The 72,089-nt window shown below is 32.5% G+C and overlaps 4 protein-coding genes and 1 long non-coding RNA gene across 8 annotated transcripts; 1 reads left to right on the forward strand and 4 right to left on the reverse strand.

Annotated features, from left to right (window-relative positions):
* Positions 1-3,704: 3,704 nt before the first annotated feature.
* Positions 3,705-4,320, reverse strand: LOC121220233 (S-protein homolog 1). The gene has a single exon (XM_041099651.1). The coding sequence runs from the start codon at positions 4,292-4,294 to the stop codon at positions 3,890-3,892; it is 405 nt and encodes a 134-aa protein (XP_040955585.1). The 5' UTR covers positions 4,295-4,320; the 3' UTR covers positions 3,705-3,889.
* Positions 4,321-10,669: 6,349 nt separating this feature from the next.
* On the reverse strand, positions 10,670-11,152 carry LOC107908535 (S-protein homolog 74). The gene has a single exon (XM_016835722.1). The coding sequence runs from the start codon at positions 11,150-11,152 to the stop codon at positions 10,670-10,672; it is 483 nt and encodes a 160-aa protein (XP_016691211.1).
* Positions 11,153-14,744: 3,592 nt separating this feature from the next.
* LOC107916584 (sterol 3-beta-glucosyltransferase UGT80A2) lies at positions 14,745-26,740 on the reverse strand. Of its 3 annotated transcripts, XM_041099653.1 has the most exons (16): positions 26,328-26,723; positions 24,344-24,525; positions 22,575-22,814; positions 21,700-21,811; positions 21,508-21,540; positions 21,125-21,295; positions 20,522-20,585; positions 20,291-20,348; positions 20,029-20,206; positions 19,666-19,796; positions 17,895-17,997; positions 17,734-17,810; positions 16,533-16,580; positions 16,225-16,374; positions 15,403-15,578; positions 14,745-14,957 (listed from the first exon to the last, which is right to left on the reverse strand). In XM_041099653.1, the coding sequence occupies exons 1-15, from the start codon at positions 26,536-26,538 to the stop codon at positions 15,408-15,410; spliced, it is 1,929 nt and encodes a 642-aa protein (XP_040955587.1). In that variant the 5' UTR covers positions 26,539-26,723; the 3' UTR covers positions 14,745-14,957; positions 15,403-15,407. The 3 variants fall into 3 exon arrangements, with proteins under 3 accessions (XP_040955587.1, XP_016701366.1, XP_040955586.1); XM_016845877.2 differs by lacking the exon at positions 21,508-21,540 and having other exon boundaries at positions 26,328-26,740; XM_041099652.1 differs by having other exon boundaries at positions 14,745-15,578; positions 26,328-26,722.
* A 14,306-nt stretch (positions 26,741-41,046) lies between these two features.
* LOC107918886 (uncharacterized) lies at positions 41,047-44,103 on the reverse strand. Its single transcript, XR_001690287.2, has 2 exons — positions 43,254-44,103; positions 41,047-42,493 (listed from the first exon to the last, which is right to left on the reverse strand). It is a non-coding gene; the product is annotated as an uncharacterized lncRNA (long non-coding RNA).
* A 23,392-nt stretch (positions 44,104-67,495) lies between these two features.
* Positions 67,496-70,376, forward strand: LOC121220234 (ribonuclease P protein subunit p25-like protein). Of its 2 annotated transcripts, XM_041099654.1 has the most exons (8): positions 67,496-67,842; positions 68,358-68,438; positions 68,519-68,607; positions 68,695-68,769; positions 69,177-69,280; positions 69,368-69,445; positions 69,582-69,644; positions 69,956-70,376. In XM_041099654.1, exons 1-8 carry the CDS (start codon positions 67,720-67,722, stop codon positions 70,060-70,062), a joined length of 720 nt encoding a protein of 239 aa, XP_040955588.1. In that variant the 5' UTR covers positions 67,496-67,719; the 3' UTR covers positions 70,063-70,376. The 2 variants fall into 2 exon arrangements, with proteins under 2 accessions (XP_040955588.1, XP_040955589.1); XM_041099655.1 differs by lacking the exon at positions 69,368-69,445 and having other exon boundaries at positions 67,517-67,842.
* The last annotated feature ends 1,713 nt before the right edge of the window (positions 70,377-72,089 follow it).

Below are 72,089 nucleotides of genomic sequence, written 5' to 3' on the forward strand. Positions count from 1 at the left end.
CTCAATGTGGGACTTGAACTATCAATCTGTGTATTATTATTGTACTCAGAGTTAATACCTATAATAAAAGCTAAACCAACCAATGGAAATTCAACATGTGGATTTTTTTCCAAATCATTGATTCCACGTGGATAATATAATATTATATGAAAAGATAAATAAAATAAAAAAAATGAAATGGTAGTCGAAATCAAGTTATTCAACCTCCCATTCAAGCTCAATAAGTCAAGCAAAATACATAAATTTGGGGAAATTTTGGCTTGTATAAATTTCAGAAAATTTAGGGTTTTTAAAAATTGAATAAATTTTGAGTTAAAATTTGATTTTTTTAAAGTTAAACTTATGTTTTGTAGGTTTAGTTATTTATTTATTAATTTAATTCAATTCAATTTAATTCCATTTTTTGTTTTATTTATCTTTTCACATAATATTATATTATCCACGTGGAGTTTATGATTTGGAAAAAAATCCACGTGTCAAACTTTCATTGTTTGGCTTAGCATTTACTAAGGGTATTAACTACATATATACCATAATGATACATCGATTGATAGTTCAAGTACCACATTGAACATTTTCCAAGTATAAGTACCACGTTGGGCAATTTATGAAAGTACATGTGTCAAATAAGACACAAATTGATAGTTCAAGTATCACATTGGACATTTTCAAAGTACAGATATCACATTAGACATTTTATGAAAGTACAAGTACCAAATAATACACAAATTAATAGTTCAAGTACCACGTTAGACATTTTCAAAGTACAAGTACCACATTGGACATTTTATGAAAGTATAAGTATCAAATGTGACATTATCCCTTTATAATATTATATCTTTCAACTTAGACTAATTAAATAGGAGTAATTCAAGGTTTCTAACTATATTATTAGGATAATTAGAATAGTGAATTTTTTCCTTTTATATTAATAATTTAATTTAATTTAATTTATTAATAGATTGTATACTAAACTTACTTAAAATAATACAATTTTATATCGAGCTAATTATTTATTTATTGATTAGATTATAGTATAAAAATTTAAAGGTTACAATTTATTCAAAAAATTTTATATTTTTTTATATATTTGGAATTTAATCTCTATACTTTTATTTTCAGAAATTTAGTCTCTCTAATTTTTAAATTTAAAAATTCAGGTCTATTTGTTAACATTGTTAGAATTCTTTTGTGTTGGTGTGACATTTTAAAAAATAAAATAAACTTGGTATTCATGTAAAAAATATATTGTAACAGACCTGAATTTAATAAAGAATTTTAACGGTACTAACAATTCTTAAAAATCCACATCATCATTTTAAGTAGAATAAAGTATTTAGACTAACTATTGTCATTATAAAAGTACGTTGGGGCTTTTATTTTTATTTTTATAATTTTTATTTAATTAAGATTTAAAATTAATTTCAAAATAAACTTTAAAAATTTATAATTATTTGGTGTTAATCCCTAATTTTGACATTAGTTATTTCAAATAGTTAACGCTTTTAACTATGTTAAATAAAATAATGTCGTATATATTTTTTTCTTAAAATAATTGCTTCTAATTAAATCATGGCTTAATCACCTTCTAATTAATTATAATAACATATATTTGTTTCTGTTGGAATAAATATATTTAAAGAAAAATTATTTCTGTTATAAATATCTTATAAAGTGGATGTCTATCATGATCAAGATAAAGTTTTAATGTATTTTAAATTCTAATAGTTATTAGAATTAGATCTCTAATTCTTTTATATTTTTCATGCCTATAAATAGAGACTCTGATAAAGTATTGTAATAAGTCATTTTGATCAATAAAGTATATTCTCTATTACTTTCATGTTTTTTTTTGTTCTTTATTCTCTCAATCTCTCTTTATTTTATAACAATTTCAACAAACTCCAATGATTATATTATAAAAGTAAATGCAAAATTATTTCAAATTAAATTACAATGAATAAACCTAAAATTGAGTATAATAAAAAGACTAGAACCAGGGGCAAAACCAGGGGGTTGGCAAGGGCCCCGCGCCCCCTAAAATAGAAAATCTTTCATTTAAATCCTTTAATTTTTTAAAAAAATTTAAAATAGTAAAAGTAAAATTGTACTTTGCCACCCTAAAAAATATAAAAGTTTTATTTAATCCTTTAAAAATTATAAAGATATAGTCTATTAAAATTGTGAAATTGTATTTTTACTATCGTAAAAATTACAATTTAATTTCGACCCGCTTAAAAAAAATTTGATTTCATCCCTGACCAAAACCAGAATTTGATATTATAAAAATAAATGAAAAATTATCTCAAATTAAATTATAAATAAGAACTAAATCTTATTTGATATTATTTTTCTTACATTTCTCTTTCCCCTTCCTTTTTGTCTCTTGAAGGCTTAGTCCCTTCTATTCTTTTTCCAATATCTTAGGGTGTTCAAACGGTTAACCAATCGTTTAACTGAACCAAACTGAACTAGTATTAACCAAACTCTTTAATCCTTTAATCGTTAACTAAACCAATTTTTTTTCAAAAAAAATTAACTGAATCGAAATTTATATGTTTTGCTTTTTTGTTAAAACAAGTATAAAACATATAAAATAAATAAATTGATAATGTTCATTTGATTGAATTATTCGAATTAGTAATAGCCTAATACATATAATATATAATATTATTTATAACGTTCGATTAATTACCCAATTCTGAACCGAATTAACCGTAAATCGAAATTCCAATAAAACATTTAACCGACCTCTAACTAAACTAGATCGATAAACCGATCAATTAACCGAATTAGATCGATTCAATCAATTAATTTAGTTTTAACCAAAATTTGAATACCCTTACAAAACTCCACCCAACTAAATAAAATAACAAATAGAAATGGTAGGTGTCAATGATGGGCTAAACATTTCTACAGTGCTTAGCTACAGTAAAACATGTGTATTTATCAAAAGGATGGGTCAAATTTATTAGCTTAATAATCATGAAGAAAATTTTTAAAGGATGCATTTATTTGAAAGTCCTTGAGAATTCAATTGAATTAAATGCATGCTTTTTCTAAGAGAAATTTTGTTGTATTAATTGAGTTTCCATTAAAATTAATTTTTTATTGGTATCTCGTAATTACATTGAACTTCGATTATATATGAAATTACATTACACGCTAATTAAATCTAAATTCGAGTTGGATTCTAATTATATATATATATATATATATATAGAAACAAGGAAAGAATATTAATTTAAATATAAATTATTCTATTCAACGTTGCGCTGGCATTATCGGCTTGCAAAAGTGGTTCATGAAAGAAATGGAAGCCTAAGTCTCATGTTCTTGCTATGTTTGTTATTGCATTAGCTACATGGTTGCCTTCCCTGTATATATACAATACTCGAACCACCCAAGATCGTTGCAACATTTGTTGGATTAGTCGGATTAATACAGTTGCAGAAACTTCCGTATAAATCTTCTTTTTTCATACATAAAACTTGAACTTAAAACTTATTTAAAGGATTCCGTTTTACAATCTATAAACATTTATCCTTTCAAAGATTTATGGAAAGGATATGGCCAACTTTTTACTATTAGAGTAGACGTAGGTAAAATTAATTTATTTTACTAATAGACGAGAATATCTGTCATTATAATAACAAATGCATATGGAAATTTAAATTTAAAAATCAATTTCATTTGAACTCATGTGATAGCCCGACTGTTCCAGATGTGAATCACGTTTATTGAAATAAACCATCCACATTTTTTAACTTTTATTCGAAAAATAACATTGAAAGATAGCATTATCAATAGTTTAACTCATCATCTTCTTGTCTAAATATATGTTAGTTTTTGTCTTATTCCAAGCATCCCATTTATATTTCAAACAAAATTAATTATGATGATAGCTAAACAATAACAAATAGACACCATCATCTTGCGATCTCCGCCGGCAGTTATTCCCGCCGCACTCGTTGGAGAGGAACTTGTTATCGACCCAAAAGACATCAAGGTACTTTTCGCCGCCGGTCCACCACATGTGGCAGCTGAACTTGGTCCGTGAGAAGAAATCAGTGCGAAACGTCCAATTGAACTCGCCGTAGGCGGGGATGTGGCGGACGCCGAGATCGTCGTCCTTGGATCTACTGTGAGCTTCCAGAATCTCGCCATGGCTGAACCCATTGATGACGTGAATGTGAAATTTGTTCAGGATCGAGTGAGTGATGAGTGACTGAGTCAGGCAAAGCGCCATAACCAGAATCATCTTCTTCGTAACAACATTTTGGGCGGGATTCATATTTGTTAATATTTTTTGTTTTACTGTTAAAAGGATGTTCATATGGGTGATATCCTTTCCCCTTCTACCCTTTTATGGCAAAAGAGACGGGTCTCGTACCAAAAAAAGAAAAATAAAAAGAAAAGAAGATAATTATGAAATGATAAGTTCATTCTTAAAATTTATTTCAAAAAAAATAATAGGACAATTTATGTATGGTAAACTATAAAAATAGTCACTTTTGTTTGCTTTATATTGCATTTTAGTCATTTATGTTTGAAATGTTACATTTTAGTCACTTATGTTATCATTTTGTTACGAAGTGGTCACTCTACCGTTACCTCCCTAACAGTGGTCCTACGTGGCAGTCCAAATGGGTTCTAAATGCCAACTTGGATGTCGTACATGGTAGTCCAAATTAAATTTATTTAATTAAAAACCTATTTTCATCCCAGCTGGATATCCAAGTTGGCATTTCAAACTCATTTAGACTGCCACGTAGGACTGTCGTTAGGGAGGTAACGGAGTTTAACGGTAGAGTGACCTCATAACAAAACGATAATGTAAGTGACTAAAACGTAACATCTCAAACATAAGTGACTAAAATGTAATCTAAGGCAAACAAAAGTGACTATTTTTGTAGTTTACCCTTTAAGTATTCTAAAAAATAATTAAATTTGTATAATTTTATGATTTTAATTAAATCTTTCAATTCTTTTTCTATATAATTAAAATTTTGTATAATTTTTATAATTGAATTTATGAAAGTTAAAAAATATTATTAAAAAGTGTATAAAAATATTTTATATCTAATTACTTAAATTATGAAATCATAAATTTCATAAGTTCAATGGTTGTCGAGTGCTCGATCTGTAACGAAGCGATTTTGGACGATGTCGAAAAATACTATTTCGGAACTCAATTCCGTAAAATCGAATTAATGAAATTATGAATAGAATAATTTAAGTGTTTAAAATTGAAAATATGTTAGCAGTCAATCGAGTAATTAAATCAAGAAAATCATTAATTATAGTCAATGATTAAATTGTAAAAATGCAATCGCTATTAAATTTTAATTTAGAAAATACCTGAAGACCTAATTAGCAATTAACCAAAAGATCTAATGATTATTTAACCATTTAAGCCGTCCAAACTTGAGAGAAAATAAGAAGAAGAAAAAACCCTTTCTTAATTTATTAACATTTGGTCACTCAAATAGTTTTATGAAATCTTAATTATCTAAGTTTAGTTCATCACACCCATACTTTAGATTTTTAATTTGTAAAGATAAATCCAAGTTATCATTAGTAAATTTTCATAGTTTTGAGCTTGAAGATAATGAATATATGAATGATGAGTTAAAATATGTTAGAACTAAGTTAGCAGGTAGTGCAATTAGCTTGCTTAAGGTAATGATCTCACTTGCCTCGTGAATAAGTAAGTATGAAAGAGCTAGTAACTTGTAAAAAATGAGATAGTATGGAAATGGAAATATGAAATGGTATGAAATTGATTCGAGCATGATGTGAATTGGTTATGTTTTAAACTATGATATGTGAACCATGCATATATGTTTGAAACATTGGATACCCTAATAATAGTCTTGGATAGAGTTAGGTATAGTTGGCATGTCATAGCATTAGTGTACAGGATTTTTACTTCGGTTTATACCGATGAGGCGCGGAGCGGATATTATACTTCGGACGTACCGATGAGATGCTAGGCACATTTATATGTTTAGTTCGGTTTATATCAATGAGGCATAGAACGCATATTTTGCTTGGATGTACTGATGAGGCACTAGGTGCCAAATATATTGGTGTGATGGCTGTATGATCCATGTATCCATCTTGAGTCCATGTCTGGTTAATAGAGATTGTGAAAACATGTATTTTGCCTATTGATATTAGATATTGAAATGTGTAATTGTATCTCGATGTTTAAGCAATAAAACATGGCATGTGAAAGATCATTTGATCTAGTTACACAAGCGCCCTGAGGGCCGATACAGTTATAAAATGAATCATTAGATTCGAGAATGTAATGAGAAAGTGAAATCATCATTGTGAAATGTCATGTTTGCATGTAATTGAAATGTAATGGAATAAGGATTACATGTTGTTATATGACATGTTTAATAGCTTAAAGCATGATGTTAAGTTCATGAGACAAGAGATGCAACAATGATTTAGATAATATTTGGATTTCATATATGTATTTGGTTTTTTTTTGTTATATTTAATTAATGCTTTAAATCATGTTAGCATCATTTATCTCTATTGCTCAACATATGATTTTGTTTATTTTTGTGCACAGACACCGTTAAATCTCGAGGGCTAAAAGAGTGCAAAGGCATTCAAAGTTCAAAGTTCAACTTTCAACTTAGAAAAGCTTGTATATATAGTTTTTGTTATATGTGTATAGCAAGTAGCATGTTCCTAATGTCTTGAGTTGGTCTTTAGGTTCATTTTGAGGTTTTGGTACACATGATAGGAAGGTTTATAATATGAATGTGACCTTGTATATTTGATTGGATGTGTAGGTACTAAACTAGTGGTATAATGGTATGCTCACTCATTTTGTATATGTGTGTCTGTAATTGAGGATTGCTTGCATGCTAAGTAATTGAGTGTGATGCATGAAATTAGAATGAATATCATCGTATGTATATTTTTATTTTTATTTTAAATAAAAAGACTAAACTATCCTCGAATAATATAATTTATTTTAAATACGAAGTGACATTAAAGATAAATATTTGAATTCAAAATCTCACTTTAAATCAGTTTAGTCATTTCAATTATCACACTTAGTTATAGGTAAGTATCTTTAGAAAATCGATTAAGTCGGCTTTTGAGTTTTTTTGACCAAATCAATTCAACCAAGAGCCACTGCTCTCTTAAATACAGAATTAATTAAAAGATGTTAATTTTAGGCATAATAACTTATTTGATCCTCTAACTTTACAAAAAAAGTCATTTTAACCTTTCATTAATTTTTTTTATCTCCTTTAACCTTTAAACTTATATTGTTTGTCAAATCACCCCACAATGGATGGAAAAATTAATGTATGTTAACTTTGCTTATGTGGCAATCCACGTATATGCCACATTATCAATTAATTAATTTTTTTAAAATTTTTAAAATATATTTTTATATTTTTTGTACTTTTTAATAATTTTTAATATAATTTTAAAAATTTTAAAAATAATTAATTGCACATCCACATAACAATTCATGTATATGTCATATTAACAAAGTGGAACGACGATAATTTTTTCATTTATTTTAGGAATAATTTGACAAATAATATAAATTTAAAGATAAAAAATGAAAAAATAAATAAATTACTAAAATGATTTTGGTAGTATTATGCCTAAATTTTATTATAACAAAATGAAACAGTACGCTTTTCATCACTCAATAATATACTTCGATGAGTTGAAGAGCAGCCATTAAAGCAAAAAACCAAAGCTCAAAATAAACATTCAGACAGTGGAACCATGGACAAACGAGCTTCCACCTTACGAAACTACATTAATGTATATAAGGTTTTTTTTTTGTTTTTTAATTATATCATGTTCAATGTACATATTGTCGATTGAGTCTTAATTCGACTGGTATCATTATTGTTGTCAGTGTATGAAGTCGTGAGTTCAAGTATGGTGAAACGCATCATCTTCCTATTTAAAGATTGAGGAAGGGTTATGGGTAATTCTAGATATTATATAAATAAAAGAATAAATACGATAAGAACCTATAATAAAACTAATGTTAAAAAAAACATACATGTCGAATATAAAAGATAAAAAAAAAACATGTCCCACATTAGTATATGAATATCCAATAATATGGTTGGAAAAAAAATCGGAGAATTTTCATTTTTTTTCAAGGTCGATTTCGAATATTAAAATTTAAAATAAAATTACATTAAAAGAAAAGATCATTAGATGGGTCAAGATTAAGTTATATATTGTTATAAGAGTTAGAATGTAATTTTATGGTTGTATTGACTTTTATCTTTGTGATTTTTGAAATAATTAAATAAAAAATTTAACATTTTTGAGAGACCAAACTATAATTTTATCATATATTGATTCAGGATTTTATAAACTTTAAGAGCCTAAAATTGTAATTTTTCATTTTAGGAGGCCAGAGCCCTTGCCTGCCCCTCTCTCCACCTTTGAGAAGGTCTAAGAATCAAGTCAAGATTGAAGCGAGCAAAAAAATGCCTAACTCGTCTCATTGTCATCCTTACAATTACCAAAATCAACTTGAAAATTTTATGGTTGTTTTCCTCTTAAATACCATGAGGAAATGGTATTACTAGTGACGTTTTTAGTGAGATCATCGCCAAAAATCCTAAAAATGTATAAATAAAAAGATAAACTATACAAATGATCACCCAACTGTACTTGCATTCTTGTTTTGGTCATCCAACTTTAAAAATTTTCAATTTAGACACTAACATTTAAATTCGTTCATGTTTTGATCACCTATCGTTAAATTGATAATGAAAAGCACCTTTCTAATTGGGATAATAATACATTTAGTTATCAATACTTACATATTCTATCAATTCGATTTTAATTCTAAATAATTCAATAGATTTAACTATTCACATTTACAAATTCTATCAATTTGATCCTCAAACTTCTCAATCAAAGCTTTCAGCTTTTAAAACAAATGCATTCCACATCTATAAATTTGTAAAACCCAAAAAAGAAAAAGAAAAAGGACTTCTCTCAACTGACGAGCCATTTTCCGAGCTAATTCCTGGTATCAATGAATTTATCTTGAAACTTTATTTCCTTTTCATTTTTTCATTAGGTTTTCTTCTAATTATAATATTTATAACCCTTTAATTGATAAAATTTTAGTTAAAGAAAATAGAAAAACCTTACAAAAAGACACTTTAAATTTACTCTTGTTGTTAACAGTATGATATTTCCTTCAACGTACATAGAAATAGTCCTTGAAATTGGTCTTTGAAATTGGAAATTAAATCTAGAATTAAAAAAATATGGTTTTGAAAAATTCAATTGTTCAATCAATAATTATAAAATAAAAAATATGAGCATTTAATTTTTCATAAGAAAAAAAAAGTGAAAGAATTAATTAATTTCCTTTTGTTACATTGATAATGATTTTTTTTTAATTTTATAAACCGGTTAAGAGATTATTATGCTTTTATTTATTTTTAATTTTTAAATCCACGATAAGCAATATGTATCAGTAATAATTTGATTTAGTGTGAAATCATTTGCCAAATTAATTAAAAACTAAAATTATGCTAGCAAGAGTGAAAATCATTTTTTTTACAAATATTAAATTATTTATATAATTTTATTATATATTATATTTTTAAGATTTTTACTTTCAATTATTTTTAATGGTGTTTAGTTAATTTATAAATCTAACTTTTTAAAAATATAAACAAAAAGGATTACGTATAGAATTAGATAATTTCAACCCATAAATAAAGCAATTAATATATGTAGAATGCCTATATTTTAAAAGCTGAAAGCTTAGCTAGGTAGTTTGAGAATCAAATTGATAGAATTTATAAATGTAAAGGGTTAAATTAATAAATTATTTAAAATTAAGATCAAATTGATAGAATAAGTAAGCGTTGTGGACTAAATATGTTATTATACCAATTAGAAAAAAAGCTTTCCACTATCAATTAACTGTGGGTGACCAAAACATGAATGAATTTGAACATTAATGCTTAAATTGAAATTTTTTAAAGCTCATGACCAAAATAAGAACACGGGCATAGTTAGGTGATCAGGTGTATAGTTTATCTTAAATAATAATAATAATAAAAGATAAAATGACATTTTTACCAACCTAACGTCTATGGTTTATTAACAATATTTGATTTCTATATTTTCAAGGATGAGTTTGAGTATTAAATTTTAAAATAAAATCATATTCTAAAAAAAATAAGACGAAAAGTGAATCTAAGGGGTTGGTAGGGACTTGACCCCTCTTAAAATGGAAAATTTTTAACTAAGCCCCTTTGTAATAATAAAATTGCATTTTGACTCCAAAAATGATAAAATTTTGATTTAATCCTTTAAAAATTATAAAGATACATACTATTAAAATGGTAAAATTGTATTTTTACTATCATAAAAATATATAATTTAACTTTTACCCTCATTAAAAAAATTTTGGCTTCATCACTGGATGAAAGTTGAGGTGAGAAAAAACTTGTCCATCTTATTATTGGTGACATTTGTTTAGTAAACCGTCGCTAATGATCGGAAAATTTTATAGTAAATAAAAAAGATAATAAGGAACATTTTGACTGACAGAGTTTACTAGCAACATTTGATTGAAGCAACAACAAAAAAAAACCCTAAATTTAAGCTGGTTAAATAGTTGAACTCAGTGTTGGAGCAATCCAGGTTTCCACTGCCAACGAAACTCATCGGCGTTTCTAGGAACATTTTTTATATAAATGCCATCATCCTTTGCAATCCAAATGCAATCCTTCCATGAACACTTGTGAAACAAAAGCACATCTTGCCAGAACACCTTGAACGAAGCATGAGCACCGCCGCCATCGTAGTTGTTGTCATCTTTACTCGCGTAGCACCAAAAAAGGGTTCTTCGAAAAATATGTTGTTGAAAACTCCAAGTGAAATTAGTTCCAACATCAAGATTTCGACTACCTAAATCATTGTCTCTAGACTTGCAATGGACGTATAACATCCGACCATCGCTCAATCCGTTAACGACGTAGACATGCCACCTTGTGAATTCTGGAGGCAAACCCCGCCGTGGTTCAACAGAAACAACGGTAAATGCAAAAACAAGGAGGAGGAGGAGGAGGAGGAGGAGAAGAATGAAACCATTAAAGGAGCTCATGGTTTCAAGATAGTTTCTCAATATTTTTCAGCTAAAGGACACTTGGTTTTTGCCTTTGAATTTATAGCTAATTAATCATGGCGTGGGGAAATTTTATAGATGCAATTTATGTTTTTATGCAAGGAATTGAAGAGTTCTTGAGAGATTGGAGATTTAACGTACGTACATGTGATTAAGTGATATTGAATAGCACTATAGCTAGCCTAAGAAGGAATATAGAAAGTTTGGACTTGGAAGCCCAAACATTTTAATTTTTCCCTTATTGTAATAATTAGAATTATTAAGATATTTAAATTTTTCGCTTAAATAATAGTATATATATACTATCATGTCTTGGGAGGAAGAAAAACTACTTTTAAGAAAACAATGGTACTATTGAATGGTCAAATCTGTTGATTTCTAGTTCAACCGATTAAACCGATCCAAATTTGACAATCATGATATATATTCCTTTGTTATTGAAGAAATAAGTATGGGATAGGCTATGGATTCTTTTAGGTGATTTTAATGTCACTTTTATGCCACAAGAGAGTTCTAATTACTATGGGGTCCTTCCATCATTCCTATATGGAAGAGTTTAGAGATTGTTTGGATTATCTGGATGTTGTTTAATTTTCCATTCAATGGTCCAACTTTTACTTGGACCAACCTTCAAGCTAGGAGTTTATTAGCTAGGTAGGGTACTAATCAGTCCAAGCTGGTTGACTTTTTTCCCTCAACCTAGTGTACAGTTTCTTGCACCTGGGGTAACTAACCATTGTTTGCAGAATTGTAGTTTTCTCCTCCTTAGCCTTTCAAGTTTTTCAACTTTTGGACTAGGCACAAGGATTTCATGAAGACTGTTAACTGTTCGTGGGATTTACCAGTGCGCGGTAATACCATGTGTTGTTTGTTTGTTAAACTGAAAAGGCTAAAGCAAGAGACTAGAAGGACTGGAAGCAAGGCAGTTAGTAGCTTTGAATTATCTTGATGAGGCGACATTTGATTTGGTAATCTCCTTAGCTAACTCACTCAAATTAGAGGATGTTGATAGAAGCTGTTACAAACAAAAAGCCAAGATGAAATGGCCGTGATGAAGATCAAAACTCTGATTTTATCCACCATGTGAAGAATAAAAGATAGCCCATTGAAGTTCTTTTTTGTGATAATGGGACCAGGTTATATAACTGAGGAGATTATAGGGCTCTATAATGAATTATTGGTGCTGAGGATAAGAAGGTAAATGGTGGTTCAGTAGAACTATTTAGGGACCTTCTGCAATGTTTTATGGGTGAGGAAGGTAAACTGCATTTGGTGAAACTAGTGACCATGGAAAAAGTTAAAAATATTTTTGAGCTTATCTAATGGTTATACCATGCATGCTCTGTAATTGGAGAGGATGTTTTTGCTACTTTCAATACAGCAACATTGGTGCTGTGCTTATTCCTAAGGGACAGAAACCTACTCATGCTGCTGATCTCAGGCCTATTTCTTGCTCCTCAGTTATATACAAGTGTGTAACTAAGATCCTAGTGAGAAGGTTGACACCTCTTCTGCCTAGTTTAGTCTCACCAAACTAGAGTGCTTCTATAAAAGGGAAAAGCATATGGGATAATTCTCTTTTAGCGAAGGTATGAAAGAGGTAAAATTACTGCTAGAGTGCCTTAAGAGTTGACTTGAAAATGATCCATTGAGTTGAAGGTTTATTCTTGCTGCTATTGAACTGCCACAACAATCTATTCCACGAATTAAGGCCTGCACGACTACCCCAAAATTTTCAATTGCTTTAAATGGTGGTTTGGTTGGTTACTTTAAAGGGCAGGAGGTATTAGGCAAGGTGATCCTGTCACTTTCGGTAACTATCCTCCCAAAATTGTAGGATTTGAGAGCAAATGTTCAGTTCTCATCCAGAATTTCATCGAATTTAATTGACCCATCTGTCTTTGCCCATGGTTTGCTTATCTTTTTACAAGGATAGAACAGATTCTGTGGTGGGCATTTGGCGTATTCTTTCTACTTTTATCAACTTTCCGGGCTTCAGTTAAACGCTGGAAAAAATGAGATTTTTGTTATAGGTGTGCCACAAGAGAAACTCAACCTAATTCAGAGTTCCATTGATTTCAAAGTTAGTCACTTGCCAAAGAAATATCTTGTTATTTTTCTAGTTACAACGAGACTTTCAGTGAAGGATTGCTTGCCTTTGTTGGGATGACGACTCAGACTTAGGTGGGAGAATACAATTGGTTCAATATATTTTGTGCCAACATTCCATTTTACCTAAAACAAATTTTTAAAAGCTAAACCAAATGTGTACTCTCTTTTTTTTTTTTTTTTTTTGAGGGGGGATGATAATTAAGACTCAACTAAAGGAGCAAGGGTAAGTTGGAAAAAAATTTGTCCTCCAAAAGGTGAAGGTGGACATAAACTGAAGGACCTTCATAATTGAAATAAACTCGTATTATCCAACATATAAGAAACATTTTGATAGGATATGGATTTCTTTGGATTGCTTGAATCAAAGAGTATTTGCTTACAAATTATTCTTTGAGAAGGTTCCATTAAAAAGTAACACCAATTGGAGTTGGAAGAAAATTGTAGAACTTAGAGAGGAAGCAACAATCGTATTAAGAAATTATGAGTTAAAATAGGGGGAAGATTACTTCGTCCAAAATATGGGAAATGGTCAAGCCTAAAGTTAAGGTTGTATGACATAGGATTTGTTTGGTTTCTTCTACATATTCCAACACATTCTTTCACCACTTGGATGGCAATTCTAGATTCCAATTTCCAACCAATAAGAGGATGATACGGCGGTGACTCAGTATTAATGGTCACTGCTTTGTTTGTCATTATGAGACCCAAAATAAGAATCATATTTTCGCAGAATGCACATTCGAAAAAAAAAAGTGGAACAAGTTTCGGTTTTGTGCTGTGTAGAGGACTATGGTAAACTGGCAACTTGAATTTAGTTGGATTTTTAGCAGACACAAAGGTAAAGCTTCAATCATTCTAAAATTGACCTAGAATGCTTTTGGAGGGAGAAACAAAAGGAGGGGATTCTTAAAAGCATTGAAGGACTGATTAGCTTAAGGTTTCAAGGCAAGAACAGACAGTAGATAATTTGTGTTTGGCTTGAAACATTTTGGAATGGGTAATTTTCTGTTCTATACATACAAATAGCCTGTATTGACAGTTTCACAGCTTTTGTTATTTCATTGGATTACAAAACTTATCCAAATAATAATAATAATAATAAATATTTTTATAGACTCCACAACGGAATATAACAAGTATCAAATTTATTTATATAATTAAATTATTATTTTTTACTAAACCTTGTAATATATTTATCAAACCCTCAATCCGCTTCGCTATTCAGATGTCAACCAAATAAAAGACGTCTATAATAAATGTAAAACTTATTGAACAAAAAGAAACTTAAAAATATAAAGATTATAAGCATACTGCTATTTACATATTTCTGATTTTTTTTTTTTCAAATCTAAATAGTTGATAAAAGAAAATTTAGAAACTCCTACCGAAAGCTGACCAAAAGTAGGATTAGTTAACCAAAATTAATTCAATTTTTGACTAAATTATGCACACCCCTTCGAAGAGAGTAAGGCCGATTTATTAATCAGACAATTCCCCTCGGCAACAAGGGGCAAAAAACACATGGGCTTTACATTATTATAACGAAGCTATGGGATTAGAATTCGATAATCCTAATATTCTGTAACAGACCTTATCGAAGAACATACAAAAGCTTTAAGATATTATTTTCGAGGACTAAAAAGAAACTCGTTTTTACCACAAGCTTACCATCCTGCAATTATCCAATATCACAATTAAAAATAATAATTCACAGCCAAATCCATCTATATGTGTTATTCACAGTTTACACACTTAATCCGTTGAAGGGACTCTAAAACAGAATGTTTGACACAGTAATTTTATGACACTACACTTCTAGATTTCGCACCAATGATGGTAACTCGAATAATTTAGCAAAGATGATAGCTCAAAAATAAATAAATAAATAAAGGGCTTTTTCTTTTTTTCTTTTTCTTTATTTATTTTTAACCTTTGAGATGAATGCAAATTTATGTTGTACGCTAAAATGTGGCTTTAACTGTTAAAATAAGTAGATTTCTCGAAGTAGGGATGAGAATTCATGATGTTTAGATAGACTCAGGTAATAAGACGGCAACAAGGGCTGCAGAACACATTTAACTTAAAACAACTTAAAAGGAAGAAACAAACAGGCATACCAGATTCACGAACAACCAAAACACCGACTAATGGAGAACAGACTAGATGGTGGCTCCAGTGATGGCTCCAGTTCTGGCTTCTTGCGAGGAAGATGCTTAAAAAATGCTTTTACCGCTCCACTCACCCCATCCTCATTCTCCATTGCCTTGGCAAGTTCAACAGCTCTCTCTTTAACCTGAGATATCTCATGAGTGAGTTTGTGGAAAATTTTAAATATATATATATTTTTAACCTTGTCTTCTAAAAAGAAAAAATGCATTAATTGCTGAATCAGTTTTCAGCTGTGCTTCAGTTCACTTATATCACTTAAACGATGTTTCATGAAATTTGATTTACACGATCCCAGGTTGGTGGTCCCAAGGAGAGAGGTATTATCAAGAAGAGAGACATTGACCTCTCGTTTGAGTTACTCAAATCCCAAATGATGTTCGACATCAAACAAGCCACAAAAAATAGATACAAACGTGTAGCTGCTTGTAGAAACTCCCTACAATCGATCTTTACTAGAACATGGCAGCAATAGATCCTAACTACAGCCCCTCAACCTGAATACTCGGAGTCTTCATTCTTTTAAAGTCTCTTTTACTAATATGACCTTCCAAAGAAGCATGGAAAAAATCCTGGACAACTTAAACATACCTATCTCAAGCACATTTCCTAAGTAACATAACCCTCAACTCAATAGAAAAATGAAAAGAAAAACCGCCAATGGATTATGGATTATTAAAAAAAAAAGGGGCAAGACTAAATGGCTAAAATCTAAAATGGCAAAGCAAATGTAAATTGAACAAATAAATTTGGCATCTCAAATTCATAATTACCTTTGGGTTTAGCATGAATTTTATTGCATCAATCAGCTTGGGAAGTGAGAATTCATCAATCGGAATTGGTGCAGGTCCCACTCCTCTAGCATGCACTCGATCTCCCCAGAAAGGTTGATCACCAAAAAATGGCACAATGGTCGTTGGGCACTAAATTTGAGGGGAAAAAGTGTGGATCAAGATACGAGTGGACATCAAATGAAACCAAACGCACATCATCATCAAACCAGACAAACAAGACAATGTATGCACCTAGTCATGGAACAAGTAGATAAACTAACAGCAAAGATGTAAATGTTTGTTCTTACCGCAGCTTTAAGACCGGCAGCTGTTGTTCCGGCACCACCATGGTGAACCTGAAAGCAGGGCAAAAAAAGAAAAGGTCTTGCCATTCAAAACCAAATAGGAGAGAGAGTTGGAGGGAAACAACTTGAAGGGGCAAAACAAAGTAATATCATACTATATTATTCAGACTTAGGCGTGAATGTTAGATATAAATATGCATACGAATATGTTCAACTTTTTTGAAGTTTTTCCGTGTATTTGGAGGATCATTGAAGGGTGACATCCTCATTTCCATATTCTCATACATGTCAGACACAGGTGTTGGTACTTCAAGAAAATGAACATAGAAGCACATCGATATCAGAAAATTGTAAGAGATCCAAATGATAAAAATTTGATTAATCGGCATGATCAAATACTTGCACATCCTCGTATTACACATAAGCAGGTTATATTCCTCAAGTAATTTAGTTTCTACATTATGTGTTACTAGCACCACTCGGCTTCTGCTCTAATATTGTATCATGACCTCCACTACCCTTGATTGCCAAGCTTAGTTGACATACCATTATGTTATTGAGCACCCACCATACCTTAGATATCCATCAATGTATTTAAATACCACCAAAGTATCTAAAAGTGTAAAATATAGGCAGATATTTGTTCAGAGTTCTTAAAAAAATTTATTAAACACCACAGATTTGACCTCACCGAGAAACCCTAATCTTTGCACATGTTTCCTCTAAGATGAAAAAAGGTTGCCTCAGCTGGTGTCCATCACAAAAAAGAAAAGTGTTTTCCAAAAATAATAACAGTCATGTTATGATGAAAAGAGCTGATATGTGAAGTTTGAGGAGCTAACCAAAGTGATAGTAGTTTCAAAATATTTAGAAACTTTTTTCCCTTTTTACAAGACAATAAAAGGGGGAGGGCTGCAACTTTGCAAACTTTCAATGTTGAACTTGTAATCAATTCAGACAATAAGCTAGGACAGGAATACAAGACAGAAAACATTCTGACAATAGCTCTCAAAGAAACTTTTACCATAAGCAGCATTCCATGCCCATTCTGAGTGAAAAGAAGTCAAACCATGCATTATAACCACTATATAGAATGTGATTATGAATAAAGATTCTAAACAGGTTGAACAAAAAAAGCAAAGATGCTAAACAAATATAAAGAGAAAGAATCCCCATAAAAGCAGTACTCTAGTAATGGACTCACCACAGCCATGCATTGCAAGAATAGCCAATCATGAGGGACGTTGTCCAATAAGTAAACAGAGTCCTTGGATTCTGCCACTGAGAATAAATGGAAAAAAAGCTAAGAAAATATTGCACACGGGCACTAGGATAATAATAAGAAGTAAGAAGAAAAAAACTTACAGCTACCAAGGCCACCCCAGCCTTTATTAATTATACCCCTCTGCCCAGTTTGTTCCAATGCATCGACAATAATTTGGGTCATTTTTTCTGGTTCTTGAACAGGCTGAAATGGGTAGAAGGAATAGTACAAAAAAGATCATATACATAGAAAAAAGTAAAAAGCATAAATAAGATCAAACAAGTGAGAACAGTATCCGATAGCAACCAGCCAACTTAACTGTGATATTAATTCACCATAATTAGGGTAAAAATCTATTTTTATGGTTAATGTGATCGATCTCTATTGGAAACGAGGGAAAACAATCAAATGATGCAGTCATTTATCACATTCATTAGCCTTGTCTTTATAATGGCAACACAAATAGGTCATACAAAACTTGCTGGAAAACAGATCTTTATCAAATCCTATGCTTAACAAAATGGACAAAAATGTCAATTCCCTAGGAACACCAACAAAGGGTTCTAAATCCTGTTGCACTTTTCTATTTCAACCCTAGTATTCTTGCTCTAAGGATTTTACTTTGCTCCATCAAAATAGTATAATTGATGAGAAAAAGTAGCAACCATATTAAAGCAGAAATATAAACAAAAAACTTCAAAAAAATTGGATCTCAGCCCACAACAAACAAAATATAGTTGTGTCAGGAGCTTTTGACACATTCATCAGAGAAGAGCTACTTCAAAGGATTACACAAGGTGGTCAATGAATGTTTAGGACTCACAACATTATAGCTTACTCAGTAAACAAAGAAGCAATGCAATTTCTGGTTGCAACATAAAGATGCTGGCAATTTCAGAACATAAGTTATGATACAAAATTCTACTACTATTTATGAATTTCAGCAGCTTCCCTAACTAACATACTTCAGATGTCTGGAAGAATACAGTTTAGAAAACCTCAATATAAGAAATTAAAGAGAAAAACCTTTCTGTATGAAGAAGATAGAAAAAGAAAACATGCAGGAAATGACCAAGCACGGTAGATTTAAAGTTTAGATTTCAAGAGAAATGCTTTTGTAAAGCCAAAAACTCCATAACAATTTAATCAACATTGAAAACCAAGTCCTTAGCTTTGATTAAAACAGTTGTGAAAAAAAATTATGCAACCTAAAATTCTTAATCTATCTCACCATGTTACTTAATATCTTGATACATCTCTTAACCTGTAAAAGGAGAGGAACCCATCTCTAGAGACCAAACTTAATATTTAATCTTTGCCCAGGGCCAGCTAGCATTGTATTTCAACTCTAACATAAAACCCCTTAGATAAATCCTAGATTTCATGTAATTAGTGGTCCCCAATATGTTTTTATTGTATAAAATGAGCAATCATTTCATTCTTTGCATATTAGGTTTACTAAGCACATCATAAGTAAAACACATTTTGATAGCACTAGAAGGGCACTAATAATTAAGAATGAAATATATAAACAGCATGTATCCAAGCTAGTAATTATGGACCATGCCCTCCACACAATAAGGGTCTCAACTTATTGTAAAAATAAAATATGAGAGAAAGAGAGAGAGAGAAACCCTAAACAGGGAAACCAATTTGACTAGTAACCATTCATTATATACTCTAAAATGTTTTGGGATTTATATTAATAAATAATATCACACTTATAGTTGGAGCTCACAACTCAAAATGCAAAGAAAACCTTAAATTCTCAAGTAGCTACTGCTATAAATATCTGCAACTTAATAGGGAAAACTAACTCACAAACTACAGCAGAATATAGCAAATGATAATGAGAAAAGAAATCAAACTCACAAGGCTACCAAATCCAATATAAATAGGCTTTGGACCAGCTTCAAGCCACTTTACGAGTGATTCAGGAGGTTCATAATTTGTTGCAAGATCAAGAAAGCAAAAGCCTACCACGTCAATCTTAGGTCCCCAATCTGAAGGAGAAAAATGGAAGTGTCATCCTTCTCTTTGAGAAATTCTTGCTAGCATGTATAGTCATAACAGAATATATTGTTTCTTCTAAAAAGACATCCTCCTGCTTTAATACATAAACCAAGAGAACATGAACTGAAAAATGAAATAAAATTAACTCCAAGATTCTTAAAAGCCCAGAGTTAATTCTTTTTGAGTTTTGCACACTACAAGTAGACTTATACCAACCACCACCTTTAGGCTTAGGAACAAGGTGAGGACTCCATATATATCCATATGGAACATCAGAATCAGAGCCTTGGGAACCACTCAAATATGTGACTGGTCGCAGCTTCAGCTTTTTCTTTCTAAGATCATTTATCATGTCCCTTATCCCGAGCCAAATCATTGAATCAACAATTTGATAAGAAAGCTGCAGCAAACACAAACAAACAAGATAAGAAAAGGAGAACAAAAGAATAAAATGATACATATGAATATACTTTGTAGAGCTCACTCGATATCCAGCAGGTTGCTTCACACGGGACAAAGGGTGTGGAAACTCACTTGTTGGCCTGGAGGAAACAATAATGGATTGTGCAAAGCAGTCTAAGAGTGCCCATTAAACCATGTAATAGAACAACAGACTGATACAAAACAAGAAATGGCAATTGTAAACTGCTAGCTTTGGAGATGTTAAAGCAACATCTAGCTCAGCTATAGATAATATTACCCAGACAAGACTTACGTCCATGGCATCGTGAAAAATATATGAATTGGTACTTTCAATGCCTCTGCCACATGGGTATGTCCTAAACAGCATTGACAAAGTTTCTATCAGAATATTTAACCAATATATTGAACATGAATAAAACTAATATTCCAGAAACAAATTACAATGCATAACTGCAAGAATAAACAGTACATTAAGAGAAATCTTCACATTCTCCCACCAGAATTTTTTCTCGAATAGAGACAACTGGGAGGCTTCATTAGGTATTTACCCTTTTTTTTTTCGAAAAAGTCATTAGGAAACTTGTTCCACATCACAGCCATGATTTAGGCATAAACTTTTGCTACACCAGGATGCTAAAAGCAGGGTGCTAAAAGAATAAATATAAATACGATACTCTATACTGCCAAAAGCCCTTTACATATTGTATGTATCATAAATAAATGCAAAGATCCATAATAAATAGAAACCGGAACTTCAAGTCTTAGAAAACCACAATATCTCCGTTATTCAAACCCATAAATGCATACTTAAGCAAGCGTACATGCCCATTCAAGAATATATGGCCATATATAAAGAGAGAACACCATTATAACTTGAGAAGTAGTAACATCTAACCATATGCTGGAGGGTTTGCAATGATTGCATCTGCCTTAAAAGGGATAGCAGAATCAGGGTCAGGATCTTTGCAAGCTGGAAGCAAAGAGTAGATGATTTCCTTTATCTGATTTCTCTGAATAGGAATCTCAGAAGGCCCTGATGGCAAGAAGCCTTTATTTTTAACCATATCTGCTCAGAGAAAAAAATTGAAGGGAAAGGAAATCATTAAGAAGCCCTGCAGGAAATCCGAACTTTTAACAACTAATCACATTCAATTTCATTAATATATTGCTTCGAGCATACTGAACAATCTTCAACTTAACATCCACATTATTCTTTTTTTTGAAACGTAACTTAACACCTACATAGTTTATATGAAGCTTTGTTATTGACAAACTTACAAATAACAAGAAGTTCAGTAATCAGTGCTACTGCTGCAAAAACGGATGAAAAATGTCTTGCAGTTATGTATGTGTTAAATGCTTAGCAAGGCACTAACTTTAATTACATATAGGAACCATCTCAAAACAATCTAATCAGAATCCCTAGAAGATTGCACCAGAAAATCATCAAATAATGTGTTAGGTACATACAACCAGCAAGAACTTTAGGATCTCCGCCTAATGGATAGAACTCAAGTCCGGCAGTCAGCACAAAGTCTTTGAAATTTGAATGAGTTGCCAGCCTTACACGATGACCATAGTCCTGCATGCAAAACATCCTTTTGAATGGTAACATTTTAAACAAACAATAATCCTGCATGACCATAAAATTGTTTCACTTCTTTTTTCTTTTTTTTTGTCCAATGCAGTATGCATGTAGTTGCCAACCAGGTTTCAAAAGAACATATAACTATTACAAAAACTGAAAACTGGTACTATAAAAACCATCTTTTGCACTAAACCCTAGGAAAAAAGGCTCCAAAAACTTAAAATATCTCATTTTTAATATAAAAGATAAAACTAATTCAGAGCAATTAAGACACTGACAAAGAAAGGAAATCATCCAACACTCTCCATTTCACAAGTAATGATACTGATCCCAGCAAGCAGCACTTTGATCCTGATCAAGCCAGCAAACTACCTAAATGATCATCACCAAGTGCAACACTTCCGGTCTATAAGTAAACTGCTCATAAAGAGCCTGTTTTCTATGGACTATAACAGATTTTTTAATCTAGTTTACCCTAAGTCAATGCGAGTAGAAAGAAGCAATCCCTGGCTCAATCTTAAATATAGAGAATTCGATTTTAATATATAAATAGAGAAAGATATAATTAAAACAAACAAGAGCAATAATTGAGTCCTCAAATTTCAACATAGTAATTTTGGTTGAAATTGCTCCATTTTTTATTTACATATGTTAACAGAAGCCCAAACAAGGTTACAGAAAAGTTAAAGGCTATAAGCAAACCAAAAGTTTAGCTAAATAGCAAAAATGAACCACATAAAAACAAAATATTCCTAACCTGGAGACGTTTTCCAATCGCAATAAATGGCTGCACATCTCCACGTGTGCCAACTATAAGCATCACTATTTGCAACGGAGGAATATACTGAAGTTCCGTTTCAAGTGACTCTTCTTCAGCAACTCCAGTATATACGTCTCTCTGCCCACCACCAAGAGCATGGGGCTCAACATCTCCAGGGACCTCAAACTCCACAGTCCCATCATCTTTCAAGGTAGCTATTCTGTTCAACAAGTTAAGCTGCACGGATTTATAAGATTTATAGCATTGTCAGCTGTGCATCTCAAGTAATCAAGCTGTCACACTAATCAATAAACCACTCATCAAGCAACATGTAAGAATACTGTTGTGGACATCTCTTGGGTGTAGGACTCTTGGGAGAAGTTAGATAGGACTCTTAAAATAAAAGAAGCTGTGTTTGGTAGGAATTTATTTAATTATTGTATTCTCTATTTAATAAAACCTAAGCAGAATTTCAGTCAAAAAACCCTACTCTCCAACGAGTCCTAAGGTTTTGGTCTCCCTTTGACAAGCTGAGCTATCAATCACAGTCGTTCTAGGAACTAAGATAAAGGGAAGGCAATTGATTTCGACTTCCCCATCAATCGTCCAGAGACACAATAATATTCACGTATTCTTAACAAGTTGGCATCAAAGCCTACCACAGTGCGAGCTTCTATGAAATCCTTGGTGGATGTGCCGATCTGAAGAACCATTTAAAACACTACCTCCAGTTAATGACTCTCCAAATGCAAGAACAAGTGAAAACCCTACTTTATAGTTTGAGAAAATCAACAATTAGTAATGGTCACACAAGCAGTACTGCAACACAACTAGACTATGCACCCTTTCCACCAACTATAGGAAGAGGCACACCCACAGCCCCACTGGGAGAGATGGTTAAGTAAGAATTAGCTAACATACACAAAATTTCTCAAAAGCTTAGGATGCAAGCAAGACAAGGTGTTTGTGCATTAAAGAAACTGAGGCATCTTCTATTCTTGTGAATAGACATTAATGATGAAATCCTTCAAACTAACCAGATGCCTGCTTGACATGGCCCGGTTTTAAAACCTACTTCCAACTGAACTACTACATTAAGTCATACTTTTCCGCTCCTTCAAAGGTGCAGTCCGCTTTTTTCAGATGATAGAATACAAGAAGCACTCCATCACATCATTTTCAGTCTCTCTCTGTTGTCTCCCTTTTAATGTTGAAACAATCCTTGCGCACACCAACCCAAACTAAATCGCGATTTAGATAGTGTTGACAAGGATGGCAATTTCTCCCTTCTTGTGTAACAGGGAATCTTATTCTTTTGGTAAATGATGGGACTGTTTCCATCATGTCATCAGCATATCCACCCCACGACTGTCAGGTGCTTGAAATGATTTTTAAAAAAATTCCAGCATATTGGGCACTATATATCACGTATTCATGCTTACAAATACAACATCATATACTAGAGGAATGCAATTTAGCCCTATTTGAGATTCAAAATCCTTGAGCAATCATCCATCTAGAAGAAAACAATTTAAACATTCCTCTTCAAGTTCAACCATTAGTTATTTAATGTTTCTATCAAGAACTTATATGCATTTTGGTATTTAAATGTTCTTAACTTAGAATAATCAATATCATGGAATCATTCTCCAAAAATATCTAAAACTAAAATAACACCCATGCAGCAAAGAGTTATTTTTTGTTTTATAAACATAAATTGAGACATTAGGGAATCATACAGGTGCTTCATCCAGAGAACTTAGTACCTTCTGTTGGGCAGGTATATTATTGTCAAAAATCTGAGCTGCCTCTTCAGCCAGTATGTTCCGATGCCTTTGTGCTTCACTTTTTGGAATTTCCAGTTTACGCTGACTCGAATCCAATTTTTCGATGTTTGAAATACCCACAGGCGATGTTCCAACCTCTGAGTAACTTCTATGAATAGTGCCTGGATGTAGTAAGAAATATATATAAGAAATTTAAGCCTCTATAATAACAAAGAGAAAATAAAGAAAAGCTCAGTTACAGTATTATTCCTCTGAAAGCTTGGAAGCAGGAATAAGGCCCCCTTAACAGAAATTGCAAAACTTTCCCAAAGCTTAGAAGCAGGAATAAGGCCCCCTCACCAGAAATTGCAAAACTTTCCCAACTATAGTTTTCTGCTAACCTTGATTCTACCAACTATAGGCACTCAACTCCTTGTATACTGCTATATCCAAACGGAAAATGGGGGAAAAAAACATTTCTTGACATTTTATACAGCAATCCTCACATGTACTGAACCTATTCAGGTTTCAACGACATTGAAGCATTTAAACATCTATTCTATGTAACCTGAAGTAAAAAAGTTTCTTCTAACTTCATTAACTTGGATTTTTAACAGATGGCAGCAATTTCTCAAATTGAACATAAATAACAGAAGCATAAATATCAACCTGTCCACATTTGTGCTTGTCTGTGTATTTTTATGTGTCTATGTGGATATCCATCAGCATTGGAGTTCCAAAATGATAGATGTTCTAAAGGAACTACGAAGGTGCTTGGTCTTAAATTTAACTTACCTCCACCTTGACACCTTGCTATGAATTCTCAATCACCTTCAAACTTAACTAAAATAGACCTGATATCAACGTATACTTTATAGCTGATTCTATTGAATAAGTCACACCAAATGAGTACCAGGATCTCAAATTGGCACTCCAAAAAATATTGATATCAGGCCTATTAGCCAAACTTGCATGAAGGCAGACCTACATGATGTGGCCACCATCAAAAGTCCTTGACAGTTAGACTATTTAAAACCTCCAATAGAAAAGTCAACTCTTGTTATTACCTAAACATCACCAAAAATTCCTCCTCCTTTTTTACTAATAATACCCCAATCAGATATGTGGATGAAGCAACAGATGTGACAAACTGACAGTACACTTGCTTTCCTTTTTATCCATTGCATAACAGGAAGTACAGTCTAACAGAGAGACTATTGCTGTTCACCATATAAAGGAAAGCAAACTTGTAAAACATAGAAGGAAATAGAAAAGGAAAAGAAGAACGATACAAGATAATTGGGTTTATCATTTACAAGTTAAGTTTGGAAAATAAGACGGGAGAAAGGCAGTGTTCTTCCTCAATCCATGCTTAGAACATCTAATCCGTCACAAATACAGAGGAATAAAAAGATAAATTTTACATCATTAAAATGATATATTATATTTGACATTCAATCTCAATCCTTCCCTTCGCTTTTATTTCCTTCCTATAAACTTTCTCGTCTCGTTCCTAGTTCCCACACCCTTTCAGCTTTCTTTTCTTACCCTTTTACTTCTCTCCTGTCAACGGTCAGGCATAACGCATATCCCTGATGTACTTTTCTATACAAAAGTCACCATCATTTGCCCGAGGAAAGATCCAATATAAACTTCAATTCTAAATCTTTTAGTGCATAAGCCAGCGATGAACTGTTATTGCAGATAATACAACTCAATGAAAAGCAAAATACACTATCAAATTTAACAAAATTGAAATGAAAAGTCCGCGACAGGCATTAGGCAAGTAGAACGCCGAACATAAAAATTCAAAGATGAGAGAAAACAATAAATTTGAGGAAGTCAAAATCAGGTCTAAATTTCAGTTAAAATTGACCAAAGGTAATAATAGACAAAGTCCAGAAACAAACTGTGCAACAAAACGCTCGGATTTTGAATCCTATTGCTAAAGCAGAACGAAGTTCATGAAGAGAACTTAACGCACCAGAGGACTCGGCGCCACCGTTATTCATTGCACTGCGATCAACTCCAGCGCGAGACTCATCGCCACTAGCGGCTTCCAGGGAATCTCTGCTACTATCCATCTGTTTAGCATCGATACATATTTCTTGCTCACTTTTCACTGGAATCTCCACGGAAGAAGAAGATGAAGAGGCGGAGGACGAGTTCCGGCGATGCTCCGGCGACGGCACCATCACCGAATCCGGAGAACTCTCTCGAGCGACGTGGAAAACTCCTTGCTCGTTATCCAGATCTACTCCAATTCGTAGAACAAAAGTGTACCTCCTGGTCTGAGAAGCGCTTGGTTGCCGAGAATCTCTTTTCTCGGAAAAATATATTTTTTTGGAAACCTATATAGAGAGAGAGAGAGCACTATCGAAAGCGTAGGGCATGGGTCTGCAAAACCAGAAATATTTGGTTGCGGGGCTTCCTCATCAGACGACACGTAAGCAACCCGCCTGTCTGAACTCTGTAGGGATATTTCGGTCAATTCCTGTCCGATAATATTAAACGAAACACCAACAAAAATAATAGAAATTTAAAAATAAAATAAAAAACAGCTTATATGTGGATAAAAAATTATAGAAAATATATTTATCTTTAAATTTAAATATATAACAACTCTTTGGAATTGGACTGAGAAAGAAAAATCAAAAATCGACTCAATATGTATTCGAAATCGAATTGAATTTTATTTTTTATTTAATTTATAATTAATTTAATTTTTTATGATGTAAAAATTAAAAAATAATTTAAAACTTCTTGAAAAATTATTATTTTTAGAAATATTTATGAATTTTTTTAAAAAATTGTGGTCAAATAATATTCAAGCCATAAAACAAAGATCATTTTATCTAAATCTAAAAATCCAAAACCAAAAATTGATATGAAAAAACTAATAACAGAGCCGAGTTGACTCGAATAATGATGGATGATTCAAAAAATTTAATCAAACTGAACTGTTACCACCCCTACCTCAGAGTAGTCATTGAGCTTTCTTCGTTAATATTTGTTTGAACCAAATCAAACTAGTCAGTCAAACTAGTTGGATTTGAAATAAATCGGGATATTGACTTAAAGAGTAATAAAAAATTGATTGACACATGAATTGATATGAATCCATTAGATTAAACTAAAAAAAGATTGAATCAATAGTTGAAATGGATTTTATATTTTTTTTATAATTTATTTACTTTAAATTAATTAGGTTAATCGAACCAGGGTCCTATCGCCTAATCAGCCATCACCATCCTAGTTTCAAAAACATTAAATGATACATTAATCTCTAAGGTTCAAATCTTGGTAAAATTTTAAAAGTTGGAAGGATAAAGGTGAAAATTTTATTTAAAAATGACTTTAATTGAATACTTTATAATTAAAAGAGACTAAAATTGTTATTATCTCATTTAATTAAGAGAGCCAAAACTCATGGCTTCCCTTAGTTATACCTTTTTCTCGTATTGTATTTTTAAGTAGCTTTTTTAAGGATCTAATATTTAAAAAAAACATAAATATTACAGTTAGAAATGAAAAAATTTCCAATTAGATGTTTTAAAGTTTTCAAAATTTTAAACTAATAAAAGTAAATTTACATTTTGGTCCCTCTAAAAAATAAAAATTTAATTTAATCTTTTAAAAATTATAAAGATATAGGCTATTAAAATGGTAAATTTGCTATCGTAAAAATTACAATTTAATTTCGACCCCTCTAAAAAAAATTTTGGCTTGCAACAATATTTGTTGTTTTTTTCAATAATTTTTTAGACATTTTCAAATTGAGTTAATTTTCAGTTAATTCGTAATATTAACTCAATCAAATCATTTGAATCAATATGAATATAACACAAATTTAGTATGAATATTGAAATTTTTTAATTATATAACTATAAATATATCAAAATTTATAATAAAAAAATTAAACGATTGTAATTTTATAATATGATGAAATACACACTCACCACACAAATGCATGAAATATCTTGTAATTGTATAAAAAAATCGTGTGTGTGTTTTATAAGAATAGTTTATATAACAAATAACATGAAAGAATTATAACTCGTATATATATAATTTATTGTATTAAATTATACTTGAAATATTTTATTTATGTATTAAATTCGTTAATAAAGTTTAGGTTAAACTATGCTACTAGTCCCTATACTTTGCAGAAGTTATGGATTTAGTCTACATACTTTATTTGATCAAATTTAACCCTTGTACTTTTTAATTGGTCAGTTTTAATCCTTATACTTTTTTTGAATTTTGAAATTTTAGAACTGACTCAAACAGTAGCAGTTAAATTCAATTACTAGTTGCGTAGCATGTGTATAGTTGTAAATTTAGTAAATATTCTCCAATTAGATTATTCTAAATCCCTAAGCTTTTTGAATTTTGAGTTTTCAATATTGTTGGAAATGACAATCATTAATCCATTAGCTTAAATTTTTAGTGAGTATTATGTGAAAATAATAACCTGACATGTCATTACACATATGATCAAGGGCGAAGCTTGAAAATATTTTTAGGGGGCCGAAATTAAATTGTAATGTTTACGATAGTAAAAATGCAATATCAGCATTTTAATAACATATATCTTTATAATTTTTAAAGTATTAAATCAAAATTTTATCATTTTTAGGGGGCAAAGTGTAATTTTACCTTTACTAATTTAAATTTTCAAAAATTTTAAAGGGAAAATTTTTCCATTTTAGGGGGACAGGGCTCTGTCATCTCCCTAGCTACGCCCTTGCATATGATAATATATTTGCCATATCAAATTTTGAAAATAGTATAACTTAATTAATTGAACAGTTATTGTTTGACGATGATTAAAATTTGAAATTTTGAAAAGTATAAGGACAAAATCTATTTTTTTAAATACAGGGACTAATAGCAGAATCTTTATATATTTATACTAATATATTTCAATTAATTTAAGGAAATACTTTAACATAAAGGACATAAAATATCAAAAGTAGAAAAATGTTCTCTCTTTAGGCTTTTTGCCTTTTACTTTAGCAACGTAATAGTGCGCCACTAATAAATAATAGGGTTTTTTATTAAAATATTATAAAAAATAAAAAAATTATCAAAATATTATACATTTTTTATTATTTACTAAAATAATATAAAAAATAAAATAGAAAAAAAAGGATGTGACTGATGTGACGGGACACTGGAGGAGGAGGTGCCAGAGGCGGCACCAGTTGTGCCTCTGGCAGAGGCGATACCGGTTGTGCCTCTAGCAGAGGCGGCGCTGGCCCTATAATGGTCCCCATTCGGCTAGTGGTGGGGGGAAGAGAATGAGAGGGAAAGGAGAAGAAAGAAAAAGAAAGAAAAGGAAAGGAGACGGAAGAAAGAAAAAGAATGAAAGAAAAGGAAAGGAGAAGAAAAAAGAAAGAAAAAGAAGGAAAGAACAGGAAAGGAGAAGAAAAAAAAAGAAAGAAGAAGAAGAAGAGGGAAGGAAAAGAAAGAAAAAAAGGTAATTTTTGTTTTATTAATTTAAATTTTTTGTAATATTTGTGTAAAAATATTATGTTATGTACATTATATGTGTTTTATTATTTTATTTAGCATATATATATTATGAAATTTATTTAGCATGAAAAAATTCATATTATGTACATTGTATGTTGATTAGAAATTTTTTTTATGAAATTTATTTAGGATGTTGTATTTAGTTTTTTTAGAAAAATAGCATTAAAAATAAAATAATAAAAAAATATGTTTAAGAAAACATAAAATACGAAAAGAAAAAACAGAAATTGTATATTCACTGAAAGTAATAAAATCCGAAAAAAATGGTATATTTAAAAAACACACTAAATTAATAAATTTCAAACATAATGTACTAAAATAATGTAAAATAATAAAATTAAAAATTATGGTATTTTTTAAAGTAATAAAATGCGGAGAAAAAAATACGAACAAATGGCCGAAGTAAGAGTCTTTTACTAAATTTTTTAAAAATTCAGAAATAATGAATACAAATATTTCAAACAAAACGTACTGAAATAATATAAAATAATAAAATACGAAAATAATATATTTTTATTGAAAGTAATAAAATTCGGGAAAATAATACGAGCAAAGGGCAAGAATAAGGATTTTTTTTACACTAAATTAATTTAAAAAACACACTAAATTAATAAATTTCAAACATAATGCACTGAAATAATGTAAAATTATAAAATTAGAAATTATGATATTTTTTAAAGTAATAAAATGCGGAGAAAAAATACGAATAAATGGCTGAAGTAAGAGTCTTTTACTAAATTTTTTAAAAATTCAGAAATAATGAATACAAATATTTCAAACAAAATGTACTGAAATAATATAAAATAATAAAATACGAAAATAATATATTTTTATTGAAAATAATAAAATTCGAGAAAATAATACGAGCAAAGGGCAAGAATAATAGTTTTTTTACACTAAATTAATTTAAAAATCACACTAAATTAATAAATTTCAAACATAATGTACTGAAATAATGTAAAATTATAAAATTATAAATTATGATATTTTTTTAAAGTAATAAAATGCGGAGAAAAAAATACGAACAAAGGGCCGAAGTAAGAGTCTTTTACTAAATTTTTTAAAAATTCAGAAATAATGAATACAAATATTTCAAACAATATGTATTGAAATAATGTAAAATAATAAAATACGAAAATAATAAATTTTTTATTTAAAATAATAAAATTCGGGAAAATTATACGAACAAATGGCAAGAATAAGGGTTTTTTTTTACACTAAAATTTTAAAAATTTATATTGAAAGTAATAAAATTCAGAAATAATTTTTAAAAATACAGAAATAATATATTTTTATTGAAAGTAATAAAATTCGAGAAAAAAATACGAACAAATTGTCGAAATAAGGGTTTTTTACTAAATTTTTTTAGAAAAAAGAAATAATTAATACACTTCAAATATAATGTACTAAAATAATGTAAAATAATAAAATACGAAAATAATATATTTTTATTGAAAGTAATAAAATTCGAGAAAATAGTACGAATAAATGGCCGAAATGAGAGTTTTTTACTAACTTTTTTTGAACTTGCAGGCATGGCAATGGCTCCATTGATTCAAAAGGGTAGACACATATCTGATGCGGCTAATAACGCGGTATGATTTATTATTTGTTAATCACGAGTTCTACTTAAAAAGGATATACGTAATATATAGAAATAAATCATGTTATCGTAATATTTTTTTCTGTAATTTAACACTATCAGGACTTGTACCGAGTAATAAGGGGGCCGTGTGAATGGTTTAAAGAAAGCCCCGGATGCACGATTGATGCCGTACTTGGAGCAAGCCGGATTTGGGTCAGCAACATCGATCTGGACCTTCGACTTGCGCTATGATTTATTATCTGTGCTAGTGGAGCGGTGGCGCCCGGAGACCCACACTTTTCATTTTTTGTGTGGGGAGTGCACGGTGACCTTGGAGGATGTTGCGATGCAGCTTGGGCTCCCAATCCATGGGACTCCCGTAACGGGAGTATCTTCATTTACCGATCCAGCTACACTTTGTTATCAGCTACTTAGAGACTCGCCAGAGGACAAAGAGTCAAATTTTACGAGCTTAAAATTTACATGGCTGAAAGCCAAATTTGGATAGTTATCAGCGAATGCCACTGAAGGCGAGCTGATGTAAGCTGCTTGAGCGTACATCATGTATATCCTAAGGGGAGTACTAATGCCCGATGCAAACAACAACGAGGTGCATATGATGTACTTGCCCCTATTAGCTGATTTGTCCAATGTCCGCTCGTATAGCTGGGGCTCTGCCGTTCTAGCAGTGTTATATCGGAAGCTTTTTCAGGTGACAACCCCGGATGTTGTAGACATGGGCGGATGCCTCACATTGCTGCAGTCCTGGGCGCTCTATCGGATGCCATTTTTGGCATCGGTTAGTCACCAACTGTATGTTTATCCACTAGTGAACAGGTGATAAAATATAACTTGTCATTATTTATAGTCATAGTATATTGACTAATGTTACCAACCCTAAACCCTATATTTGTTTTTTTAGGTGGAGTCTTTATCCGGGTATCGAGAGGTCGCACACTGTCCCGATATACCAACTCATGATCGAACAGCATGCCGGGGAAGAGGTAAACTGCTATTCTAATATTCATGACATCTTACTTTCTATATCTTACTCACACGTTATGGCTAATTATAACCATGTTATTAATCATACAGTTTATATGGACGTCATACCGTAGGCCCGAAATTACAGATGTGGTATCATCGTCTGCATACGTTCATTCTGACATATGGTGCACTAACGCACTTATTATAAAATTCAATGTAGTCGAGTAGTATCACAGGGATCGGGTGCTACGACAGTTTGGCTGCATCCAACATATCCCGAATCCGCCATGCGAGGTGGGGGCGGTTCACGGCATGAATAAGAGAGGAAAACTGCAGTTGGATTGGGCATTAAGCACCGAAAATTTGTTGCGCTGTAGAACGATTGGATGCGTCGAAGACCTCAGATGGTTATGGCTTCCGATTCACAACCATCGTTAGAGTACATACAATGGTACTATAGTTGCGAGAAGCCATATATACTTAGAGGTCAGTCGACTGTAGTCCCCCCGCACATGCAGCGACCTGGGGGATCGTACCCAGCGGCCCCGATGGAGGCAGAGCCTGTGGCATATCATGCTCCGGAACCAGAGCCCGAGCAGGAGCCCCAGCCAGATCCTGAATAATTACATTCACATGTGGATTCAGATAGCTATCATCCGGATTTGGCGGGCAGTGACTATATTCCAAGCTTATCAGTGGGTGAATACGCATATGAGTATGAACTCTTTGAATCCTACCAGCCGCAGTACGGCATGCCCGGCCCGTCCGGCCCATATCAGCAGCATAATGGGACTCCTTCCGGTTTAAGTTCGTCGATGCCGAACAAGCCACAGGATTTTTCCTCTATGTTTGCCACACCCCCACCTGCGCCAGATGATGATGTTGGTCGTCGCGAACACCCAGAACGTGACCGTCGACCTCCGAATAGGTATACCCCTAGGACCACACCATTGAACCATCAATTTTAGGGGTTTATTGCACTTTTTGTACATTACAAAGTTTGTACTTTTTGTATAAATTTAATTATTCTAATTTTAGGTATGCTTACTACGGAACTTTTTTGTATAAATTTAATCATTCTAATTTTGTATTATATTAAAGCTGAATTTAAGGTTAAATGCCTCCATTTTCGATATAATTTTAATAATTCCAAATGCCGTATACTATTTTATAACTTAATTTGGATACAATTTAAACATAAGCATAAGCTGAATAATTTTTATTATTCCAAATGAATTATACTTTTTATAACACTACACATAAAAATTTTACATCATTAGATCAATTCCGACCCGATCCGGACATATGTCCAATATGAAAGTTTCGCCGAGGGATCTGTGTATATTTTCCATATAGCCAGGTCCCATCCACCTGCACAAATGGTTTGCAGTAGGGAAATGCCCGCACACATGGATCAAACTTCCAGAACATCCAATGAAAAATCTTTTTTGCCGGCTGTAACTGGTCATCCGGGCCGTAATAAGGCATTGTCTGTAACTCAATCATAGTCCCCGGTACGTACTCACGCATAGCAGCTATCCATCATTGTAGCTCGTTATATGACGAATCGTAATCCCCATACAGTTGGTCCACTGTCATCTGTTTAGCTATTCATGCCTTTCGATATGATACTCGATACTAGAATCGTGCTTGCATCTCGGCAATCAGTACCAAAACTTTAATGGTCGGCATGTCCTTCACCATTGGCATGATACACGTATAGATAGTTTTCGAATCAAGTTTTCCATGATCTTCTGTCATACGTGTTGATGTGCATGTATGAGGACCAACAAATTTTCGTATCTCCCACATCTGAGAATTTTTAATGAATGCAGCTCGTACCCACCAATTGCAGCCTTCTGCTGCCTTCCAACACTCCCCAATATATATTGTCGGAGTAGACACTGCGACTTTATAAGCCACTGACATGTTCATGCTGTACCATTTAATAGCAAATACGCACTCTTCTTTACAGCTAAATCTTTGGCCTATGAATAACTCATCATGATCAAAATTTACGGCTAGCCCGTGAGGATGAACTATTTCAGGGTACTTCGAGAACTCAACTACATACGCTGCGTCGGGGTCTATAAGCGACATGTGTGGCTCAGAATTATTGTGTATCAAAATACGTCGCATCTGGTCCCCGACCGAAGAAGCGTCAATGTTTCCATCGTTGTTGACATTTTCAGCGTCAATATCATCAGGTACATCGTCCACATCGGGATCACCATCACTATCGACCTCTTCATCCCAATGATCACTACCATATTCTTCTTCACCACCAACCACATCAATATCGGGTGTAATATTCAGATCGATACCGATCCCACCCATAGTCGATTCACTATCAAAGTATGATATTGGAGCCACCATCCACGGTTCTTGAGCTCCGTGTTCTTCATCAGATGCATTGACATCTTCATTTTGCTCCATACCGGCTAACTCAACAAATAAGTGAATCAGTGCATTCTTGTCACTCCCGTTCCCACAGTAAAGAGCAACCATTGTCTCCACGTCTTTGTCGTCTACAAGTTCCATTTCGGTGAATTTGACCGGATTTGTCGAAACTGGAAACTTGTAGAAAATTTTTGATATCCTTCTCCCACAACGTCTAAGAATTTTTACATTAATCATTGCCTTCATTTCATCCAACGAGACATTTCTATTAAATCTCATTGCTATATGTTGCCGACATTCAAATACACATCCAACACTTGTTGTCAAGATGACTCCATCGAAATAAACGCATACAAAAAACTTGTTATCCATCTTCAATATTCAATCTGTCAAAAAATAAACAAAATCTCAAAAAAAACTCCAACGGTAAATAAATTACTTAAATAAAAAAATTAATGTTTCAATATGCAATTTTTCATCCTTAAGCTCATACTTTTTCAATTATCATTTTGTACATGAACAACGTTTAACCACTAACCCTAATAACTAACACGATAACAATAATAATAGTTTTATACTCAAAATAATACTAACTAACACTAATAATTAGTGTTTTACTAAAAATAATAACTAACCACAATAATACTAGTTTTTTACTAACAATAATGCTAAGTAACATCTAAACCCTAAAAACTAATAATAATAATACTAACTAAAACTATCAATTTGAGTTTTTATTAATCTTAATAACTAAACTAACAACAAAAAATAATACAAGTTATACAAAAAAACATAACAACAAGATAATCAATTATTTTTAAAAAATACCTTTTTTTTCTCTTCTCTTTCTCTCTTTTTCCGGCAGCACCTCCTCTTTCTCTTCTTTTTCTTCTTATTTTTCTCCTTCAGCTGGACGGATCTAGTGTTTATAACACGAGTGGTGCCGCCTATGGGAAAGGCACCTTTGATGCCGCCTGTCCCATCCGGTTTTCTGTTTTTTTGTATTATTTTGGTAAATAATAAAAAATGTATAATATTTTGGTTATTTTTTATTTTTTATAATATTTAGGTAAAAATCCCTCAATAATACTAATAATAATTTTTATTAAAAAAACAAATTTTTAATATTTAAATACTCAGATTTTTTTTTAAATTAAGTATTTAATGTTTATTACGATTTTTAGTCTATAAATAAAATAAAATAAAAATTATAATAAACTCAATTTTATTTATAAAAATTAATCAAAAACCAACCAAAAAAAAAAGTGAAATCGTCACTTACGGTAGATTTAAACTTTTACTTTAGGAATCTAATAGTGGTCCACTGATAAATATAATACTAATATGATTTTATTTTCTTTTAAAATTTAATAGTCAAATATTTTGATAAGTGAAAGAGTTTTAATGGCTCGAATAGAAAGTCGACTCAACCGAAGTATTTGGGCGGTTTATAAAATATAAGTTTAGAAATCGTGTTTGGATAGTTTATGAAATGTAAGGTTAAAAATTGTGATTATCCGAAACCAAATTAAATTATATTTTTAATTAATATATAATTGATTTTATTTTTTTATTAAATAGAAATAAATATTTTATATTTAAAATGGTGAAAATAATTTAAAATTTCTTGAAAAAATATTCCTTTTTAGAAATATTTATGAAAAGAGCTTTGAAATTTTATCAAATAATATTTAAAAGTCACGAAGCAAAGCTCATTTTTATCAAAAATAAGTCTAAAAATCTTAAATAAAAAAATTAATATGAAAAAAACCAAGAACGGAACTGACCCAAATTGAATTTAATAGATGGTTCAAAAATTTTAATCAAATTGAACCAATATCACCCCTAACCACCTAGAGGTGCTCATGGGTCGAATCAAGTCAGACCTAAGTATGATATTAACATGTTTTATGCTTGTCCAAACCCAGTGTTCATATTTGCAAATGGCTAACTCAAGCTTATTTTAGGTTTGCCCATATTATTAATTAAAAAATATAAATATTTTATTATTTTATTTTAATATTTAATAATTTTTTATTAAAAATTTTTATATAGATATCTTAACATTAGAGTAGTATTATATATTTAATATAAGTTTATTTTTTTAAATGTGTTATAAATTACATAATATAAAGTATTATAAATTTAAAAACAACTTGGTTCTGACTGAACTAGGGCCTTGAATGCTCAAACTCGAGCCCGACCCATATTTTAAATGGACCTATTTTTTTACCTAATTTTCGAGCCTAATATTTTATCAAAACTCTCTCAAATTTTGAACAAATCTTAAAGCCTAGGCGAATAACCTAACCCATAAACAAATCTAGTACGAGCAGCAACTTTTATCTTTATTTGCACCATTTTTGTTTTATATACATATTTTTCAATTTTTGTTATAATTAATGTGCTTCTTTATATATCTAAAAACCATTTTCTAATCTCAAAATCATAATTAAATAGAGAAATTTGAAGACTAAATTATTATCTGTTTTATAGAGAAAGAACTGAGCTTTGCTTTTTCAATTATGTCACGTCGCCTCGAAGATGAAGTCATGCAAATTCTTCACAACCCTATAATTTGCCTCTAACAAATGGTGATTTTAGAATTTTGATTTCTAATGATTAAGTCAGTAAATATTAATAATTAATATTTACTAGTATATTATAGAGTTATATTAAATTTTAATTTGGTAATTTTGTTGATTTAGTGATTAATTAGGGTACAAAGACTAAATCATAAAAATTATAAAAATTAATCGCTATAAATTTTTATTGGATAAATGACTTAAAATGTAATTGAATAGGGCTTTATATGGAAAATTAACCACTTTTTAGAAAGTGATTGGACGATTAGTGTGTTTTAATTGAAAACATGTTAATTATAATATTAAATTGATAATAAAATATGATAAAAGGTCACCATCCTTTCCAATTATCCTTCCACCGATTTTTCACCATTGTTGAGAGAAAGAAAAGCTTCCAGCCATTCAAATTATTCTTCCCTTGTTTGTAAGTTCAATCTATGCCTATTTTTCGTAAATTTTATGTTTTTGATATCGTTGTAGCTTAATCCAGTTAACCTAGATACTAAATTGTAAAATTGTCAAAGATTTTAAAAGTTTTCATTGATTCTTTTGAAGTTTTTTAGATGTTAAATGGTAGAATTTGAAGCTTAGATATGAAATATAACTGTTTTGTAAAGAGAAATTTGTTTGTTTTGAGTACAGAGACTAAAGTGTAATGGTTTCAAAATTAGCATGAAATTTATGTAAATATAGGTGTTTGAGAGCTGTATAGGGGTGTATTTGAAATTGGTTTGTAAAACGGTGCTTAAATGTGAAAGATATGCTTGTTCCAGTTTTAAGGATTAAATTGAATAAATTGTAAAACTTTACAAAAATTGTGAAAAATAATAATAGGATATCATATGCATTAAATAAAATGTCGTAAGGTATTTAGTACTGATAATATGAAATGAATTACGATATAGATTAAGAATCGAATCAATTAGTAAATAATCGAAGAAAAGAGAAAATTGTATATTAGTACCTCGCACTGCAATTGTTTCTAATCTTACTTGGTAAGTTCATATGGTAGGTTTATATGAATAAATGTATTGTATATATTAGAATTATGAATTGTGGATTGTGTAATTATATTGTTAATGGAACAATTTAGTATACTAAGGTGAGGAAAGGACTGAATTGTAAAAGGTGGTTATGATATGTTAAATTGTGCCTAAATGAACATAAGATAGGATACAATTGGCATATCAATAGGTTTAGTTGCGCACTTGTATGGAATTGCACTTCGATGCAACTGATTAGAACTACGGTGCCTACTGTTCAGTACGTCGGTGTCTACTATCCAACATTTTGGTGCCTACTGCTCAGCACTTTGGTGCCTATTGGTGTGGTGTAGCTACTCGCATATCCATAACTATTAATTTGGTTCATCAGGCTAATTGTTTAAAATGAAATGTATTGATAGATTCTATGTTATGAATGGAAATGGATGTGTTTATACAAATAATTATTACATATGACTAGATTAAGTAAATGTTCGACAAATTTGATGAAATGATATTGAATTATATTGTACTGAGTGAATTGATAGGTATACGGTTGTATACGAAATGCTCACAATATGAATGTGAAATGTTGTGATAGAACTTAGTTAAATTGGTAGTTTCAGTATGCTTAATTATGAATTGAGGTAAGTTTAACATTTCGGTTATGTGGCATGTGTTTAGGTTTCTGGATATGATACATGTTGAATTTGGACAAGGACGTTAAGGTTCATATAGTATGCCTATTTTGAATGTGTTTATGGTAAGTTATGTATGAAGCATTTTGAATGGCCAATTTGAATGTGGTTGTTTTGGTATGAAATTGTGATGGTAACACATGTTAATTGGTATATTTGAAGTGAATGTATGGTATGAAATGGTATTAATTTAGTTGAATAACCTGTAATGTTTTTATAACCTTGTTGTTGTATTAGGGCCATTATGACATATTGGTTAGTTATTTAGGAAGTTGATATATGTATGTTTTGGCTTGAAATAAGTAGGTTTTGATCAAGTTTAGGAGTTGTAAAGAAATGCATTTTTGAGTTATTGATAAGTGTTAAAAGTAACATGTTTATACCTCATTCTTAATGCATTTTTGAGTGATTATTCAATGTTAATTGTGAATTTTAAGCTCCTAATCCTTTAAATTTGAGTTTTAATGCTTAATAGAGCACTTAGGAGCAAAAGAAGTGAAAAACAAGAAAAAACCAGAGCGTTGGAGCAAGCTGCAAGAGCCACATGGGCTGAACCATTCCACACGGCCAAACCACATGATCGTGTGACCCACACGGGCATGTGGTAGGCCGTGTCGATTTTATAAAATTGCCACCGAACAACGAAAAACCATGATTTTAGGTTTTTTGGGCATTCTAAGACGTATATATAACAAAAATAAGAAGATAAGAGAAAGCAGCCATAAAATATTCAAGAAAACAACTCGAAAAACACCATTGAAGCCAACTTTGAAGCAGATTTTCATTAAGATTTAGAAAGTTATCATGAGTTTCATTATTTCTGATGGGTGTCGACTCCACCAACATAAACCTACGCCTAATTTGCAATTTAAGCAGTATAGGGAGTAGGGTCGATCCCTCAGATACTGGGTTTACTGAAAATTGTTTCTCTTTTTCAACCAGATTTATGTCTGGGCAGTTGTCGTGCCCAAAAAATTTGGGGGGAGGATAAAATTGAAAACCTGAAACTTGAAATAAACAGGAAAAAAAATGCGTGAAAAGTAAAAGCTGAAAATAAAATAATAAAAATAGTTAAATAAATCTGAAGAAAAATTAATTAAACTAAGCTCAGCTTTAGGCACGGGTTTTTTCTCATTTTTGAACCGATCCTCGAAATTAGATGAACTCCTCTTTTCCAATAAGCCAGTTATAGCTACCAAGGACGCCTCGAACATCAACTCTTCCTTGTGTAAATTAGTTATGGAACGTCCTATAACTAACCCTTACCGATCGAACAACCAACAAAACGTTCGTGATTTTGAACTCCAGTAGCTTTGCGTTCTAGAAGAGCCTAGCTCGAACCAATGCCCTTAACCGCGTGAGACATTTAAATCCAGTTACTACTTCCCTTGACGGAACCAAACAGCAATCCCCACTTGGCACGCCAATATGTTCACGGAAAATCGATTAGACAATCGATCCTTTCAGAATTCTGACTGTACATCTAACCATACTAACTTAAACGACGTCTTTTTGACTTAGTATTGATTTGACTTTGTGAGTTGATAAAATCATACTCTTAATCTGGAGAAATAATAAGTACTGAAATTTAGGAGTTAAATTGCTCGGGTTCATAACTCACGGGTCTTGACGAGGTTACCACCGACCTAAAGCTGAAATGGGTTTAGTTAACTAAGGTTTGGGGCATGTTGTAGTTGGATAAATTAAATAAGGTTAAAATAGGTAAAAAGAATGGGTGGCGTGTTTTAAGTATGGGGGCTGGAATATTGGTTGGGTATAAGAGTGGGATGGTTTAGCTACTAAAAGTGAAAAGAAAGTTTGAAATAGAAATTGTGAATGGTTTAAGTTGGTAACAAGCTGGAGATTAATGAATTGAAAGTAAAAGAAACTAAAAACAACAAATAATTTCGTGCGTAGGAAAGGGGAATTGTATTCCAAAGATGAAAACTTGATTTATGACTTGATGATTAAATGAACAAAGTAGTCTCCTATTTATACTAGTGGCTTTGATAAATTAAGAGCCACTAGCCATAGAAAATCAAGGAAATAAAATATTCCATGATATAAAAATCCCTACATAATCTCCCACTAAGTCAACATAAAATATCAGCTAATTACATCTTGGAAAAATTCTGCTTTGGCCCGCCTTCTTTGCTCATTTCTTCAATCTAGCCCAATTGTTTCCTTTTTCTTTTATTTAGCCCCAAATTGCATCCCTGCACAAAATTCAATATAAACATGGAAAAATCAGTGGTGCACTTTCATAAATTAACCAATTTAATTACATAAAATATGTAATTTTAGCATTTAATCAAATCCCCCTGCTTATTTAATGCCAGTCCTCGAGCATTATGCATGTATCTGCAAAAGGAAAAAATTTCTCCAAAATAGGACTTGACCCCCATGGTTTGCACAATTCAACAATTTAAACCTAGCACATTAACATCTCAAATAACCTAGCCTAAGAAGTAAGTAAATATATTTCAGAATTTATTAGAGCTTGATAGACTTACCCTTCATTTTATTATTTTTGTACTTAGGACATTTTTGAATTTTTTGACACTAGACATGATGACAACCCAAGCACCATGTTTCGGTTACTCGATTCGGATGTCTCTAAGTGGGATATTTCGCCCTACTCGTGATAGCTCGTTAGTGAAGTGAGTGCAAAGAAATTGGACAGTCACACGAACCTTTTTACGCGAGATGTGATGACAACCCAAGCACCACGTTCCGGTTACTCAGCCCGATGTAAAACCCTGATTTTTCACTCTTAACATTCGTATCAGAGGAGTATTATTATTTATTTATTTTCTTCTTTTTTTTTATTTTTCTCTCTCTTTTTTTGTTTTTTACAAAGATGAGAAGGCAAAAAATTGACATATGATATAACGTAGGCAGTCAAGCAAACTCATAATTCCCAAAAATTTCTTACCCATTAAGTCTAGGTTATTGAGAAGTTTTATGTGTAAAGAACTAAATAGCTAAATAGGTCAAACCAGAAGTGTACCATCCCAACTTATCAAAAGAATTTTATCTTTCACGAAAAACATGCAAAAACAGAGACAAAAGATAAGAAAATTGGAACCAATTTATATTTTCCTCCCCCTACTTATTTTATATTGTCTCAATGTAATTTGAATTATATAAAAAAAAAGTAAAAGTAAGTAGGTAAAGGAAAAAATTAACTCCCCATGTATTTTAACGTTGTGGAGGGTAGTCTCATAGGTGTGTGTGAACGTCTATCACTAAGGTGCGTAAAGATTCGAGTCCTTCCCTGATTCGGGTTAATCGAGATTCGACGGAAGTTGGAGGTTCCGTTCCGTGCTGGTGTCTTTGTCGGAACACTTTATGCGGCCGGTCCGTTCTCGTACCTAAAGGAACAAAAGAAAAAGAAGAAGGGGTACCGGCAAGTAACCCCATAGAATCCAAGTAGTACGTATCTAAAGAGTCCGTTTTGTATGCCAAATTAAAAGAGCTAAAATTGATAGCTGATGGATTTAAATTGGAGGCTAAACGTGTAATGTAAGTGCCCAAAATTAGTGGCCGATTCGACCGCAAAACATGCTGAAACTGTATAGCAAACCAATAGCCTAAATTTACCTTCCTTCCCGAATGCATGCACCATAGAAAAAAATAATTCAGTCCTAGTTAAAGAGGCAGACGCATCATTACGTCCGAAAAAATTTAAAGTAATGAATCGATGTATGTATCGAAGTGTAGGACTATGAATTCCTATGTCCTTGCAATGTTTCGGATCGTACAAAATTTTTCTCATTTCAGTTAACAATACTAAAGCTTCATTAGCATCAAAGTCAGGTGGTATGTCGAGAAATGAGTCATAATAGTCATCAGTTGCTAAATAGTCCTCACTAACGAACCCCAAAGCAACATTGAACTTAGAAACTGACAGATTATATTACACACCTAGCAAGCGAAAATTGACAGCATGAGGCATATCTACGGTGTTAGCAGAGCGGTCGAAGTAAAATGTAGAATAAAATTCAAAAATCAACTCATAATATGCAGGTTCATCAATGGCAGCAAAATCAGTCCACCCAATAGCATCAAAATGTTGATTAACAGATTCTTCAATTTCTAAATAGTATAATGAGAATGTGTCTACGTGTTTACAGATTGGAAGAGGGTGATGTTGGATTTGTTCGAATTGTGCTCGATGTGTCGGGTTTGTGAACGTTAGATTCCCGTAGAATCTATTCTCCGGTGGCATGAATTCTCTTCCTTGTCGAAATTGACTTCGCTCACGTGAGTGATACTTAGTGTCCTGATGATCTATTTCATCTTCGCAATTTTCAGCATCGTTTGCTGTCGAAATTGACGAACCGACCAACGATGGCTGTTGGTGACTTTGGGTTCATCTTTACATCGAACGTAGTTCAACATCATCGTTCGGGGGTCGCAGAGTTCTTCTCGAAGGCTCCGGTTGTGTTGGTTGATACGCATGGAAGTTTGGTCGGAGGGAGGGGCGGTCTTGGCTGTCGGATGAGTTTGGTGGTTCGATCGGCCTGTTTGGAGGATGGTCGGCTAAATTGGATGGCTCATGGGGCAGGTAGACTACGGTGATCGGAGTTAGGCTACGATTTCTTCTAGGACGGCACGGTTGTGGCGGCAGAGGTAGAGGAGACTCGTTGGAGTCGATGGTGACGAAGGGTGGAGTGGTGAACCGATTTCGTCGTTAATTTATTATGGACGGCGGTTCTTTTACCGCGCGTTTGCGTGTGCAGACTATGGTGGGGCGGTGAAATGGTTTCCTTGGAGTAGTGTTGAGTGGTGGTGTTGAAGGTGAAAGAGAAAGGGGAATAAAAGAAAGAAAGTAGAGTTTGAAAAATATTTTTAGTTTTTTCTTTCTTTGGCCGGTCAAATAGGGGTAATGGGGTTGGGTTTTCTTAGGTGGAAAATAGGTGGATAGGATGTGATTTTATGGGTGAAAGGTTTTTTTTATTTTGAAAATGGGTGGACGGTTGGGGAGAGAGGGATGGGGGTATGGGGTTGTAGTTTTCTAAGTGAAAAGATGGATGTGATAGGTGAAAGATTAGGATTTAATGGGTGAAAATTGAAAAGGGGTGACGGTTGGTGGTGAAAATTTGGGTTTAAATTGTTGATTATTTATTTATTTTATTTTGAGAATGGTGGTTGGGGTTTTTTTAGGCTTAATTTTTGGGTTTGAATTTGGGTAGGTATGATTGGTTTGGGTTTTGGTTAATGGTTTAGCTTGGGTATTGGATTGGTTTAAATGGTGGGTAGGTGGAGTGGGCCTTGGCTGAAATAAAACGAATTTTGTGGGCTGATATGGGGGATTTGATTTTGTCTTGGAATGTCTCCCTACAAAATAAAAACAAAAACAAAAATTAATTAATTAATTAAAATTAAAATGTGTATTTTTTATTTTTTTATTTCTCGAATTTATTAGCTAAGCTATAATCTCGAGAAATAAATTATTAAAAACCAAGATTACGAGATTTGGTAAAATAGTCGTGATAAATGCACCAAGTAAGTTCCAGGAAAGAGTGGTGAGTCACAATGGACATTCTTAAGTACCAAGTCTTTTCTTAGACAGAATTGATCCTCGACATGCATTTTCATTTTTCGTTTTAGTAAAAATTTTATTTGCATAAAGGGAAAAATTTGGGTTGCCTCTCAACAGCGATTTGTTTAACGTCGTTAGCTCGACGACCTATTACTCAAATTCTGGGCTCATCGAGAACAATCTCCTCAATTGTGTGCGTTTGAAAATTCTCGTAGAAGGGTTTCAGTCGTTGACCATTCACCTTAAAGCTCTTTCAGGTTTCTTCGCTTTGAATTTCCACTACACCATTCGAGAATAAATTAGTAATAGTAAATGGACCTATCCATTTGGATCGAAGCTTACCAGTGAAAATTTTCAAGGTAGAGTCGTATAGGAGAACTTTTTGTCCTATTGAAAACTGTTTCTTAGTGATCAACTTATCATGAAACACCTTTGTCTTTTCTTTATAAACTCGACCATTTTCATATGCATCGTTTCTAATTTCCTCGAGTTCTTGGATGTCCAGCTTTCGAGCCATTCCTGCAATCTCCATCTCCATATTACATTATTTTACGGCCCAAAACGCCTTGTGCTCTAATTCGACTGGGAGATGGCACGGTTTACCGAAAACGAGTCAATAAGGTGACATGCCTATTGGTCCCTTGTAAGCTGTCCGATAAGCCCAAAGTGCGTCGTTTAGTTTCAAACTCTAATCCTTTCTGTTAGGCTTAACAGTCTTTTCCAAGATGGACTTGATTTCTCGATTGGACACTTCAGCTTGTCTGTTTGTTTGTGGATGGTAAGTAGTGGCAATTCGTTGAGTTACCCCATGCTTCTCCATAAGTGCACTCATGAGCTTATTGCAAAAATGAGTTCCTCTGTCACTGATTAATGCTCGTGGAGTGCCATACCTGGAAAAGATAGAACTTTTAAAAAATTCAACCACAGTCTTAGCATTATCATTGCGAGTGGCTTTCGCCTCTATCCACTTAGAAACCTAATCAACATCTAAGAGTATATAAAAATTACCGAAAGAATAAACGAAAGGTCCCATAAAATAGATGCCCCACACATTGAAAATTTCGTAAATATGAATAAGAGTATGGGGCATCTCATTTCAACGACTAAGGTTGCCGACTTTTTGGCACTTTTCACAAGTTTTGCAGAATAAAAAGGCATCACAAAATATGTTTAGCCAAAATAGTCCACATTTGAGAATTTTATGAGCGGTGCGTTTAGGTCCAAAGTGTCATCCGCATGCATAACAAAGACAAAAAGTTAAGATAGACTGTACTTTTGTTTCTGCTACACACCGTCGAATTACTTGATCAGAGCAATGCTTTCAAAGGTAAGGATAGTCCCAAATGTAATACCAGGCATCCTTTTTATCTTATATTTTTTAGACCTTGGTAATTCCGAAGGAACAGTACCTGTGACGAGGTAATTTACTATGTCTGTGTACCAAGGATGAATCGCATTGGTTGAAAACAAGTTTTCATCTTAGAAGTTGTCTTTCAACGGTGTGTCGTCTACTGGAATTGATAATCAACTCAGATGGTCAGCTACTAAGTTTTCGCATCCTTTTTTATCCTGAATTTCACAGTCGAACTCTTGTAGGAGCAGAATCCACCTAATCAGTTGAGGTTTTGCCTCATTCTTCCCTATTAAATATTTCAAAGCTGCATGATCAGAAAAGATAATCACCTTAGTTCTCAATAGGTAAGATCTAAATTTGGCTAAAGCAAACACAACAACTAATAATTCTTTCTCAGTGGTTGTGTAATTGCTTTGGGCAGCATCTAAAGTTTTCGAAGCATAGTAGATAACATGAGGCTCTTTCCCTATTTTTTGGCCAAGAACAGCTCCCACACTTTGGTCACTTGTGTCACACATGATTTCAAACGAGATGTTCCAATTTGGTGGTTGCACTATGGGAGCGGAGACCCATTTCTGCTTCAGCACGTCAAATGCGTCTTTACAAGTCTGGTCAAATTTAAATTTTTTTATCTTTTTGTAACAGACTGCAAAGCGGTTGCGCGATTTTTGAGAAGTCTTTCATGAATCGTCTGTAAAATCCTACATGGCCAACAAATGAACGAACTTCCCTCACAAATGTGGAGTAAGGTAATGTGTTAATAATATCCGTTTTTGCCTTATCGACCTCAATTCCTTCCGAGGAAACTATATGACCTAAAATTAATCATTTGTCAACCATGAAGTGGCATTTTTCATAATGTAAAACAAGATTGAATTCTAGGTATCTTTGTAATATCTTGCAAGATTATCGAGACATTCGTTAAAAGGGTTACCGTACACCGTGAAGTCATCCATGAAGACTTCAATGATTTTCTTGACATAATCGGAGAATATGCTCACCATGTATATCTGGAGAGTGGCCGGAGCATTACAGATTCTAAATGGCATTCGTCTATACGCAAACATTCCGAAGGGGCATATGAAAGTTATTTTGTCTTGATCCTCAGGTACCACCGAAATTTGGAAAAATCCTGAGTACCCATCGAGACAACAATAATGGTACTTACCAGCTAATCGCTCGAGCATTTCATCGATGAAGAGAAGTGGAAAATGGTCTTTTCAGGTAGCTGTGTTTAACTTCCTGTAATCGATACAAACACTCCATCCATTCTAGACTCGGGTAGGAACTAGCTCTCTTAACGAGTTTTTTACCACTGTCACGCCAGTTGTATTGGACACGGCATGAGCTGGACTAATCCAATCACTATCAAAAATTGGGTATATCATTCCAGCATCCAACAGTTTCTGGATCTCCTTCTTTACTACCTCCATCATGGGTGGATTAAGGTGCCTCTGAGCATCTCTCTTTGGTTTCGTGTTATATTCGATGGAAATTCTGTGCATACAAGTGGATGGACTTAGCCCTTTTATGTTGGCTATTGTCCAACCAATAATTTCCTTATAATCTCTTAGAAATCAAACTAGACTTTCCTTCTCGTCTTTGGTTAGTTTGTTTGACACTATCACGGGTAAAGTGTCTTCCTCTCCTAAAAAGACGTACTTAAGATGGTCCAATAATGCTTTAAGCTCTAAGGTTGGTAGTTGCAAAACCGAAGGTAACATTTTAGTTTGGGAAGGTAATAGTTCAAATTGGTTACCTCAATTCGTCAATGATGGTTGCGTCTCCAAGTGTTTGACAATTTCTCGCAATGGATCTTCTATAATTGATAATTCCTCGAGATAATTTAAAACATCCAAGTTAATGCTTCTGTAAAGGATAGTTTCCAACTCATCAAAGTGATGATATTCAGAATAAGATTTAGTTAAACAATCTATAATATCAATGCTAGAAATATTTGATTGTAATGACCCAAATTTAAGGTTATCGGAACAGTGGTCTCGGGACCACAAATTCGATGAGGAAAATTTTATTTTTCTTATATTTTTATGGTCTATGATTTCACAAAATTATTTCATGAAAATTTCGTTTGAAAATTTTGACGTTTGGGCACTCAATTTAGTCAAAAGGACTAAATTGTAAAAAGTGCAAAAGTTGAGTTCTACATGTTAGAGGTGTCCAATTGTTATGAAAATTTAAATTGGAGGTTTTTATATGGTAATTAGACCATTGGTAACTTGGTAGACAAAAATGGACATGAGATAAGTGAAATAGAAAATTTTTAAGTTAGGGGCAATTTGGTAATCTAGTAGTTAAAATGAATTAAAAGGGAAAAAGATGGCAAATTATGCTCATCTTCTTCATTTGGACGAAATCAGCAAGGGGGAAGCCATATTTAGGGTTTTCAAGCTTCCAAGCTCCATAGTAAGTGATCCCAAGCCCCGTTTTTAATGTTCTTTACGTTTTTTGAGTCCCGGTAGCTTAATTTAGCTTATTCTAGCAATAATTTAACCTAGGGTTTATATTTGGAAAAATACCCATAGGTGAAAAGTGTTTATTTTGATGTTTTATGATACAATATGAAGCTATAAATTATGTTAAACAACTTTTGCTAGCCGATTTTAAGCGAAAACGAGTAAGTTGACATAATCGGTAAAAATCCCTAATGTACATAAGTGTTATAGTAAGAATTTGATGTTGTCATAGAAGAGAAAAATATTAAGCATGTCATAAAACATAAGAATATGAGATTAAATTTAATTTCCGAGCATTGGGGCAAAAATGTAATTATGTAAAAGTTTAAGGGCAAAACCATAATTTTGAAAAAGTTAGAGTCGAGGGCTGTTTTAATAAATGTGAGTATTAAATGAGTTAAATTTGATATTTTAGATCAAGAGGAACGAAACTCGAGGTTAGACAAAAGAAAGAATAAAGTTGAAGACTAAGTTGGCGAATTTGGCTATAATTGGTATCGAGGTAAGTTTACAGTAAATAAATGCAATATTCCAATAATTATTATTAATGCTGCTATTTTCCAGCAACTATGAATTTATTTCATGAATTTATTTGATGATTATCCAAGCATGAAATGATAGAGAATTAAAATTAAAAAGTCTCGTTGATATATAAGGATAGTACTGGATAGAGGTGCTCATGGGTCGGGCCGGCCCAAAATATGGGCCTAAGATTTTGCCCATGCCCAGCCCGAGAAAAAAATCATAAGCCCGGGCCCGGCCCGGCCCATTTTTATTTTAAAAATTTTAAAAAATTAAAAAAAGTATTTTTAAAATATTTTTAAAATATTTTAAAATTAAAAAAATAAAAAAAAAAGTATTTTAAAAATATTTTAAAATTAAAAAAATTAAGAAAAAGTATTTTAAAATTAAAAAAATTAAAAAAGTATGTAAAAAATATTTTAAAATTAAAAAAATAAATATATTTATTATATCGGGTCAGGCCGGGCCGGGCTCGGGCCGAAAAAGTGGTGCCCAAGGCCCGACCCGTTTTCTAAACGGGCCTCTTTTTTTTGCCCAAGCCCATATTTCAGGCCTATATTTTTACCCAAACCCTCCCATATTTTGGGTGGGCCGTTGGGCCGGGCCGCCCGGCCCATGAGCACCTCTAGTACTGGATACGAATGTCATGACATTTGGGTAAATAGGTCCCATGTAAGACCATGTCTAGGACATGGCATTGGCACCGAGATGAGAGGTCCCATGTAAGACCATGTATGGGACATGGCATTGGCACCAATATGAGAGGTCCTATGTAAGACCATGTCTGGGACATGGCATTGGCACCAAGATGAGAAGTCACCCGTAAGACCATGTCTGGGACATGGCATGGGCACCGATATGAGAACATCCCATGTAAGACCATGTCTGGGACATGGCTTTGGCATGTTATGATCAAAAGATACCCGAGTATCCTTATTATTCCAGTGTGGTTCAACAGGCTAGTAAACGAATCAGGTACATGAAAGTTTAGTTAAAGATAAGAAATGACAAGCTCAAGTGACTTATAAGAGTTAAGAATTTATTATATTAACAATTGATATTCAAAGATGCAGTAAGAGAAGAGTAAGTTATGAACACAAGTATATTAAGTAAACAAGCAAGAGAACTAGTATGAGATTAACTAAAGAGTAAACTAGAGATATAGACATTTGAGTTTGATTATTTGAGTTAAATATTGTTATTTATTTGCTAGTAAACTTACTAAGCTTTATGCTTACATCTTTTATTTCTCTTTCTCTTATAGTATTGCAAGGGTACTTCAAGGATCCTAAAGAATTCGGAGATCGTCCACACTATCAAGAACAACTACTCGGTATTTTATGATGAAACATTTTTGAGTTATGGCATGTATAGGGACTTAGTTATTTTGCATGTTTGTAATTATGATTTTGCTAACGAATGATGTGTAAGCATTTGATGATGTATGGTCATTAAAATGATTAAGTATGAAGGTGTTTGTTGTTATGAAAGTCTTGGTGATAAATTATGCATGGAAATCTTGAAAGGATAAAATTTTGCTAAGAAACATATTTCAGGCAGTAGCAGTGACGTGACTTTGAAAAATCACCTAGGATAGTATAAAATGAATTATAGGGTGAATGATATGTGTAATTAAATCTTGTTGAGTCTATTTTCATGGAAAAATAATGGCTTAACAAAATTAATTTTATATTTTCAGAGATATGAATTTTAGTGAGACAGGGTCAGAACTGTTTTTGAAGTCCCCTATTATGAGTTTAGAAAATCATTAAAAATTGTATAAAAATGGTTATAAGCTATAGTTTATATGTCTAGATTCCTCATTGAGTATATTTTCTGTAGTAACAAGTAAGAACTTCATATGAAAATCCTACAGTGAGAAAAATTATTTTTAGTGGCAAGAGGTCAGGACAGTCAGGTGGTGAAACAATGGAGACTTTAACTAATAAACTGTACTAATTGGCTAAGCCAAAAATTCTAAAAATTTTATGGTAAGTATAAATATGAGCCTAGTTTCAGGGAAAATTTAAGGAATTAAATTTTGAGTTCGGTATCTTGAGTTATACTTAATTTAGTAACTACTGTGCGATTGGACAGATTTGCTGTAAATAGTGAAATAAATTTTCAAACCAAGTTTTTATGCTTCGAATTAGTAAGATAAGATAAGTAATGCCTCGGGCTCGACTCCGGCAACGGTCTCGGGTAAGGGGTGTTACATTGATAGTGAGTTAGGATGACTCATAGCTTTGTAGACGTTGAATTTCACGATTTCACCATCAAACTCCATTGTCAGTGTTCCACTCTGACCATCAATTTTTGCGCTTGCGGTACTTAAGAACTGCCTTCCAAGTAAAATGTCAGATGAATTAGTTGAGTTATCCTCCTCCATATTAATAATGTAGAAATCTGCAGGGAAAACTAATTCGTTAACTTTAACCAGGACGTCTTGAAGCAACCCTTCGGGATAGATGGCTGACCTGTCCGCCAACTGGATTATTACTCCTGTCTTTTTTAAAGGACCCGCGTTAATCAACTTATAAATAGGATAAGGCATAACATTAATGAAAACCCCTAAATCACACATGGCTTTCTTAATGCCTACATTACCTATCTCACAGGAAATAGCAAACATACCTTGGTCCTTGTATTTGGGGGGAACTTCTTTTTGCAATACTGCGGAGACATTTTCTCCTACATTTACTCTTTCGTTACCTATTAACCTCCTCTTGCTAGTACACAATTTCTTGAGGAATTTTGCATAACGAGGTATTTGTTTGATAGCATCGAGTAAATGGATATTTACCTCCACATTCTTGAATGTTTCGAAGATTTTTTTTTCCTCATTCTCTTTCTTATCCTTTGCGAGCCTCCCTGGAAAATGAGGTGGCATCACATCTGGTTTCTGAATTTCTTATTCTGGTCTGGCTTTTGGATTAGAGATCTTGCCCATGACTTTTGTCTGAAACTATTTCTAGAACCTTTCCGCTACGAAGAGTAATTGCACTTGCATTCTGTCGAGGATTCGACTCTGTCTAGGAAGGTAGTTTACCTTTAGACTCCAAATAATTAACTGCCATCGAGAGTTTACTAACTTGATTAGTTAACTCTTGTATTGATGCGCCTGTCCTTTGTTGATATTTTGCAGCATCGACGGCAAGTCTTTCCATAACAGCTTCTAGAGATGTGCTCGGCTTGGGTGGAAGTTGCGAAGGTCTTGGTTGGTATGATGGATTATATTGGGGATTAGATTCGTAATTCAAGTTGGGATGATCCTTCCACCCGAGATTGCAAGTGTTGGAGAAAGGATCATAGCGTCTTTGCGGAGGTCCTAGAAAACCTCCGACAGCATCAACATGTGTCGTTGAATTGTCGTTAAGGATTGGGCACAAATTCGTCGGATGTTCAGATGTAGTACAAATTCCACACAGTTGGGTCAGATTCTTCTTTTCTGTAAGCATAGATTGAACAATATTAGTAAGCTTATCCAATTTATCTTCTAAGGATGAAACGTTTACCCCATTAACCCTTCTTGTCGGGTCTAAATTCGGCCGATACTGTAGAGAATTTTGCCGCTATGGTAGATATCAGTTCTCTTTCCCTTTGAGGAGTTATATTTACAAGCGCCTCCCCACTAGTAGCGTCAATCATCTTCATTTCCATAGGGAGCAAACCCTCATAGAAATATTGAAGAAGTGATTGTTCGGTCAAACCGTGTTGAGGACAACTTGCACACAGTTTTTTATACCGCTCCTTATAGTCATAGAGCGATTCACTCTCCATTTGGTGAATTCTCACTATGTCTCTTCTAAGTTCAGCTGCTCGCGATGCTGGGAAGAATCTGTCAAGAAATACACGAGATAAGTTATCCCACGTTGTAATAGAACCGGGGGTAAATAAAATAACCATTCCCTTGCAGTATCAACTAAAGAAAAAGGAAAGGCCCGAAGTTTAATTTCATCTTCGGTTACTCCCTGAGGTTTCATGCTTGAGCAGACCATATGGAATTCTCTTCAGTGAGTGTGTAGATTTTCGTTCTTCAAGCCTCGAAAAGTGGGCAAAAGGTGAATTAGGCCTGACTTTAACTCGAACGGGGTTTTTTCGGTTGGATAGTTGATGCATAACGGTGTTTGCTCGTTGGGAGCAGTAACTAGTTGACGAATGGTTCGGTTTGCCATCCTTTCTGGTTCACTGAGGTTGTCTTTTACTTTTTTCGTTTCAGGAAATGGTTCGGTCTTAGGTTCAACCACTTCGACTTGTTTCCCACGTCGAATCGCCTCTACACGAATTACTTGGCTCAACTTTTCAATGTCGGATTCTAGGATCCCTTATCCTAGCTCAACTTCTGCTTTACTTGTACGTTTCAGAGCTTCTGTCTCTTTTCTTCGTGCTCGTACTGATTTCTCAATCTCTGGGTTGTATTTGAGATCTCTGGATGAAGATCTAGTCATAAAGACGATTTAAACAATTGTGAGTGTTGCCAGTCCCCAGCAATGGCGCCAAAACTAATGGGTGTCGAGTCCAGCAATATAAACCTACGCCTAATTTGTAATTTAAGCAGTATAGGGAGTAGGGTCGATCCCTCAGATACTGGGTTTACTGAAAATTATTTCTCTTTCTCGATCAGATTTGTGTCTGGGCAGTTGTCGTACCCAAGAAATTTGGGGGGAGGATAAAATTAAAAACCTAGAACCTGAAATAAACAGGGAAAAAATGCATGAAAAGTAAAAGTTGAAAATAAAATAATAAAAATAGTTAAATAAATTTGAAGAAAAATTAATTAAACTAAGCTCAACTTTAGGCACATGTTTTTTCTCATCTTTGAACCGATCCTCAAAATTAGATGAACTCTTCTTTTCTAATAAGCTAGTTATAGCTACCAAGGACGCCTCGGACACCAACTCTTCCTTGTGTAAATTAGTTATAGAACGTCCAATAACTAACCCTTACTGATCGAAAAACCAACGAAACGTTAGTGATTTAGAACTCTAACAGCTTTGCGTTCTAGAAGAGCCTAGCTCGAACCAATGCCCTCAACCGCGTGGAACATTTAAATTCGATAACTACTTCCCTTGACGGAACCAAACAAAAATCCCCACTTGGCACGCCAATGTGTTCACGAAAAACTGATTAGACAATCAATCCTTTCGGAATTTCAACTGTACGTCTAACCACACTAACTCAAACGACGTCTTTTTTGACTTAGTGTGGATTTGACTTTGTGAGTTGACAAAATCATACTCTTAATCCGGAGAAATAATAAGTACTGAAATTTAGGAGTTAAATTGCTCGGGTTCATAACTCACGGGTCTTGACGAGGTTAACACCGACCTAAAGCTGAAATGGGTTTAGTTGACTAAGGTTTGGGGCATGTTGGAGTTGGATAAATTAAATAAGGTTAAAATAGGTAAAAAGAATGGGTGGCGTGTTTTAAGTATAGGGGCTGGAATATTGGTTGGGTATAAGTGTAGGATGGTTTAGCTACTCGAAATGAAAGGAAAGTTTGAAATAGAAATTGTGAATGGTTTAAGTTGGTAACAAGCTGGAGATTAATGAATTGAAAGTAAATGAAACTAAAAACAACAAATAATTTCATGAGTAGGAAGGGGGAATTGTATTCCAAAGATGAAAACTTGATTTATGACTTGATGATTAAATGAACAAAGTAGTCCCCTATTTATACTAGTGGCTTTGCTAAATTAAGAGCCACTAGCCATAAAAAATCAAGGAAATAAAATATTCCATGATATAAAAATCCCTACATAATTTCCCACTAAGTCAACATAAAATATCAGCTAATTACATCTTGGAAAAATTCTGCTTTGGCCCGCCTTCTTTTCTCCTTTCTTCAATCTAGCCCAATTGTTTCATTTTTCTTCTATTTAGCCCCAAATTGCATCCCTGCACAAAATTCAATATAAACATGGAAAAATTAGTGGTGCACTCTCATAAATTAACCAATTTAATTAAATAAAATATGTAATTTTAGCATTTAATCAATTTCTTTCGGTTATACTGTATCTTGGATGCTTCTATTTTTGAGCATGAACTAATTTTCTAAATACCTAAAAGAGATGAACCTTATGATGGATTCTATCGTTTGATTTTCATTTTATGTAATAAATACTTATTTTCTTGTTCTTAATTATGTGTGTTTAATTCTTGATTTGATATTTCTAGAGTATTGCTCCATGTTCGATGTGCTTAAATCGGTGTTGAATAGACCCTATTTAAGATTAGATATTGTGTAATTGAGTGTAGTTGCATACAATCCTAGAAATAAGATGACATAAATCTATCGGATTAGAGTCAAATCTTATAGGGCAATCTATAACACAAGTTAATAAGATAATAGGGGTTTTAATTAGAAATAAATTTCAATTAATTAACCTAAAGTTAGTTGCTCTTATGCTCGAAAGAAATATTAGTATAATTTAGGGATTTTTACGAATCAAGATACTAAGTAAAGAAACTGCGTAATTTAGATTAATAGTGATAGACGAAACCTAGGAGGTTTCTTTCTTAGGTATTGTTTCGCTTCTTAGTTGTTACTTGATTATTTTCATGTTTTGTTCTTTGTCGTGTTTGTTAGTTAATTAATTTAGTTAATTTTAGTTTTAATCAATCACTCAATTTATTAGGTTAAGTAATAGAAAGACGATAATTACTAGTACTTTTAGTTTTTGTAGGAACGATATATTTGCTCACTGTAGCTATACCATTAATTGATAGTTAGCGATTGACTATATATGTTGTTAGCGAGCAGTACTAACTCCTTGTCAACTGTTAATTGGCTTTAGCTTGTAGCACTAGCTCCTAGTCAGTGGCTTTAGCAATCAGTCTTGTAACTCCTTGCCATTGTGAAATTGGCAACCCTTCATTGGTATGAGAAATTGACACTCTTTGTGTGGTGTTAAAACAAAAATGGCACCCCTCACCACTTTGGCGATGTGAACCCCTCACCATTTTGATTTAAAATTTAATAACCCCTCACCAAACAAGGATTGAAAACACTAAGTTCACTAGGACCTATCGTCATGCACATAGTGTACTAAATGCAATAATTGATTTTATAACATACTGCCAATTAACATACATAAATTGTATATATTTGAGGACATGCCCTTCGAGGGTACTACTCACTAAGTTAATAGCAGATCAACTGCTAGTCTATTGAGACACTTAGCTAAATTTATTTCAGGCACACACTTTTCAAGGGTATTGTCCGCTAAGTTAATAGCAAAATCATTGTTGACCTTTTAAGGCACTTAGCAGATTATTTGAGCACACACCTTTTAAGGGTATTGTCCGCTAAGTTAATAGTAGAATTTTTGCTAACCTCTTAATGCACTTAGCCAATTTTATTTGAAGCACACCCTATGAGAGTATTGTTTACTAAGTTGATAGCAGAACCACTGTTAACCTCTCAATACACTTAGTCAAATTTATTTAAGGCGCACACCCTACAAGGGTATGACTTGCTAAGTCAATAGTAGAATCATTGCTAGCCTCCTAAGACACTTAGCGAAATTTATTTAAGGCACACACCTTACGAGGGTGCTGCTAGTTAAGTTAATAGCAAAATCGTTGCTAGCCTCTTAAGGCACTTAGCTAAGTTTATTTAAAGCACAAACCCTACGAGGGTATTGCCCACTAAGCCAATAACAAAATTGCTACTAGCCTTCTAAGCCACTTAGCGATATTTATTTAAGGCACACACCCTATGAGGATATTACCCTCTAAGTTAATAGCAGAATCGCTACTTCCCTCTTTAGGCACTAAAATTTAAGCTTACACCTTCTCAAGTACAACTCTGCTAATTTAAGCTTACACATTCATATGTATGGCTTTCTGAGTGTTAAGGTAATACCTTCTTTTAGCAAAATGAAATGTGTATAAATTAATCCTAATAAAAAAAAACCTAGCGTATGACTCTAAGTCTTTGCCATACTTTTGTCTCAAATAATATCATTTTATGACCTTCCCTTCGACAATGAGAGGAATTGTTATACAAAATATCAACCTTTGTCCTATCACATCAATACTATTTTGTAGCCACCATACACCGTAATAGGCATCATTACTCGAGTCCTACCAAGGCCTTTTATATACCTTCCTAAGTTCTAAAGACCTTTTGCAGGGGTTGACTATCTTCTCTCTCTCTTTCTCTCATCTTCTCTATGGAGAACCCACTTCCTCTTCATCTCCAACCACCTATACGTCAGCACTCCTCCTTGTCCTAAACAAGGTGAATCGACCAACTTGGTCACCAACCAAACTTCACATCAACAATTCTAAATATATAATTTTATTCAGATTAATCTTGAATATTGGCCAAGTTTTAGCATCTAGTTTTTCTTTACATTTCATTTTTAGGTTGAATTTGGGCCTTGGTATTAAATATGACATTATTTGTGGTTCAATCAACTTTGAGCTTAGTATTCAAATTAATCCTAAATCTTGGCCAAGAATTTTTAGTAGTAGTATTAAATAAGTTTAAAAATGAACATATTTTAAATGTATTTGTGTATGGATGGAATATTCAATTACGCTACGTTAACCTACCATTTTCTCAATCTCCGATTTTTTAGGATTTTCTTCATATATGGTTTTTGACTTTTTACAAAAAGAGCAATTTTTCAAAAGAAAATGTGAGGGACTTGACTTGCTCCCCAAGAACCATTTGGGTCTCTCAACCTCTCACTTAGCCCACAACATTCAATCACCACTATTAGCCACCAACAACTGCCCTTCACCCTTCACACAAACCACCTATGACTTGGGAACACCACCCTTGCAACAATACACCACTCACCATCATCACCAAAATACATTAAAATTTAACCAACAACCACTAATTCGTTTGAACCCTTAGTCAACCCTCAACACCAACCTCACTCAAACACAAATGTCACAAATAGAAAAAATAAAAACACAAAACCCAAGGGCTTAATTTCAATTTTCTTAGGTTGGAGTAGTTCGGGGTGTTGTTTGGATGACACCTATGCTGGAAGTGAAGCCTAACACTATATATAGATTAGGGTAATGAGAATGAAAGTTAAGTAACCCAAGGAAAAGGATTCTTTTTTCCCTTGTTTGGACAATGTATTTTTTTACATAGGATGTAACGCGAAAAGAGTTGAGAATCCCTCACATTTCTTTATTTTCCCTTATTTTCTAATATCCTAAATTGGGAGGGTAATAATAGAAAAGAAAATCTAATAATATTTTATTTTTAAAATGTCATTTTTACCTTTGATTTATTTTAATGATTTTTTTAAAAAATTTAAAATGTCTCCTACTAAAAGTTTCTCATTTTTAATAGTTTTTTTATTTGTTGTAAATGGTTGTAGTTATTTTTAAAATTGTCAACTTTTTACTTTTTGGATTATTGTAACTCTCAATAATATTAGGTCTCTCTTTAATTTTGTATTAAATTAACAAGGTATCAAAATTATTTTCTACATTTTTGAATTATCGAGCTCCTTATTTTTTAAAAATTGTATTAAATTAACGAATTTATCAAATCAATTTATACTTTATTGGTTAACACTAGTAATTTTTTTTATGAAATCTTTGATTTTTTTTTCAATTTAATTTAATTATTATATGTTATTTGAGTAAGGTTATAATTGGAAAATTATTTAAGCAAATCGTTTACTTTCATTTGCATGGTTTGACCAAACAAAAAGTCTTTCACTTCTTTTTATTAATTTTAGCTTTTCAAATAAGAAAAATATTCCCTTACTTTTATAATTCATAATCCAAACACAAGGTGAAGGTAGAGGAGCAACATATTACTGAAGGTCGCCCGAGCAACGTAGGAGAAAGATCATAAGTGAGTTCCACTACAACTTCCATTGTAAATCCTATAAAAATCAATTCATTTTTTGGGAAATTGACTTTGATTAATTGGAAGAGCAAGTTGAGAACATTTTGGTAGATTGTGGGTTTGACTAGTCAGAGGTGATCGACGGTCAATGTTGATGATTAGTGTCCGACACTATCAACGTGATAGTCAACCTGTAACACCCCTTACCCGTATCCAACACCGGAATAGGGTACGAGGCATTACCAAAACACATACACTTGTAAACGTATTTAACCGAGTTATAAAATTTCATCTAAATTAAAACTTTCAAAATAATTAACATGCTTCTATAACTTTTCACAATATATCCTCAAAATTTATGTGTTTTGGTAATGCCTCGTACCCTATTCCGGTGTTGGATACGGGTAAGGGGTGTTACACAACCATCATGAGAAAAACATAATGTCGGTAATGACAATATATCGCAAAGAAAAAGAAATAGAAAAATAAAGAACACACAGATTTTACGTGGAAACCCTTTCGGAAAAAAAACCACGGGCAGAGGAGAAGAAAATTCACTATATCAAATTCGAATTAATTACAAGAGGAGTAGACTATGCCTATTTATAGGCCTGTAAACCTTATTCTAATAGGAGTGAAACTCATTATTCTAATAATATCAAATAGATGGAGTTTAATAAGGTTTAAAAAATCTTATTCTAAAATAAAATAAAAGAAGTATATATAATTCTATAGGGATTTTACTTTTATTTATTTTACCACATATTTAATTTAAATAAGAATTTGGGTCACTTAATTCTAACAATCTCTACCTTGACACGAACTCTTAATGAACAAGTTTTTCATCGCGAACTCTCAACGAACAAGTTTCTCCACCTCTTCCATAAAACCCCTTAAGGGTTTATTTTCAACAATGAACACCAACCAAGTCTAAGCAGTACTCAAACTTGGTTATAGGAAGTGACTTAGTCATCATATCTGCAGGATTTTCATGAGTACTAATTTTGCTCACAACAATATCACCACGAGCAATAATATCACGAACAAAATGATACCGAACATCAATGTGTTTTGTTCTCTCATGAAACATTTGATCTTTTGTAAGAAAGATGGCACTCTGACTGTCACAAAATATTGTATTGATTTGAAGGTCTTCATTGAGTTCACTAAAGAGTCCCTTCAACCAAATAGCTTCTTTACAAGCCTCAGTAATCGCCATGTACTCAGCTTCAGTGGTAGATAAAGCGACTGTAGTTTGCAAAGTGGCTTTCCAATTGATTGCACAACCTCCGATTGTAAAGACATAACCTGTGAGAGATATTCTTTTATTGAGGTCTCCAGCAAAATTAGCATCAACATACCCAATGACTCCATCTCTAGTTCTTCCAAACTGTAAGCAAACATCGGTAGTACCTCGTAAGTATCTTAAAACCCACTGAACTACTTTCTAATGTTCTTTACTGGAATTCGCCATGTATCTGCTAACTGCACTAACTGCATATGATAAATCTGGATGTGAACAAACCATAGCATATATGAGAGATCCTACTGCACTAGAGTATGGAACATGTGAAATGTATTCAATCTCATCATCTGATTGTGGAGACAAAGCCGATGAAAGTCTGAAATGGGCTGCTAAAGGAGTACTAACAGGCTTAGCATTCTGCATATTGAATCTGCAAAGAACTTTCTCAATGTACCCCTTCTGACTTAGGTACAATTTACTTTCTTTTCTATCTCTAAGAATCTCCATACCAAGTATCTTCTTTGCTGGTCCCAAGTCTTTCATCTCAAATCTTTATTTAGTTGGGCTTTGACCTTTCTTATCTCTCCTTTATCTTTCGCTGCTATCAACATGTCATCAACATAAATGAGTAGATACACAAAAGAACCATCATTATTTTTCTTAAAGTAAACACAACTGTCAAAGCTACTTCTTTTAAAATCATGAGAAGTCATAAAGGAATCAAACCTCTTATACCACTGTCTTGGTGATTGTTTCAAACCGTAAAGGGACTTTTTCAGCAAGCAAACATAGTCCTCTTTATCTGATACTGTAAAACCCTCTGGTTGTTGCATGTAAATATCCTCCTCAAGTTCTCCATACAAAAATGCAGTTTTTACATCTAATTGCTCAAGCTCCAAATCATGCATGGCCACAATACCAAGCAAAGCTCAAATTGAACTATGCTTCACAACTGGAGAGAACACATCTGTGAAGTTCACTCCTGGAATTTGACTGTAACCCTTTGCAATAAGCCTTGCTTTATATCTGGGTTCTTCAACTCTTGAGTCCCTTCTTTCTTCTTAAACACCCATTTACAACGAACAACCTTTTTACCTTTAGAAAGTTTCACAATATCCTATGTTTTATTTTTGTGTAGTGATTCCATCTCTTCTTGCATAACAAACATCCACTTTTCTGAGTCTTCACAACTAACCACCTCAGAATAATTAGATGGCTCTTGGTTTACATCCATATCTTCAGCCACATTTAAAGCATAAATAACTAGATTAGCCTCGGCATACTTCTTTGGAGGTTTAATTTCTCTTCTAGTTCTATTTTTGGCAATAAAGTATTGTGGTGAAGAAGCAACTCTATTTTGAATTTTTGTATTGGCTTTAGTAGTAGACTCTGTTGTAGATTCTAGATTAATCTGATGCTCCACCTGCTTTTGATTTTCTTTATTGGAAGAGTCGTTAAGAGATAAGTTAGGTAGCATAGCAGTTTCATAAAAAACAACATCTCTGCTAATCACAACTTTTTTATTTTCAAGACACCATAACTTATACCCTTTTACACCAGCTTTATAACCAAGAAAAACTCATTTAATAAATCTCAGTTCCAATTTTCCATTATTAACATGAGGATACGCAGGACAACCAAAAATCTTTAAATCAGAATAGTCAGCAGGATTACCAGACCATACCTCTTGTGGAGTCTTTTTCTCAAATGGCAACGGATGAAGATCGGTTGATCAAAAAACATGTAGTAGAGACTGCTTCGGCCCAAAATGACTTTGGTAAGTTGGCATTTGACAACATACATTGAACCTTCTCCATGATCGTTCTGTTCATTCGTTCTGCAACACCGTTTTGCTGTGGAGTATGACGAACTATCAAGTGTTTCACGATCCCTTCTGACTTGCACAATTTATTAAGCTCATCAGAATAGAACTCTAAGCCATTGTCTATGCGAAGGTATTTTATTTACTTTCCCTTCTATTTTTCAATCATGGTTTTCCAATACTTAAAAACGGAAAACACATCGCTTTTCTGCTTCAGGAAGAACGCCCACACTTTTTTGGAAAAATCATCAATAAAAGTTAGCATATAATTAGCTCCACCTCTCGAAGGCACTCTGGATGGCCCTTAGAGATCAGAATGAATATACTCCAATGTTCCCTTCGTGTTATGGATTCCTCTGGTGAATCGAACTCTCTTTTGCTTCCCAAAAATACAGTGCTCACAGAACTTCAGTTTGCAAATTCCTTGCCCATCAAGAAGTCCTCTTTTGCTCAATTCTGCCATACTATTCTCACTCATATGCCCTAGGCACATATGCCAAAATTTAGTAATATCATCATCTGACAAGGAAGAGGATGAGACAGCTACATCACCAGTAACAGTAGAACCTTGCAAAACATATAACTTGGCAGTCTTTCTCTGCCCTTTCATCACAATGAAGGAACCTTTGAAAATCTTCAAAACCCATTTTCAGCTGTGCATTTATACTCTTTTGAATCAAGAGTACTCAACGAAATTAGATTTCTCTTTAATTCTGGAACATGTCGTACATCACTAAGTGTTCTGATGACTCCATCAAACATCTTAACTCTAATTGTTCCAACACATTCAATTCTACATGAAACATTATTTCCCATCAAAACAATACCTTCAGACACTGTTTCGTAAGTTGTAAACCAATCCCGATTGAGACTCATGTGGAAGGTGCAACCCAAATCAAGGATCCACTCATCGCTCGCTTTAGAATTATTGACAGAAACAGCTAGAAGTTTACCATCGCTGTAGTCTTCTACAACATCAGCTTTACCAGAATTTTCTAGTTGTTTTTCATTATGACTCGCAGCCTCCCTTTTGAGCTTATTCTGTAACTTATAGCACTTAGATTTAATGTGCCCTTTCTTCTTGCAGAAGTTACAAGTTTTACCTTTGTTTAAAGACTTTGATCTACCCTTAGATTTACTGCGAGGATTCCGTTCATGTGTCCTTCCACGATCATCATCAACATTCTGATCTTATCTCCCACGAACAATAAGACCCTCTCCTTGAGAGTCGATTTTGACCACAAGATGCTTCATCTTATCATACGAGGTTAAAGAATCATAAACCTCATCAACTGTGAGAGACTCGCGGCTATATAAAATCGTATCTCTAAAGGTTGAATAAGACGGGGGCAATGGACAAAGTAGAATCAACCCTAGATCTTCCTTATCATACTGAACCTCCATGGCCTCCAAGTTTGAGAGAATTTCTTTAAACATTGTTAAGTGTTCGTGCACTGATGCACCTTCCTCCAAATGATGAGCATAAAGACGCTGCTTCATATACAGCTTGCTAGTTAGAGTTTTCGACATACATATTTGTTCCAACCTCTTCCATAATCCAGCGGCGGTCTTCTCCTTCATCACATCTTGCAAAATTTCGTTAGATAAATGCAGATGTAATTGTGTTAACGCCTTTCGATCCTTGCGTTTCTTCTCTTCCTCCGTCAATGTTGAAGGCATCTTATCTACCCCTAGCAGGGCTTCCTCTAAGTCCATCTATGCAAGAACTGCCTGCATCTTTATCTGCCACAACGCCAATATGGTGTTGCGATCCAACAGCGGAATTTCGTACTTCAAATACGTCATTACCGTGATTTGAGATGAACAACCCGGAAGCTCGGATACCAATTTGAGAAAAATATAATGTCGGTAATGACAATATATCACAAATAAAAAGAAATAGAAAAATAAAGAACACACAGATTTTACGTGGAAACCCTTTCGGAAAAAAAAACCATGGGTAGAGGAGAAGAAAATTCACTATGTCGAATTGGAATTAATTACAAGAGGAGTAGACTATGCCTATTTATAGGCTTGTAAACCTTATTCTAATAGGAGTGAAACTCCTTATTCTAATAATATCAAATAGATGGAGTTTAATAAGGTTTAAAAAACCTTATTCTAAAAAAAAAAAAAAGAAGTATATATAATTCTATAGGGATTTTACTTTTATTTTATTTTACCACAATATTTAATTTAAATAAAGATTTAAGTCACTTAATTCTAACATATCATATTTTGAATTTGGAAATGAACTTGATCTTAGGTTATAAGGAATTATAGGTAGAAGGTAAACAACGAGTGGAAAGGAGATAATGAAAAAATTTTTTGTATAATTGTGACTCAAACCCAAAGTATTCCTAGAGAAAACGAACACCCAATTAAGAGGCTACAACTTAAGGTTCTTAAATATAGCAATTATCATAAAAGGATTGAGTTGCGTTTTATTTCTTTAAAAAGGAAAAAATTATAATCAAAGAATGCAAGCGGAATTTAAAAAAAAAAAAGAGGAAAGGAAAATTGGGAAAAAAGAGAGGAGAAAGAATAGAGGAAAAAGAAAATAAAGAAAAAAGTGAAAAAATATAAAAAGATGATAATATTTTCAATGATAATTTTATTTTGTTTAAAATAAAAAAATAGTTTGAATTTAATTTTATTTTTTATAGAATAAAAAATATGTTTTTTCTATTTCCAAAGAATGAAAAAAATTGAATTTCATTTTCAATTACAATTACAATTACAATTTTTTTTTATAATAAGGTGCACAAAATTGAGTTAGAATTATGGGTGTTCAAGTTTCAAGTAACCCGAGCTTATTTAGTTGAGTTTGAGTTTAAAATTTTCAACCTTAACTTGAACTATCACGACTATCTTACGATTTAAAATAATAAAAATATATATAAATAATATTAGCATTTATATATTTTGATAATCAAATTTAAATAGCAATCTTTTAAGCAATAAAATGATTCGTTAGTATAGATCAGGTTACAACTCAGAGCTTAAATTTTTTTTTGTTAGAATTAGAGCTTGGCCCAACTAATGAACGCCTTTAATTAAAATATTCTTTTGCATTTCCGCGGTGTACAAATTAAATCTATTTCATTATTTTTAAAAGGTAAATTGTAATGTTGGTAACTTTTAAGTATTAGTGGACTTCTATTTAGGGTTTAGGAATTACAAGTTTTTTAGTTTCGTAACTAATGTTATTGATGTTGAATTTTTTCTCAGTACTCTATTAAATCATTAACGAATTAATAATGTCATTTCTTTTAATTTTGATTTAATTTCTTCTTGTCACCTTCACCACTATCAAACCATTCCTTCTCACCACTACCAAAATGATTGAGCATTCATGGTGACAACCAATGATGAAAAAATAAAAGGGATTTTCTTTGTGGATTTACGTTTTGTAATGATTTTTGCAGAAAGCGATTTGAAAAAATAGAAAGAAGAGATCATGATGAAGTATGAGACGTAATTTTGATTTTTTATTTTGGATAAGGATATGATAGTTAATGGAAGCGACCACGGAGGCTAGTAGTGACAAAATTAAGAGAATTTAGAAAATAATATGTTAATGGGATTTGTTTGGTTTAGATATAAAGAATATGAACATTTTAAAGAGAGAAAAGAAAAGAACTCAAGTTTAAACAGATAAATTGACCTTAAACAAACCTACTTGTAGCAAAGGAGAATACCAAAAGAATGAAAAATAGAAAAATAAAGGAAAATATGAAAAAAATAGCTGAAATAGGAAAGAGAAAGAAATGAAAGAAACGTAAAGGAGAAAAGGAAGAGAAAAAAATAAAATAAAAGTGGAAGATAAAAAAATGTAAAAAAAGAGAGGATAAGACAAAATGTATTAAAAGGGGAAAGAGATGTAAGAAGAGACGCGAAGTTGATGACATGAGGATAGCTTGATAATTCTCATCTATTTTAGTATTTTTATTTAATATTTAAAAATGTCATACAGTAATAGTCACCGACTCAAGACCCAGGTAAGCTTTGGGTCGTCAACCCGTGACCCAGCTTGACCCTATCAAATGGATACACATGAGACTTATAACAAGAGGATAATTAGGGGAGCTCGCAGCATCGGCTCGCAGGAGTTTAAGGGAGCTCATGGTATCAACTCGCATACACTTAAGGAGTTCACTTGGAGGGGACCGCGAACTCTGGCATGCGACTTAGAACGATACACACTTCCGACATGCCTAAGGCCTACTTAAAGTGTCGATCCTATGAATAGTGGGGTTAAGTCATGAACAGTAAAATCAAATCATGAACAATGATAATATGTATAAATATCCGAATGTTTATTTTAATGGGACACACAACAAATTACTAAAAAATTGAAATTGCTAATAATTGATTCGACGAAATTTGTAGTAGCAATTCCACTAAAATATTGAAATATTTAGTAATAATTTCTTAATGTTATTTTTTATATGAATAAATTAGTAGAATCTTTCTAAGCGATAATAAATTATCAAATCAATATTAGAATGTTGAATATGAATCGAAAAGGAGTGTCATTTTTAGAATGAAATGAAATTGGCTTAATTTACTATTTAGCCCTTGAAGTATATCTATTTTTCTATTTTCGTATTTAATTTCTTTTCATTTTGGTACTTAAATATCAAATTTATCTATTTTTGATCTATTTTGTAACTACCTTTTTAAAAAAAATCTTTTAGCTCACTTTGGCAAATGAAAAAATGCCATGTGTCTTGTTTTTGGTCAATGAAAAAATGCCACATAACAATTAGATTTATTTAAAACAAAATTATTAAATTTAAATTAAAAATAAAAAATTAGAATATTAAATATTAAAAACATTGTTGACTTTGATTGACCGTTAATCGACCATTAATTGGCGTTGACCTTCCACATGGCACTATTAGAATACACCAAGTGTCCTTTTTAATTTTTTAAATATTATATATATATATTATATTGATTAAAATATAAAAAAATCATATATAATATGTAAATAGATTATTTTTTTTATAAAATTTTAATATATAAAATTATAAATTTTAAAAAAAATTAAATTAATATATAAAACTAAAAATTGTTATAATATATAAAAATTGAAAATTGTTATAAAATTTTAAAAAATATTTAAATATGAATTGGGGTCAAGTTTACACATTCAAGGCCTGAGCCGACCCATTTAAGCTTATAATACTTTATATTATGTAACTTCGAGTACATTTAAAAAATAAACTTATATTAAATATATAATACTACTTCAATATAAACATTAAAATAATGTTAACATGATTATATAAAATTTTTCAATAAATAAAAAATCTATAAAATTATTAAATATTAAAATAATATAATATAAATATTTAAAAGAAATAATATAGACGAGCTTAAAATATACTTAGATTAATCTTTTGTAAATATTGATAGGTTTGGATAAAATTTTAGCCTAAATTTTAGACTAAGCCAAACTTAAACAAGTATAAAATATAATAATATCATACTTAGACCCGGCCCAACTCGACCATAATCACCACTAATCCATTTTTAGGATGTTTTATATTTATATATAATCTGCTATGTTAACTTACAAAAATAACTCCTTTTAGAAAAATTCCAACAAAAAAACCAACATAAATACAACATCTTCGAGCTGCGACCCAACTCGGGTTGACCCATCGGATCAAACCCGACATCAATATCGGCAAAGACGTAAATCCCAGAAAGGGCCTTTTCATTTTGGTGTTAGGCTCTGTTCCAGTGCTGGGATTTAATCAGGGTTTTTTTATTTGTTTTACTTCCACTCGTCCAATGGATAGATACCAGAAAGTAGAGAAGCCAAAGTCCGAATCACCCATTAACGACAATGAGATCCGAATCACTTCTCAAGGCGCTATCCGAAACTACATAAACTATGCCATTGCTCTTCTTCAGGTTTCCCTCCTTTCCCTTTTCGACTTTCTTTTTGGTCTCATTTCTTTGTTCATTGCTCATTTCGTGCTTCTGGGGTTCTCTTTTTTGCTTTTTGACGTTCAACATTGGATTTATTCGTCTCTTTTGTTGTGCTTCTTCTTCTTCTTCTTCTTCTTCTTTCCCTTTAATGTGTTTTTCATTTAGGGATTTCGATTTTTTGTGTGTGCATGTACTGAGTTTGGGCATTTTAATTTTTCTCTGGTATCCTATGGGTTTGATTTTTAGGAAAAAAAAGTAATGCAAATTTGGGTCTATTTGATTTCTAGGATTCTTTGTTTGCATGTTCTCTAGTAGTCGGTGGGTTTTATCAGATTGTAAAATAAGGTTATTCGACGTAATTTTTATCCATGTTCTTTTCTATTATCTAACATTTGGGATTTTTCTTAATCTTTTACTGTAATCATTTTGTGTTAATGTTGAGATGATTTATATCTTCTATTAGTTTAAACTATTAATGAGATGGTATAGTTTATTAGGAAAAACAAGCGAAGGAGATTGTCTTAAAAGCAATGGGACAAGCAATCAGTAAGACGGTAGCCATTGCCGAGATTATAAAGGTTGATGTCCTTTTCTTTATCATCTCTGCATCGTATTTTTCCGACTTCTCCTTATTAGATCTATTTGTGCTGTAAAACAGAAAAGGGTTCCCCAACTGCATCAAGATACCGCCATTAGTTCGCTGAGCATAACTGATGTGTGGGACACTATTGAAGAAGGGCTTGTTCCGTAAGTCTCCATATTTCTTTATTCCCATTTACGACGTTTTGGTTTGCTTCTTATTAATCCGAGCATTTAGTTTATTGTCTTGTGCAGTGTGGAGATGACTCGCCACGTCTCGATGATTTCTATCACCTTGTCAACCGGAGAGCTAAATAAAAACTCTGCCGGGTAAGCTAATTTGTTGATTGGTTATCCGGTTATCACATTATTAGGGAAATGAAACTGTGGACATATTTTTTAAAATAATGCTTAGCCGGGATTAGTTATTTGCTAAATGCCGGTACTTAAATGTTTTCTTTTGGAACCTACTTCTTAAATGTTTAGAACCCCATGATGTGTAAAAACTAATATTACTTGAAATCGAGTGTGAACACTGGATATGTATTTGTTCAATTTTCTTAAAAGTTTCTTTCACGTATTTGGAAGTTCCATAGAGGGTCATACCGCTGTACTCATTTTGGAGTATGTGGTGGATACGAGTATTAGACTTTGGGTAATTCAATAAAATCGTTATTACATTGTTTGCTTAATTGAGAGAACCCTTTGATGGTATGACTTGATATATGTGACTTCAGGTATCAACCTCCACATTTTGTTGAAGAATCTAAGCCGCAATATCATTATCATCAGCAGCAACCACAGAAACAAGCCCAGATCCCGTATAATTCTGTTAATGAAGGTAATGTTCAGAAAAAGTTGTTATGGAGCTGTTTTTTTATGAACATTTTTCTTTTAAATCTCAACATGTCTCACATTTCATTTTTAGATTCATATGGCCGAGCAAGGGGTCGTGGTAGAGGGAGAGGGCGGAGTTGGGGTAGGGGTGGATATGGAAATTATCAAGGTATAGTAAATAGATTCTGATTCTTTGAATGTTATTCTGGTAATTATTGATATTTTTGTCGAACTTTTACTTTAATATGGTAGAAAAGTGCTTTTTATTAAACATACCATATAATTCACTAATATTTTTTTTATAGATAATGGTGGATACTCCAACTGGGGCAGAGGTGGTGGGCGAGGAAGAGGTTGGGGCTATCGTGGTAAGTATGCTTCATTGATTCTACTCCAACTTTTGATTTTGATTGAAGTACTCGTGTCTAATACATATACGAACATGTTTGCGGAGATATGACTTTCCAATGACCCTTCAAGTACATGGAAAAACTTCAAAAAATTGAACATATCCGTGTTGGATACCTTTTAATTTGAATCAGCAGGTTTTGCTAATTATTTTTAGTTATCGAATTCCCAAAAAGATAACTCAAATTAGTTGGAAAAGAATTCAAATAACAAACAATCTCAAATTCACTAACGTTTAACCAAAGTTATTTCACTCTTTTTATTCCAACAGGTAGTGGCTACGAAAGAGGCAGACGCGGAGGGGGCAGAGGCTATAACCGTGGCCGTGGAAGGATGCGTGGTGGCCGCTCAAGGGGTGGTGGTGGTGGTGGCTACTAAAGCATAATCAGCGACCTGAAGCACTTGGTTAGTTTTCTTCTTTTTAGACCATGAGTTAAAATACTTGCCTTGGCCAATGTTTTGGAATAGCATGAGGTGTGGCTTAAACCTCCATCTTTGTTAGGCAGTGGTTTTTTTTTGTCTTGGTGTCTGCATTATATGGATGAGAGGCTTTTTCATTTTTGGGTCATTTCGGATTTAGGCAAGGGCAAGTGGGGATGGGTGGGTTATGATTTGCGCTGTAATTAAAAGTTACGGTTTCGGTTGTGAAAACCCTAATCATGTTTATGTATATATTGATTTTTTCTTTGAAATGGTTTCTTACCTCCCTGATATGCTATGAATGGATTAACTTCAAGTCTTAAACTAAAATGGCAAATATTAAGTATTAGAAATTTTCTTTTTTGGTTGCAGTATAACTGATAAGTAAACCTGTCCAAGAATCCAGCCTGAGTTGGACAATCAATTTTTATTTTATTTGAAATTCAGGCTAGCTTAAATTATGATTTAAAAGTTTAATATGAAAATGTATTTTAATATTATAATGAAAACCCAGAATTAGGTTTGTATGAAGGAAAAAAATGAATCCATTCCCAAGTTGGGTGATAACATTGGATTTTCCCTCCTGATAAAAGAAAGTCCATAAAATTATGAATGGTAAACATGCCGAATCTTCAGTATAGCTATACTGCTCAAAAGCATTAATTGGATTCCTATTTTGCATTGGTTGTTTGGATCCGGTTGAATCGAGAATTGATTTGATGTATTAGATCAGTTGATTTTAGCGAATCGATGGATTCGATTATGAAAATCTTGAATATTATTTTGAATTTTAGCTTAAAGTTAAAAATGGGTGAATGTACCTTAGAGGTCTTTCTATCATGGGGACATGATAAATATAATATAAGATTATTTTTAGCAATAGAAGTATCCAAATATAAAATTATTTGAGAGATTACTTTAAAAGTACATTTCATTAAATTATTTTTATTATAGTGTTTTTTAAATATCAGTTTAGTTAATTTATTATTAATTAGAAGATATTGAATTGGAAATTGAAAAAAAAAATTCATTGGACTAAAAACATAAACCCTAAATTTAACATGGTATTACTATAATTAATATGTTAATTTTTTTATAAATATTATTTGAACTCACTCATTTTGATTTTATTATATGGGTTAGTATTTATACATTCTTTTTTATTTCACAAATAATTTTAAAAAATTGTCACGTTTCTTTTTTTTAATATATTACTATACTCCTATAAAACATTTATCAGCCCTATACCAAATATTATTCCTTATTAGTATATTATTTTTATTAAATATGATGACAGATGGTTTTACCTATTTCTTATTAATGTATTAAATTAGGATAATTGTTTTATGTAATGTTGGTGGAATAAAATAAAATAAAAATAGAACGCATGACAATATCTTAAATTTGTTTGTGAAATTTTTTTATTCCACTAACAATATATAGAATAATACTCAAGTTAAAATATTATATTATAATAAGTTTAAATTTAGGTTAAATTCTACTATTAATCCTTATGCTTTATTAAAGTTATGGATGTAATCCTTATGCCATAATTTGATCATTTTTAGTTTTTGTATTGCCAAATGATAAATATTAAATTCTGTTATTTCCAAAATTTAACTCGACAAGCATATTATTATATGTGTAATGCCGTACCAGCTTGTTATTTACATATATTACTCACTAAAAATTTAGTTAATAGATTAAATATTGTTATTTCCGTAATGATTGAAATATCAAAATTAAAAAATATATGGACTTAAAATGATCTAGTTAGAGAATATGCATTAAATCTAAAACTATATGCATAGTATATAACTAATAATTGAATTTAACTAAACAGATTTAGCTGTGGGTCAAGACTAAAATTTAAAATTTTGAAAAATATAAATTGATCAAATTAAAGTATAGAAACTAAATTCAAAACTTTTGCAAATATTGCCTTGGAATCTTATATTGCCAAAGAAAAATATGATATTAAGATT

Source organism: Gossypium hirsutum, chromosome D08 (assembly GCF_007990345.1).
Source record: "Gossypium hirsutum isolate 1008001.06 chromosome D08, Gossypium_hirsutum_v2.1, whole genome shotgun sequence".
Taxonomy (NCBI): domain Eukaryota; kingdom Viridiplantae; phylum Streptophyta; class Magnoliopsida; order Malvales; family Malvaceae; genus Gossypium; species Gossypium hirsutum.

Coding starts and splice junctions, on each gene's coding strand:
- LOC121220233 (XM_041099651.1), bottom strand. CDS start 4,294: ATGAATCCCGCCCAAAATGTTGTTACGAAGAAGATGATTCTGGTTATG.
- LOC107916584 (XM_041099653.1), bottom strand. CDS start 26,538: ATGGTGCCGTCGCCGGAGCATCGCCGGAACTCGTCCTCCGCCTCTTCA. Junction 21,541..21,699: donor TCCTAAAGTTCTTGCTGGTT/GTATGTACCTAA, acceptor CCGTTTTTGCAG/CAGTAGCACTGATTACTGAA. Junction 20,586..21,124: donor TGCAAACCCTCCAGCATATG/GTTAGATGTTAC, acceptor AATGCTGTTTAG/GACATACCCATGTGGCAGAG.
- LOC121220234 (XM_041099654.1), top strand. CDS start 67,720: ATGGATAGATACCAGAAAGTAGAGAAGCCAAAGTCCGAATCACCCATT. Junction 68,770..69,176: donor CTAAATAAAAACTCTGCCGG/GTAAGCTAATTT, acceptor ATGTGACTTCAG/GTATCAACCTCCACATTTTG. Junction 69,281..69,367: donor GTATAATTCTGTTAATGAAG/GTAATGTTCAGA, acceptor TTTCATTTTTAG/ATTCATATGGCCGAGCAAGG.
- LOC107908535 (XM_016835722.1), bottom strand. CDS start 11,152: ATGAGCTCCTTTAATGGTTTCATTCTTCTCCTCCTCCTCCTCCTCCTC.